General features: G+C 37.2%; 1 protein-coding gene and 1 long non-coding RNA gene across 2 annotated transcripts; one reads left to right on the top strand and one right to left on the bottom strand.

The window, feature by feature from the left end:
• The first annotated feature begins 37722 nt into the window (after positions 1-37722).
• On the top strand, positions 37723-43493 carry LOC145798690 (uncharacterized). The gene is made up of 3 exons (XR_014340098.1): positions 37723-38019; positions 40698-40945; positions 43199-43493. It is a non-coding gene; the product is annotated as an uncharacterized LOC145798690 (long non-coding RNA).
• A 3395-nt stretch (positions 43494-46888) lies between these two features.
• On the bottom strand, positions 46889-51898 carry LOC114280670 (putative glycosyltransferase At5g03795). The gene is made up of 4 exons (XM_082888692.1): positions 51411-51898; positions 49074-49327; positions 48209-48554; positions 46889-47744 (listed from the first exon to the last, which is right to left on the bottom strand). The coding sequence occupies exons 1-4, from the start codon at positions 51789-51791 to the stop codon at positions 47070-47072; spliced, it is 1656 nt and encodes a 551-aa protein (XP_082744818.1). The 5' UTR covers positions 51792-51898; the 3' UTR covers positions 46889-47069.
• Between the last annotated feature and the right edge of the window lie 20191 nt (positions 51899-72089).

Raw genomic sequence — 72089 nt, 5'->3', positions numbered from 1 at the left:
TCCTTCGGGTGAACTCCGGGGTAGCTCCGTCTATGGCAGACAACGGAAACTCGTCGTTGTTCGCCATGGACGGCGATCAGATGAACCTGGAAGACAAGGTTTTGTCTGTCAAGCTTCCCACAGACGGCGCCAATTGTACGGGGAGCAAATATTCCGGCAAGCCCGTACTCCTTTCTTCCGAGCTCTGTCGATGTCCGATCACCTGCGATCAAGTAACGGTGAGCTACCCGGCGGTGTGTGGCCGGAAAAACCCTCCGACGATCAAGTTAGCACACACCTTAGGATGGATAGAGAGAAGGGAGAGAGTGTTTGAGTGTAAGAATTCCTTACAGAGATGTTCGTCTGTCCGCGTATGGGGGGCGCAGACATATTTATATACCATCTGCGCCCCATATCCACTCCCAGTCATCTCCTGACACGTGGCTCCGCTATCCCATCTGTCAGCATAAACCTTGCTGAACACCACCTAACCCAACTGCCAGCCCACTGTACTGGGAGCTCGGCAGCCGGGCTCCAGCTTCTCGGCTGCCAATAGCCATACTGCACTTCAAGACCAAGTGCTTCCAATAACCAAGCTTCGTTTCAGCCGTGCTCGACCGCATTCCGGCGACGCCGAGCACGGGATTGGTCATTCCGGTCAACCAAAGGCCTTCCTGCCAAGCTTCAGGCACGAATCTTCACGCCGAGCTATGGGTGCGCGCCTTCCGACTGAGCAACGCACGAACCATGAAGCCCTTCTAGGCCGCAGACGTCTCAGCCGAGCTCTCACTTGACCGGCCTTCATACCAAAGAGCCCAAGTAGCTCGGCCCCGCAGGCCCTTTGCCATTACTGAGCAAAACCACGGCACAATCTTGAAGCCAAATACCTCGGCCCAATCTTGTTTGGCCGAAACTAGATCATAAATCTCCCTCTCACTAAGTATGATTTAGAATCTATTAAATTTGAATCTATACCATAAACTTCATTTTTAAATTACTTTTCTTTTTGGGTGCAAAAAAATCCTTGTTTGGTTTGTATTTGAGAAACATGTTTTGAGATAAAAAGTACAAAAATTTGTTTGGTTTGGTTTTTTTTCAAAAGATGTTTTGAAAAATTATTTTGAGAGAGAGTTTTAGAAAAAGTAATTGATTTGATGTGTATGAGAGAGAGATTTGTTTGGAAAATTTGTAAACCAAACAAGTTTTGGGAAATTTTTTTGGGAAAATTTGTTTGGTTTGATTACTTTTGAAAACTTATTTGTAGAGAATTTTTTCCAAAATTTTTTGAGAAACACAAACCAAACAAGGCCTTCATTTTTGAAGGAGAAAAAGATTTAAACCACCTGTATATGTTTTTTTTCTTATAAAAGTGATTAGTATATAACAATCAATTCCACTTTAAGATGGGTTATAACAATCATTCTTGAAAGAATTTGTCCCTTGCTTCTTCCCTTGCTTCTTGATTGTATATAAGAAATAAAAAAAGTATAGGTAGGAAATAAAAGAAGTATAGGTAGAAAATAAATAGAAAAGGGCATATTTGGAAATAGAAAGTTTATTTATTTAAATTTTTTTGTTGTCATTTCCTTAATTTTGCATGTGGTGCTCGAAAACAGTAGAATGCGGCAAGACACTTGCCTTTCTATAGTATAATTCTCCACTTTTACACAATACTGCCATGCTCTTCCTGCACTCAAACTTTCCCTCACTTTCACGAGAAAAAAAGCACAGAATCACACCAAACACACACAACAAGATACACATATTCTATATCATAGCAAAACTTGGTGTTTTCTAGAGAGAGAAAGAGATGGGGGATAGCAACAGAAGGCTGTGTTGGTCTTCAAGGTTTATCTTGCTGTTTATGTATCATTGATTGTGGTGACTGTGTCAGTGGCTTTATTGGGTTCAAAAAGAACTCTAATTTGATCTTCAATTCTTACTATCCTTGGCTACAGTGGTCCTCCTTGCCGCCTCCTCCTCCACCTTCTGCAACTATTGGATCCAAAGAAAACCAGGTTTTGCATTTTGTTGTTTGCATTTCACACACACGTCTGTGTATTTAAAATTTGCAAGTACTATGTGGTATTGATACACCTAAATATATATATATATATATATATATATATATATATATAATATTTATTTCTCAATTATTTAATAAATATGAATAAGCATGTCGCACTTGTAAAATCTAGACCACCTCATAAACTTTTCACATAATATTCTAAAACTACTGAATAACTATCCGTGTATATATTTGCGTATTTAAAGATTCTATCATTATATATATACAAATATGTGTGCGCAAATATTTTATGTAATTATCCGTGTATATATTTTATGTAATTAAACTACTGAATTACTAGCTTTTTGTATTCTTATGTATATGTGATGACTTTTTATTTTTTATACATATATATATATATATATATTATTTTGGCAGTTTCAATTGTGCAATCATAGAAATAAATTTAAAAAGTTAGTAATTCTTCAAATTCCAAAAGAAAAGAAAGGATAATAGATTAATGGAGAATTTTTTTTAAGGTCCCTAACAAGAGTAATTTACAGCATAAAGGACACCAAAAATAGGAATGATGTCTCAGGTCCCTCACTAACGACAGACGCGTTTTTAATTTTTTTTGGATCAAAATACCCTTCACAGATCAACATAGAATGCTCAACTCGATTGCATTCCGATGACTCAATTCATTCCAAACATCCAACCATTTTCATGAGTAAGAGAACATGAGAATTAGGGTTTCACTATCATCTTCACTGTCGCCATTACGGTTTCATTTTCTTCTGCCAAACTCTTTTCAATTCGTTCCTCACAAATTTCTCTGACCCGTTTTCATTGTTCATCGTCATCTCAGTTCATTCATCTCATTGCATCTTCATCTCAAGCCATTTTAGTTCGAAATTAGGGTTTTCATCATCACTCTGGTAAGTTTTCTCCAATCCAACTAGTTTTTCTCCGAAACACAGTTGACTAGCCTTCCATTAATTAGGATTTCAATTTCGTAATAAAAACCTACATGAATTTGAAAAATGTTATTTCTCTAAGTTTCGAACCTATTCTTGAAGATGTTTGTGTGATTTTGTCTGTAAATTTCTCTGGTATTTGCTTGATCTATGTGTTTTCTTCGAATTTTCTCTGGCATGTTTATTTCCCCATTTGTTTCTAGTTATTCCATATTTTTCTCTGGTTTTCTGTAAATTTCTCTGGCATTTTCATATTATGGAATTCATATTTTTTTTGGCTTGCCATGTTTAATTTTCTCTGTCATATATGTAATTTTCTCTGGTATGTTTATTTTGTTCCATTCTTAAATTTTCTATGGCCACATCACTTTTCTCTTTTGTGTGGTTCTGTCATGTTCCATTTTCTCTAGTTGTTTGTAAATTTCTCTGGCATTTTCATATTATGGAATACACACGTGTTTAATTTTCTCTAACTTACCATGTGTAATTTTCTCTGGTATGTTTATTTTGTTCCATTCTTGAATTTTCTCTGGCCACATCACTTTTCTCATTTGTGTGTGTTTGTTATGTTCAATTTTCTCTGGTTATCTATAAATTTCTCTGACATTTTCATATTATGGAATGACATTTTCTCTAGTTTGCCTTGTTTAATTTTCTTTGGCATATATGTAATATTTTCTGGCTTACCATGTGTAATTTTCTCTGATATGTTTATTTTGTTCCACACTTGAATTTTCTATGGCCACACCATTTTTCTCCTTTGTGTGTGTCTGTCATGTTCTATTTTCTTTGGTTGTTTGTAAATTTCTCTGGGATTTTTATATTATGGAATGCATATTTTCTCTAGCTTGCCTTGTTAATTTTCTCTGGCGTATATGTAATTTCTCCTGGCTTGCCATGTGTAATTTTCTTTGGTATATGTTTGGTTTGTTCCATTCTTGAATTTTCTCCGGCCACATCACTTTTCTCCTTTGTGTGTGTTTGTTATGTTCCATTTTCTCTTGTTGTCTGTAAATTTCTCTGGGATTTAATGTTGGCATCTTTATGTTTTCATTGTCTAAAAATGACGAAACGTAAAAGCAACAAAACACCATAAACACCAAGTAAGAAACAGAAACTTTATAAATAAGCTAATCTAATTTGAATATTTCTTAAAACTAACTATACCTATAATTTGTATGCAGTGTGGATTGTGGCCTCTTCATTTGCTACATAATGAGACAATATAGCAACCATGAACCTATTAGCTCAACATTGTCAAAACAAGACGTAAGGTTCACAAGGACAGAAAATCATAGAGAGATTTGCGACCGAAATTGGCCGGTCATGGACAGAACCAATTGAAATATCACCAAAAGAAGAACTAAAAGTATAATAGTGAAAGCATACTAGTGAAATGAAGACAATGTACACAATGTAATAAGGAATGACCCTTCAATTTTTTTTTTTCGTACATTGAAGAAATGATGTTTTTGACATATATGTATATATATTGTTTTAACTAATGTAAATTTCATAACTATCAATGGTTAAATATTTTTTTTATAATGCATATTTAGTGATGATTATCAACACAATCCACACAAAGAAAATTGTCTAAAGAAATTTTTCTTGTATGAAGTTACCAGAATTTCACAGAAAAATTTAACTCGTATCGTGCCAAAAGGGTGCCTATATGATCATGTAATTTGTAATGCACTGTGTTGGTACGAAGCAATCATCAAATTCAAAAAACACAATACACATTGTAGTTTTCTCTGTTATTGGCAAATTTCTCTAGATGAATTTGAGCACACAAAACACAGTGCACTATTAGCGAATTTCTCTGGATGAATTTGACCTCACAAAACATAGTGCAGAAAGTAATTTTCTCTGCTAGTGGCAAATTTCTCTAGGTGAATTTGCCACAATACACATAGTAAATTTCTCTGGATGAATTTCACCTCACAAATTTTTCTAGATGAATTTGACCTTACAAAACATAGTGCACAAAGTAATTTTCTCTGTTACTGGCAAATTTCTCTGAATAAATTTGCCACAATGCACATAGTAAATTTCTTTGGATGAATTTGACCTCACAAATTTCTCTACTATTGACAAATTTTACTGGATGAATTTGACCTCACAAAACGCAATGCATATTTCAACAAACACAATGCACATAGCAAATTTCTCTGCTATAGGAAAATTTCTCTAGATCAATTTGATTGGTATTATAAAGGCACTCCCAAAGTATGTTTCTAAAAACGCAACATAAAAAGTAATTTTCACTGCTATTAAAAAATTTCTCTAGATGAATTTGATTGGTATTATATATGCACTGTCCAAAAAGTACATTTCACAAAACAAAATACACAAAGTAATTCTCAAATGTATTATTCAATCAATAAATGTAATATCCTCAACTATTTAACAAAGGTTCCTTGCATATCCTCTTATTATGGCGATCAATCCTATCACATCGACTACACTTAATCACCCTTTTAAACTCTTCAGTAGAAGCAATTTTGTTCTTCTTTGGCCTCCCAGCTGGTCTCTTACTCAATGCAAGTAAAATCATAGCATCATCAATTCAATTCGCATGAAACATTAATGATAATAGTATCATTCCAATATTTGCACAGCAACAACACTGCACTGTCCATCTAAACTAAAACAAAAAATACCAAAAATAACTTGTTCAATATAAAAATACTTCACAAGAACAACATAAAAGTCTAGAAAAATTTTTAATAATTATAATTTTCTCTGGATTATAATACCTGCCTTATAATGTTCTCTGGACTCAAATAAAAGTCCAGAGAAATTTACAAACTTAAATTCACCTTCAAGATAACAAAAAAAAAATTACAGAAGAATTAATGAATCTAGAGAAAATCACAGAGATATTCAATGCTAACTATTAAACACAATCATAGACAAAAATCACACAGAAGATCAGTTATCAAATTATAAGCTTCTCTGTGATTTTCACTGTACGACAAGCTTATAATTTTCTTTGTGTGATTGTGCATTATTGAACTCAAATCAGAATGTAGAGAAATTTCTCTGGAATATAAACATACAATTTTCTCTGGAATATGAACATATAATTTTCTCTGGAATACAAAGCAAAGTGTAGAAAAATGAAAAGTGCAGAATAAATGAAAAAAACAGAGCACAAAACTTAAGACAGTGAAGAAAAACAGAGCCGGTCTCCAAACACGAAGAACAAAACTTATCATTGATAAACATGTAACACAGAATGAAAAATCAACTCCATTGTCAATAACAAAGAATGAAAAATCAACTTCAAAAATCAAAAAATAATTCACTAAGCTGGCTTTTCTATCACTTTGATCAAAACTGAAAATAAAAACCTAATTTAAAATAAACTACAAAAACTTATTTGAAATCGGAGTCCATATATACAAATCAAATGAAAAATAAAAAACTTAAACTGATTATTAAACTTACCTGATTCAACTCTACTGGAAATTCGAGCTTCAACACGACTTCAACTTCTACACAATCAACGAAACTCAACTACTATACGACTACAAAATTCCTATAAAATTTCCACGAAATCTGCATCATCGAAATCTCCATCGATCGCCAAGTTCATCCCAAAGTAATCTTCCATAAAAATAGTAACGTAATCTTCAGATTCCAAAATTGAAAACCACGTATAATATACAAAAGGATAAAATAGGTATTTTATAAACTAAACTAACATTGAGGGACCTTAGACACTAGAAAATATTATTGTGGATCTCTCCTCATACTAAAAGTTGGATAGGGACCTTAGACCAATTTTCCCTAGATTAATTACATAAAATATAGGTGGTGAACAATCTCCTTAATGGTGAATTCCACAATTTGATGTGTATAATAAAAAATTAAAAAAAAAAATTGTAATTGGTGTGTGTCACTCTATTAACTGTTTTTTTTTTTTTTTTTTAAAATGATATGCAATTTTGTTAGGAAGGAGAAAGAATACATAGAGTGTGATACGTTTCCGATTTTGGTTTTTACAATTGGACATGGCATTTATTTACTACAGTGATTTGAATGATTTTTTGTTGGACAGATAGGTATTGGGTTATCAAGGAATTTAATTTTTTTGAGCCAGGGATGAAATTCATTACTCCTAGTTAATACACTACCCCTTGAAAGATTCCTTTATTATTATTTTAAATTAAAGTAAATATCATTTTCATGACTGTTGAATGATATAATAGAAATTCTCCATTTAATTTTAAGATTGAGAAAAAATGACAAAAAGAAGAAAAAGGCCGGTTCAAATTTAAAAAGACAATTTTACCCATGGTCTTTATTTGGTCCGGGGCTCCTTGGTGTGTTTCTTTTTTATTTTATTTTATTCTTGGAAGAAGATTAATTATGAATACAAAAAGAATTACATCAAATTTGACAATTATAATCCAATAATACATAATTAGAAAAGCTACAACTACAAAAAATAAATAAATAAATAAATAATCTATAATGGAAAGTGAGAGGGTAATTTTGGTGAAAATTGAGCCGAGCTATAAGATGGTCATAGTGGCCCACAATACAAAGGGCTGAGTAAAAAAGGCCGTAAAAGTTACTCCGACCCAAGAGAGGTACAGAATTACTCCGGCCCAAGATACGTGTAAAGTTACTTCGGTCCGGAAGCAACTTGAAGTTGGACCGATCATGGAGTTATACCGGTCACGAATCGTTAGTTCGGTCTAAACCGTGCCATGTGCTGTGCACGAGAAGCTGACGTAAGAGAAGTAAAAGGAAGAACTAGTTCGGCTCATTCTGCGGCTAGGCATAGTCGTGTTTACTTCGGTCGTATTGGAGTTCGGCCATGATAGAACCATCTCACTTGGTTTAAGCAATGAGGGGGGTGTTGAAGGATAAGCATTATCTTTCAGGAGTATGAATCCTAGGAGGACTCTGCATGGAGGAGTAGAAGTCCTACTAGGATTGGGCCACACGAAACCTATAAAAGCTCACAAACATCACCTTGGGAGAGGTAACACACAACTTTGCTTTTTACACAGAGCTTTTGTCTATTTGTCAAGCTTACTGACTTAGGCATCGGAGAGGTTTCCGGCACACACCCGCCGGCTAGCTCACGTTTGTGTTTTCAGGTGATAAAGCGACGTCGTACGGAGGAACGCAGTCTTGATCAACAGGATTATACGAGAAGGTTTATTTCTTTCCCGTACAATTGGCACTGTCTGTGGGAAAAACAGACAGGACAAAACCTCTTGATTAAGTTCCTCCTCTTCAGAGACAATGGCGCACATTGAAGAATTGCCACAGTCCGCCATCGATGGACAAACTCCAGATGGGGGCGCAAGGCGTGAAGGACTACCTTCTATCCTTCCCATGGCAGATTTGGAGCCCCAACGACATAACACCAGGAGGGATACTAGGGGGAGGCGGAATAACAGCCCCCATCGCTCTCGTTCGCAAAGTCCTGACAGGCAAAGACGGAGGATTGATCCTCAAGCTCTGGAAGACCGCGTGAAAGAACAAGATGAATTAATAAAAAAGATGGCGGCGGACATGGAAGCTTTATAACGCCAGATGAAGAAAAAAGAAGTGGCGACAGGAGAGGGGCGCAAAAACAAGACGCCCCCTCGCCACTCAGAAAATCGTAGTAGGAATACCACACCCGCGCAAGGAGAGAGCAGAAGCCTCAGGACAGGCGACACTCAATCCTGGTCTTCCAGAACTCGTCCCTCCAAGTCTGAGAGGACGAGATCTGAAAGATCATACACTGAAGGAAGCACGTATTGGCCCTCGCATTCGCACCAAACCAGATCTAGACAAACGGAGCTACCCAGAACATCCGACTTACGAACCGTGCTCGAAGAAAAGGCACGATGCAAGGAGGATGCCAGGGCAAGGGATCCACACAGAGTTTCTGCCTTACAACGGTTGGCTCCTCGGACGCATGGAAGCGTCGAGGTTGGAATGCCAATACCACGCCCTGCCTACGAACCAACGGACAAAGCATTAGCAAGGCTGCAGACTTCGCCGTTTGTTCCGGCGATTGAAAACGCGCCCCTACCATCAGGCTTCCTTTAGCCGAAATTCACTACATATGAAGGAAAGACGGATCCCTACTCACACTTGAGCCACTTTCGCCAGGTCATGGCTGTGTACAGGCAAAACGAGGCCTTAATGTGTATACTCTTCCCGTCAAGCCTTGGCGACCTAGGCTTGACTTGGTTCGAGAAACTTCCAGAGGGCAGCATAGCCTCCTGGGCACAATTGGCAGAAGCGTTCATAACAAGGTTCCGAACAAACACTAAAACCCCGGTGGAGATCGACCAGCTACTCTCCATCGACATGGGCAATAAAGAGACCCTAAGATCCTATAATAGTCGCTACTGGGAGACATTCAATCAGATTGGGGACTGCCCCACCAATCTCGCCATTGCACAATATAAAAGAGGCCTTCCAGTCGGGAACAGACTAAGGGACTCGATCACCATGACGCCACCCCTCACCATGGAAGCCTTGATGGAAAGAGTGCATCAACACATCAGGGTAGAAGAGGATGGCGCACGTGCCAAAGCAAAATCTGGGGCAACCACAGTACCAGAAAAGAAAACCTCAGCAAAGGTCAATGCAATAGATCGTCAGAACAGAAACGGACGTGGCAAACGAGATAACGGAGAAGACCCGGATAAAAGATGGTTGAGGATCCGCACTGCCATAACCACGGTGTTCAAGAAACCGATATATCGGATTCTGAGCGAAATAAGAGATGAGCCTTTTGTCAAGTGGCCAGCCAAGCTAGGAGAAGCTCAGAAGGACTATGACGAAAGATCACGGTGCACCTTCCACAAAGAAAAGGGGCACCGCACTGAGAATTGCACACCATTAAGACAGCACCTGGAGGAGTTGGTGGCAGCAGGTCACTTGGATAAATACATTGAAGGAGGGACGCAGCCAGCCCCCCCAGGACCATAATAACCCCAATGGGATGCCAATCGACGCCCCGCCTCAAGGCATTATCAATGTGATTCATAGAGTTTTTGAACCGGAGTGTGTATGCGAGCTCAGGGGATCAATCAAAAAGGCTGAGCACTTTAGAGAGGTGCTAAGTGCCCAACCTGCCATCAAGAAGGGGAAGACAGAGGCAACAAGCGTCATGTCTTTTTCGGATAAAGACTTGGAACGGATATACTGTCCTCACAATGATGCCCTAGTCGTCACTCTCCAAGTCAAGGATTTTGACGTCAAGCGAATTCTGATTGACCAGGGTAGTTCATGTGAAATCATGTACTACGAAACATTTAAACAATTAAAGCTACAAGACAAAGACTTGGCGCCTACTGTATCTCCCCTAATTGGATTCAACTCCATGCCAGAATGGCCCGTCGGCAAAATAATTCTTCCAGTTAGAGCAGGAAGCGTGACAAAACAAGTGGAGTTCTGGGTATTGAAGGTCCCCTCCACTTACAACATCATCTTGGGCATAACATGGCTGCATGCCATGCGATCGGTAGCGTCATCCTACCACCAAGTAATGCGGTTCCCCAACGACACCGGTATAATTGAAGAAGTCTATGGAGATCAAATCATGTCGAAGCAATGCTTCGTCACGGTGAATGGCAGCCGCGCTGCCAAAGGATACGTTCATTCGGTGGAAGAACCTGAAAGTAATGAGCTATTCGCAGATGTCGGCAAAGTGGCGGATCAGAAAGCAGTGGAAGACTTGGTAGAGGTAAGAATAGATGAAAAGAACCCGGATAAGTTCTTTTTGCTCGGTTCGTCGTTGTCCAGCACTGAGAGATTAGAGGTATTGGAATTCCTAACCTCTAACATCGAAGTGTTCGCCTGGACACCGTACGACATGCCAGGCATTGATCCAAACTTCATCTGTCACCAACTCAATGTCCACCCATCAGCCAGACCAGTCATTCAGCGCACTCGCAGATCAGCACTTCACCATGCCGAAATAATGGCAGAAGAAGTAGGTAACCTGCTGGAGGCAAGAGCAATTAGAGAAGTGCACTACCCAAAATGGATCTCCAACACGGTCGTAGTACCAAAGAAGAATGGCAAATGGCGTGTCTACGTCGACTACAAAACAGTCAACAAGGCATACCCAAAAGACAGCTTTCCTCTACCAAGAATAGATCAACTGGTAGACCTAACGGCGGGGCACAATCGACTTAGCTTTCTGGATACATACAGAGGCTACCACCAGATCGCCATGCATGAACCAGACCAGGAGGTCACATCCTTTACAACTCCAAGAGGACTATACTGTTACAAGGTCATGCCCTTTGGCCTAAAGAACACAGGGGCAACATTCCAACGGATGGTCACCAAGATGTTTGAACCATTGTTAGGCAGAACAATGGAGACTTACATCGACGACATGGTGGTCAAGAGCAAGGATGAGAATGACCATCTCAAGGACTTAGGAGAGATGTTTGAAATCCTGAAGAAGCACAAGTTGCGCCTTAATGCGTCCAAGTGTGCATTCGGAGTAGGATCTGGCAAATTCTTGGGCTTCCTTGTGACCAACCGAGGTATAGAAGCAGATCCCTCTCAGATCAAAGCAATCCAGGATTTGGAAAGACCAAACTCAGTCAAAGAAGTGCAGCATCTCACCGGCATGGCGGCTGCGCTCAATCGGTTCATAAGCCGGTCATCAGACAGACTACGACCATTCTTTCAAACTTTAAAGGCCAAGTTTGAGTAGGATGAAGAATGCGACCAAGCTCTGGAAAGCTTGAAGGAATATATGTCTTCCCCACCATTGCTTGTTACCCCAGTACTTGGTGAAGAACTCTTCTTGTACCTGGCAGTCTCTCAGCACGCAGTTAGCGCAGTGTTGGTTCGTGCAGAAGGAATCCAACACCTGCCCATCTTTTATGTCAGCAAGACATTGCTAGGGGCCGAAATAAGGTACTTGCCCTTGGAAAAATTAGCATTAGCCTTAATAATGGCCTCCAGGAAATTGGCACACTACTTTCATGCCCACACCAAAGTCATCCTCACAGCTTTTCCACTAAAAGCTTTGTTTGAGAGGGCGAACTTTTCTGGGTGAATCTTGAAGTGGGCAGTAGAGTTGGGACAATTCGACATCAAGTTCCAACCCAGAACCGCAGTAAAGGCCCAATCTTTGGCAGACTTCGTTGCAGAGTTTACTCCTGGAAGCCATCATATCTGCCCAGTCGACCTAACTGACACAACCGAACTAGGGATGGAAGTTGACGCCGGAATAGCACAACCCCTAGCAGAAAGCACTCGGTCAGACTCCAAGGCAGACCAGACTAAAGACTGCAAGGAAGAAACAGACCAAGACTCACCGAAAGTACAATCAGAAGGCGAGGGGTAGACAGCAACCATGGACCTTGAAGAAAACACCATTCTTGACCCCATGACATCATCTGACCCCTCCACTTGCTGGAAGTTGTTCGTTGGAGAGATGTGGAAGCTCTTTGTGGATGGAGCATCCAACCGGCATGGTGCAGGACTTGGCATAGTCCTCATCTCACCAGACGGCCTAGTTGTAGAGCAAGCAATCAACCTTGGCTTCCCAGCATCAAACAACGAAGCGGAGTATGAAGCGCTTCTCGCAGGACTCAAATCAGCATACTACATGATGGCCACCGAACTAATGGTCTACAGCGACTCACAGTTGGTGGTAAACTAAATTTCTGGCGACTATGAAGCAAAGGATGATAGGATGGCCAAGTACCAAGAATTGGTCAGAACAGAGATCAAGAAGTTTGATATAGTAAGGATAGAACAAATCGGGAGGGAGGAAAACAGCAGAGCAGACAAACTAGCAGGCCTCGCCTCAATGGCAGATACCTCCATACCTCATCCACTACTGATCGACTACCTACCTAGACCAAGCATTGAAGACCCCGAACCAGAAGAGGTATGTTGCGCAGAACTAGGCCCCTCTTGGATGGACCCCATCATCCTGTTCTTAAAAGACGGCATCTTACCAGAAGAGAAAAAAGAAGCCAACAGAATAAGAGCGAAGTCGTAGCGATTTTGGCTCTCCCCATCTTTGGCATTATACAAGAAGTCATTCTCAGGACCTTACCTAAAGTGTGTTCACCCCATCAAAGTGGAAGCATTCTTGTTTGAAATACACGAAGGGGTGTGCGGAAGCCATCAAGGTGGAAGATCGCTAGCTTACAGGGCCATTTCACAAGGATATTGGTGGCTATACATGCAGGCAGACTCGGAGAAATATGTGAAGAAGTGCGAGAAATGCCAGAAATTCGCACACGAAATACACCAACCAGCTAGAGAACTCCTACCATTAACTAGCCCATGGCCTTTCGCAATGTGGGGCTTGGACATAGTAGGACCACTTCCAACAGCACCCGGCAACAGGAAGTTCTTTCTCATAGCAACAGACTACTTCACAAAGTGGGTGGAAGCAGAAGCATTGGCATCAATCAAAGAAAAAGATGTGAAGAAGTTCATTTGGCAGAATATCATCACTCGGTTTGGCATACCAAAAGCCCTAATCTCAGACAATGACACTCAGTTCGACGGCAGAATCTTCAGAGGCTTTTGTGAAGAGTACAAGATAGAGTTCTACAATTCTACACCGGCATATCCTCAAGCAAATGGCCAAGCAGAAGCATTAAATAAAGTCATCTTGGATGGACTGAAAAAAAGGTTAGAGAAGGCAAAAGGCAAGTGGGCGGACGAACTTTCTCATGTTTTATGGGCTTACCGCACCACACCTCGGCGATCAACAGGAGAGACACCATTCTCCTTAGCCTACGGAATGGAAGCAGTAATACCACTGGAAGTTGGCCTCCCCACAATTCGAAGCGAGAATTTTGATCCAGACTTGAATGGAGAAGCCATAGCATTGGAACTCGACCTTGCGGAAGAAAGAAGAGAAAAAGCACTGGTTTACATTGCCACATACCAACAAGAGTTATCCAGAAAATACAATAAAACGGTGCATCCAAGACAATTCAAGATTGGAGATTGGGTACTGCGCAAAGTGATGGGAAACACCTTAATACCAGGAGATGGCAAGTTAGGGCCAAACTGGGAAGGTCCTTACAAAGTGGTTGGGTTAGCAGGCAAAGGGGCATACCACCTAGAAGACAAGGACGACAAAGCAATCCCTAGGCCATGGAACACGGCCAATCTCAAGTTATTTTATTTTTAGCTTTTCAAACATATGTAATTTCTTTTTTCCTCAATAAAACAATCAATTCTTTTCAGCAAGAGTTGTTCTCTGTAAAAATTAGCTTTAGTGAAGTTTTAGGCACATTACGAACATTTTATTCTAAGTTAGCTGAAAAAACTAACTTAGAGGTTGGCTGGAATAAACCAACACCCCTCCTAAGCCCAGGATAAGGATCCAGGCTGCAGGACGTTTGGTCGGAATAACCAAACATTATTCTAAGTTGGCTGGAAAAACTAACTTAGAGGTTGGCTGGAATAAACCAACATCCCTCCTAAGCCCAGGATAAGGATCCAGGCTGCAGGACGTTTGGTCGGAATAACCAAATATTTTATTCTAAGCTAGCTGAAAAAACTAACTTAGAGGTTGGCTGGAATAAACCAACACCCCTCCAAAGCCCAGGATAAGGATCCAGGCTGCAGGACGTTTGGTCGGAATAACCAAACATTTTATTCTAAGTTAGCTGGAAAAACTAACTTAGAGGTTGGCTGGAATAAACCAACACCCCTCCTAAGCCCAGGATAAGGATCCAGGCTGCAGGACATTTGGTCGGAATAACCAACTCTTTATACTGTTCAGCCGAAGTAAGGGTATGGCTGAAGAGTGGTTGGCTGGATTAAACCAACTTTTTGTATTCTTCAGCCGAAGTAAGGGCATGGTTGAAGAGTGGTTGGCTGGATTAAACCAACTTTTTGTACTCTTCAGCCGAAGTAAGGGCATGGTTGAAGAGTGGTTGGCTGGATTAAACCAACTCTTTGTACTCTTCAGTCGAAGTAAGGGCATGGCTGAAGAGTGGATTGGCTGGATTAAACCAACTCTTTGTACTCTTCAGCCGAAGTAAGGGTATGGCTGAAGAGTGGATTGACTGGATTAAACCAACTCTTTATACTCTTCAGCCGAAGTAAGGGTATGGCTGAAGAGTGGTTGGCTGGATTAAACAAACTCTGTGTACTCCTCAGCTAAAGTAATTATGTCGACTAAGGAGTGGTTGGCTGGTAAGCATAGTTAGTTTGACCAGCAAAAACCGAGATAAAATTTGGAAGTGAAAAGATTATGGAAAAATCATTACAAGTACAAACATACACATCAACCGAAGTAAGAGTTCAAGAAAATTTTTATTTATCAGAAAGCAAATACAAAGGAGGGGCCGTAGCCCGGTTACAAGTCAAAGCAAACAAAAGAAAAAGCAAAAAGAATCAGTTGAAAAGATCATCAATTTCGGCATCAAACGCAGCATCGGCATCAACACGAAGACCAGTTTCAGGCGGGAGCTCGCTCTCGGTCACAAGGGTGGTTTCGGTCGGAACCACGGTTTCACCCGGTAGTTCAATAGTCAGGTCTTCCACCGTGGGCTCCAGCCGAACTGACTGGTCCACATTGATAACCGGAGTATCCTCAGAGGCAGAGTCTTCGTTAGAGTCTGAGCCTTCAAGAAATTGCTGCTGAATGGCATCAGTATACTCTACTAGGGAGTTCGGTATGAAGTAGGCTGGAGGGTTGAAAACCTCGGTCTGTGGATCGTGACCGAGCTTCTCAACAGCTGCCCTCCAGCCGCACTTAAAGAAGAGTTCCTTGGCGGCTTCGCACTGCTTGATATAAGCATCCTCTGCCTTCTTGAAACCTTGCTTTTCGGCTCCTTTTGCGCTCTCCTTCAGCTGGGTTATCTCGGTATCTTTCTTCTTTTCAAGCTTCACCAGCTCGCGCAGATACTTATCCTTTAGCACAATGGCAGCCTTCTGCTTTTCTGCTTCGGCCGAACTAACCAGTCCAGCCAGTCGGCCATTCTCAGCTCGTAGCTCGGCCATTTGCTTTCTGGCCTCCTCTAACTCGGCCGTCTTCGCTTCGGCTTCTGCCACGGCTTGCCTTGTTGTTTTCCTGAGCTCTAACACTTTCCTGTGAGTGATGTTGTTTTTCTGAATGGCTTGACAAAACAAAGACTTCCCTTGAGCTGAAGTGAAAGTTGGAAAAATTAGACAGAAAAACGGACAAAGCTACTTACCAGAATCATGGATTTTGTTGAAGACCGGATGGCCTTCAGTTCGGTGTTTAGTTGCTTTTGGTGGTGCTCCATATCTTTGGGGAGGCACACACTCTTGGCCAGGTTGAAGGCCAACTGGTGATCATTATTAGCAACAACCGAGTCAGAGTCTTGGATATCTCGGTTGTTGAAGGTAAGTTTTGGTACCCAGCTAGTGGTAGTTCGGTCAGAAGGCTCCGGTTGGGGACTCGGTGGCGGGCTCGTTGGAAGAGCAGTTTCGTCTTCATCAACCATGCGTTGTTCAGTTTCGGTAGTCCGGGCGCGCTTGGTTCGGTGGGATGAGGACGGTTGTTGCGTAGGAAGGGCCACCACCGCTTCTTGGGTTTGACTTGATGGTGGTACTTCGGCCCTGTTGGTCTCGGTCGAGAGGGCCCTGACTCTGTTCCTTTTGGCCATTTCCTCTTCAGCAGTTAGTGGGATTAGTCTGATTTCCGGTAAGGTTGGATCCGGTTCTGGTGTGTCTTCAAGTAGAAAATCAGTCACTCTGGCTTTTCGGCGACCGCTGTATCTGTAGGTCGGCTCGAACTTTAGCAGTTTGGCCCAACTACGCTCTGGATACCGTAGTGCGGCGCGCAAAGTAGCTAGATTTGGGTAGCTGTATAATGAATGGAGGTGGGTAGAATCTGCGAAAGAAGACAACTGTTAGTTCGGCTGAAAGATTGAAAAACCGAAATATAATAAAGCAAGCAAGAAAACCGAAGTAAGTATATCGGGTTCTCCTTTTTTCCAGTTTATACGTCGGCTAGGAATTTGGGCTTGATGATCCTCAAAATTCCCAGACACCCAGAAAAAGTCGTCGTCGTTTAAGTCTTTATCCGGTGTATGTTTTATTATCTTCTCTCGGCGACGGCGTATTCTTAAATAATAGACCCACCCATCTTCTTTTGAACCAATGGAGTATTGGTGGAAGATTTCGGCTAGGCCAAGGTTGAGTCCGGCTTGGCAGTTCAGTTCGGCTATTCCCATTATGATGCGGTAGGAGTTGGTGGATAGTTGGGTTGGGCATAGTCTGGTTTGTCTAAGAAACTCACACATCAAGGGTTGGACTGGAAATTGTAGTCCGGTCTCGATTATGGACAAAAGGGTGAAAGGAACAAAGCCTTCATTGTCCCAAGGAATAACATCTTCTTCGGCTAAATCAGGTGGACGTCATCAGGTATATTGTAGTCTTTTCTGAATTCGGCTAGGCCGCCCGGAGTGTCTACTAGATACCTATACTTTCCCATTTATTGTATAAATTATGAATAAATTAGATCGGTGCAAAAGTTGTACTCAGTAGCTCGGTTGAGCGCACGGAGGAGTGCCTGGGCAACCTAAGTCTGCAAAGTAGAAAACAAAGGGGTTAAGCACAGATCATTGGACCGTGCTACAAATTAAAAGCAAGGTAAAAGAGCCCTACTTCGGCTTTGTGAACAGGTTCTATCTCGGTTCAGCAAAATGCTTGGTAGCTCGGTTTGAGCAGGGTTTTTATTAACCAGACCTTGGCAAGCGTCTCCGCATACTGGCTTTGGAAACAATTTTGTTAGACCGGTTCATCATCTAGGGGCAGCTTTCTGAGTTCGGTCTAAAAAACTAAGAAAGCTGGTTTAGCCCCAAAGGCCTAAATCAGTTGGTGTTCAGGTGTCTCGGTTTACTAAGTGCAAACCTAGTAAGGATGGTTATCTCGGTTTGAACTATGAGTTTTGTTGCTTCGGTTGAGCCTCTAGGGGCAGCTTTCTGAGTTTGGTTTAGAAACTAAGAAAGCTGGCTTAGCCCCAAAGGCTTAGCTCGGTTGAAGGCCGAGGTTCCTAGTTTACTGAGTTCAAACTTCGTTCGATGAGCTTATCTCAGCTAGAGTGAATCAGGAGTTGGTAACTTGCTGAAACTACTGTTATTTCTACGAGTTCTAGTTCGGTTATTGTTTGAATTGATCTACATATATAGCACAAACAGTCTCCTAGTTCGGTTGGGACAAGATTCTAGATCAAAAGCTAGTTTTCTACAGGATGTATCATATACTCATGCGTTCTACTGTTAAAGTTTTTTCCATAAAAGTACAGAAGCAAAACAAAAATGTACAAATAGGTTTCGCAAAAACATAGAAAGCGAGATACGAAAACAAAATAAATGAGCAATACTAACCAGATGAATAGGCAAGGACTGGAGTTGGAAGCAACGGACAGCAGTCGACGAGCTCTTTCAGAAAACGAAGAACAATGAAGAAACACGAAGGAAAGGCAGAAGATGAAGGGCAAAAGTAGAGGGATTCTGGCCTCAAGGCTTGTTTTTGTTTGAAAGCCCAACAATTGGGCGGGACTGTTCAAAAAACACGAAGTACGAAGACAGCGTGACAGCCGTCCTCAGTCAATCAGAGCGTGCCACGTGTGATTAGAATGGGAAGCGTTACAGTCGCTGTGATTGAAGAGACGTTTTGACCGGACAAGTAGAGCCCGGAGTAAAATAAGCTCGGCCGGAAGGCTAAAGAGTTTTTTAGCTCGGCTGGAGAGGCTAAAGGGTTTTTTTAGCTCGGCTGGAAAGGCTTAAAAACTTTAGCTCGGCTGATTGACAGGTAATTCCAATCATGCTGTGCAGATAGAATTAAGGGGCAATTGAGAGGGTAATTTTGGTGAAAATTGGGCCGAGCTATAAGATGGTCATAGTGGCCCACAATACAAAGGGCTGAGTAAAAAAGGCCGTAAAAGTTACTCCGACCCAAGAGAGGTACAGAATTACTCTGGCCCAAGATACGTGTAAAGTTACTTCGGTCCGGAAGCAACTTGAAGTTGGACCGATCTTGGAGTTATACCGGTCACGAATCGTTAGTTCGGTCTAAACCGTGCCATGTGCTGTGCACGAGAAACCGACGTAAGAGAAGTAAAAGGAAGAACTAGTTCGGCTCATTCTGCGGCTAGGCATAGTCGTGTTTACTTCGGTCGTATTGGAGTTCGGCCATGATAGAACCATCTCACTTGGTTTAAGCAGTGAGGGGGGTGTTGAAGGATAAGCATTATCTTTCAAGAGTATGAATCCTAGGAGGACTCTGCATGGAGAAGTAGAAGTCCTACTAGGATTGGGCCACACGAAACCCATAAAAGCTCACAAATGTCACCTTGGGAGAGGTAACACACAACTTTGCTTTTTACACAGAGCTTTTGTCTATTTGTCAAGCTTACTGACTTAGGCATCGGAGAGGTTTCCGGCACACACCCGCCGGCTAGCTCACGTTTGTGTTTTCAGGTGATAAAGCGACGTCGTACGGAGGAACGCAGTCTTGATCAACAGGATTATACGAGAAGGTTTATTTCTTTCCCGTACAGAAAGAAATAATCAAATCAATACAATAAAGAATTCACACAAATTTGTGTCTTTAATAATTATTGACCATGAGTGGCAAATTAGACTTTTTAGCTGGTTGGTTTTTGTTGACGTCCATGCACTTAATTTTCTAAGAATTACTTTTAAAGCAATGCTATGCTATTAAAATTTTTGTATAATATTTAACATGACATCACCATGATTAGTGTTGTATCATTACGCAGATGACACGAAATGTGCTATGCACATGACATAAAAACTAAATTCTATTTGGGTGAATTACACTCACCTCATCTAAGTTAAAAAAAATAATACAATTTGTCTCATATTTTTGACATAATTATATTAGTCTCTTTTAAATTTTTAATTCACATAATAGATAAATATTTTTTATCAATAATTCCTTAGTCATGTTAATGAAAAAAATTGATATTAACATATATTTTCTACTAAGATATATATTTATTTATATTTGGATTATTTTAGCCTTATTAAAAAAAATGCCAATATAATTATATCAAAAGTGTGATATTGATTATATATATTTTTAAATAATTAGGAGAAATGAGTATAATTTTCCCTCTTGATTTTGCATATTTCCATGAAAAATTCTGTGTGTTATTGTGGAATTATTCGTTTCATAATAAAAAACAGGTAGGGAAGAAGGAAGGGATATGGAATAATAGCATGAATGGACCCCAAATTGTTGTTCCTAAACCAATGAGTGCAAGAATAGAGAAGAAGTACAGTAACTTAGAGAGGCTTGAAGCAAGTCTAGGATATGCTCGAGCTGCAATAAGAGAAGATCATCACACTACTCAAAACCCTGAGTATACCCCTACTGGTCCTATTTATTGGAATGCCACTGCCTTTCACAGGTAACCCATTTTTAACATTGCTTGTAAATCATAGTGGGATTTTTCAATTCTTTCTTCTTTTTTTTTTTTTTTTTGGGGTAACTTATGCTGTTACTCCTTATAGTTTAATCAAATCGAAGTGTTACTTGAGTTTTTGTAATTTCAATTTGAATCATGTATTTAAAATTTTGTTATAATGTGGTCTCTTTATTATATGCCGTTAATATTTTATATGAAAAAAAATCACGCGTAAAATTAGAAAAATCAAAGTAAAACTATCGGAGTAACTCCAATATTGTTGAAACTATAGAATTATAATGTCATAGTTCAATTATTGTTGAAACTAGTGAACTTGATCCAATTTATATTTTTTTTCTGCAATTTACTATAAATGTCACGCCCCAATCCCGCCCCTAAAAGATTTGGGCATGACCTATTCGAAGACGGACATTTAACCTGATATATATAATAAGTGGGGCCCGAACGGAAGCATTAGCAATTAAAAAAAATAACTTAAATATAACATCCATTGAGCTACTACTACTATGCCAGGACCGCAATCATTACATTAAATATATAATACACATGAAGCATATATCCGGGCTTAGTTACAGTGATTCTCATGCACACAAAAGTACAAAAGAGGGAAAGGATCATTTACATCCAACCATAAGTAACTCATCAAAGCACAAACCAAAAACCTAGTTAAAGCTTTACTAGATGCGTGGGCTCCATCCTAAGTGCCTGGACACACTGAGGTTGACAAGAGAGGACAAGTCCCTTAAGTCAGGACTGGCTTCCCAGTTGATTACCTACAGAAATAGACAAAACAGAGTGAGTAAAACTCAGTGAATAATAGTACATAAACAATTTAAAGATTAACTTAACTTACTTACAATGTACGCTTTCATCTAATTACATAAGTACATGCAAAAATCCTGTGGTTAGTCTGATTCTGTACACATTTCAGAACAGTCTTGTCAATTCATAGCTTCATAGATTGGCCCTTGGCCTGATGGGTTCACACATTTACAAATTAGCCCTTGGCTTAACTTAGATGCACAACTTCACAAATTGGCCCTCGGCCTTTGAGATTCATAGTTTCACAAGTTACAGATTCATGTTTCACAAGTTGGCCCTTGGTCTCATAATTTCAGAAATCACAAGTTGGCCCTCGGCCTCCTAGGTTCACAAATTCACAAAGTGGCCCTCGGCCTCATAAGTTCACAAGTTGTATCTTTCATATCTTCACAAATTATATCTTTCATAATTTCACAAATTGTATCCTTCATAACTTCACAAATTATATCTTGGATAGAACGACCATAGGCCTCACATCTTTCACATCAGCTTTAAGCCCAGTTCACATAGGTATGGACTCAAGGGGTGGCTCGTACGGATTCTAGAGGTGACTCGCATTGCAGCACTTAGTTCCGTACAGCACTTTGTTCCATACTAGAAATCAATAGTTCTTGAAGACTGAACAATTCATATCATGTCATGGCATAAACGAAGTGGATAAACAGAATAGAATAATGCTAGGTTCGTACGAATACCGTTCACAATGGTGCACATAAATTTCGCTTTATGAGTCATTACATGGTGCCATAGACGTCATACGTATAACAAAGCATTAATAATAATTATTTACACAAACACATGTGTCGTTACAGTACTATTCATGGGGATAAATGTCACGACCCAAACCCGGCCCTATGGGTTTAGCACCGTAACCGGCCAGTAATCCGAGATTACCAAAGGCCTGCAGAACAGTAACACAGTAAAACAGAGTACAGGGTCTGGCGGAAGCCAAAACAGTAATAAACAATGCCCAACGAGCTGTGACAGTCTGTATGCAAAAGATTTTTCATGCATTCATACATAAACAGTACAGAACAGTATGTACAATATTTACATCCATTCAAACTAGGGACTCAACCCTACATAACAGTACAGGAAACATTCCGTCTGTACAAAACAGTACGGTCTAAACAAAATTTACAGTCACACAGTACAGGGACCTAATCCCTTTATAACAGTACAGTAGTCCAAACAGTATGGAGACAGACGGGGGAAAACAAACAAAACACCCCAAAGCCATAGCATGGCAACTCGGAACCTCGCAGTGAGGCACAAAGGCTGGCTTGACAAAACTGGAGTTACTCTGACGCTCCTAGCTCCGATCTGGTGCCTGTACACCTACATATATATATGAGCAGTGAGCTAAAGCCCAGTGAATAACATAAAGCGTAAAGGGGTTTAGAATGAATGTCCTTACAGTAATGAAAACAGTTCAATTCAATCAGTATTTCAGTTGTTCAGTACAGTAAACAGTCATATGTGGTACATCCATTAGCATAATAGTGATAGTAGGTCTTAAAAGACCGAACAGTAATGATGGCCATCAGTCAGTAAACAGTAGTGGCTCCACGAGGGAACCAACAGAGATCTCTGTAACAGTAACAGTACAGTAAACCGTAGGTACTAAGGATGCCACAGTATAGTTCAGAAATAAAGGACATACATTCATTCAGTAATACCAGTTCAGTAAACAGTTCAGTTCAGTATTCAAAAGTTAATCAGTTGAACATATCTTTACACAATTGTTACTCACAGAGTTTGGGCTACGGTATGTTAGAGCGTGTCTCCCCAGTCGCCAACCCTACACAGTTCACAGGTTGAACACACACTAAGCTACACAGTTGGGAAATATCATAACTTAATCCCTAATTTGCCTTGTGTGTTCTACAACGATATCCTCATCAAGATGTCTTAAACTAGGCCTAAGAATGCCTAGGATGGGATGAGGATGCAAAAATACACTTAGAAAACATTTCGCAAAGTTTGCTGAAAATAGGAGCCTCGCTTGAGCGAGACTTTATCCGCTCGAGCGTAAGTCCAAAATCAAAGGCTTCGCTCGAGCGAGTAATCCTTCGCTCGAGCGGTCTGTCGAAACAGTAAAAATACTGGATGCTGTGATTTTACGCGCGATGGTCGCTCGATGGTCGCTCGAGCGGGTCCCTGGACAAAGGTGCTAGCTCGAGCGGGGAATCCTTTGCTCGAGCGAGGAAGCCAAATCTGGAATTTCCAGATCTGCCTCCCAAGCTCAAACCAAGCATTCTACCACTCCAAACTCGACCTCTTGGGCCCAAATTCTGGAAAACATAACTAAATTCAATGTATAACAAGTTTCAAAGTTCAATTTATGAATTCAAGCCCCAAAGGTGAGTCAATTAAAACCACATTCAAACCCATTTTCAAGAACAACATTCAAACATGTCATGCATGAGTTTTAAACCAAATTAAAGCTCCAAAGCTTGTTCAAATGAGCTCATTTCTTTTCAAAACCAGATGAAAACATGGTCTATAACAACAATATGAGCATGCATGTACAATTTATGAAAGACAACTTCAAAACTTCAAAATAAAGGCATGCATGCATGAACTAGGCTCCAATTCAAGGCTCAAATCACTAGAGGCTCAAGAACTAAGCATGAACAAGTTCAAATACATTACTAGAAGGTTAAATCTCTTACCCAAGTCTAGAATTAAAGGCAAGGAAGCTCAATTATGCAATCTATACTTCAATTCCTTCAATTTCCAAGCAAAACCAAGCCAAAAGAGGTGAAATCTAACTCTCTCCCTTAACTCTCTCCCTCTAGTCGGCAAAAGCAAGAAATGAGCTGAGCAAAATGTTTGATTCAAGCATACCAAGGCTCTAACATGTTATAATAAGGGCCCACTAACAATGGCAAAAGTGTAATTACGTCAAACTCTTTAATTAGCTTAATTTAATCTAATTTAGTCATACCCAATCAGTTTTCAGGTAAATACACCATAAAATCACATTAATTACGATGATCATTAACATCAATCAGTTTCTAATTCGGCCGCCGATAAGGCCTTCAATTAGCAGTTTAAACATATAAGTATGAACAGATAATCATACAATCAAACAGATAGAATGCAATTTAACTAACATATACTCAATCAATTCGGTTTCCAATTTCAGTCAGTCAGTTCAGTACTTTTAATCAGTTCAATTATCAGTCAGTTATCAGTCATTATCAGTTTCGTTTAACAGTAATCGGTGATTATCGGTAATCAATCGGTCATTAATCAGTAAACAGTATGGGGGTTGTTACAGTCTCCCCTCCTTATAAAGAGTTTAGTCCTCTAAACTCGAGTTACCTTCATTCTGGAAGAAAACAGGATTCAGTGGAAACAGTTCAGGATATCGTTTGGCCATGTTATCTTCCCTTTCCCAAGTGGCATACACGCTATCGTGGTTTTGCCAGTCAACTTTCACTAACGGGATCTCTTTGTTCCTCAGTTTCTTGATTCGTCTGTTTACAATTTGTATAGGCCGTTCCTCGTAAGTGTAGTCATCACTCAACACTACGTGGGTAGGCTCTATTACATGGAAGGGATCCCGGAGATAATCTCTTAACATAGAAATGTGGAAAACATTATGCATGTGTTCCATTTCAGGAGGAAGCGCAACTTGATACGCCGCCGGATTGATTTTCTCAATAATCTCATACGGTCCGACATATCTCGGCGCTAACTTGCCTTTGACTCCAAAACGAGTCTGGCCTTTCATTGGTGTCACTTTCACAAAAACGTGATCACCCACTTCATACTCTCTGTCCCGTCTTCTGACATCTGCATAACTTTTCTGTCTACTCTGTGCAGTTTTCAGTCTCTGGTGTATCAGTTTCACTTTTTCAGTTGTTTCATACACAATCTCGGGCCCAAGCAAAGGCCTATCTCCAACTTCTGCCCAGCAAATCGGAGATCTACATTTTCTGCCATACAATGCCTCGAAAGGCGCCATACCAATACTCGAATGGTAGCTATTGTTGTAGGCGAATTCAACTAATGGCAGATGACTTTCCCAATCTCCCTGAAAATCAAGGACACACATTCTCAGTAAATCCTCCAGAGTTTGGATGGTCCTTTCTGATTGGCCATCTGTCTGAGGATGATAGGCACTACTCAGTCTCAGTTCAGTACCCAGTGCAGCTTGTAGGCTTTGCCAAAACCTCGATGTAAACTTCGAATCCCTGTCAGAAACAATAGACACAGGCACTCCATGCAGTCTTACAATCTCATCAATATAGATAACAACCAATTTGTCCGCATTATAGATTGTCTTGACAGGTAAGAAGTGAGCAGATTTGGTTAGTCTATCAACAATAACCCAAATTGAATCCATACCTTTTCTGGAGCGAGGCAATCCGACGATAAAATCCATCGTGATATGCTCCCATTTCCACTCTGGTATGGGTAGGGGTTGCAATAGTCCGGCAGGTCGTTGATGTTCAGCTTTGACCTGTTGGCAATGAAGACATTTGGATACAAAATCAGCAATTTCTTTCTTCATTCCCGGCCACCAGAAATTCTGTTTCAGATCTTGGTACATTTTCGTATTCCCCGGATGGATAGACAATTTCGAATTGTGGCCTTCTTGCAGAACTCTTCTTTTCAGTTCAGTATCATTTGGTACACACAGTCTTTCTTGAAATTTCAGTACATTATTCTCAAATTTGAATCCCGGTCTCGGTTTAGATTCTCTTTCTTCGATGATCTTTTTCAAGAAGTCATCCAGTTGCTGTTTCTCTTTAATCTCCTCAATCAGCGCCGGTTGAGCAGAAATAGCAGCTAAGATTCCACCTTGTTCTCGTAAAACAATTTCGATTTTAGATTTTTCAAGGTCACAAAGCAACTCTTTCTGTCCTGTAAGCAAACAGGCTAAGTTTCCAATCGATTTCCGGCTCAATGCATCGGCAACGGTATTGGCTTTTCCCGGATGGTACAATATCTGTAGGTCATAGTCTTTAATCAGTTCCAGCCATCTCCGCTGTCTCATGTTCAGTTCTTTCTGTGTGAAGAAATACTTTAAGCTCTTGTGGTCGGTGTATACTTCACATGTCACCCCATACAGATAGTGACGCCAAATTTTCAGTGCAAACACTACTGCAGCAAGTTCCAGATCATAGGTCGGGTAGTTCTTTTCGTGCGGTCTCAGTTGTCGGGAAGCATAAGCAATAACCTTCCCATTCTGCATTAAAACACATCCCAAACCCTTATGAGAAGCATCACTAAATATAGTATAACCATCCGTACCTGATGGTAAGGTCAAAACCGGTGCAGTCACAAGTCGAGTTTTCAACTCTTGGAATGCTGATTCCCTTTGGTCAGTCCAGTCAAATGATGTCCCCTTCTGAGTTAACTGAGTCAATGGTAGGGCAATCTTGGAGAAATCTTTGACAAATCTTCTGTAATATCCAGCCAATCCTAAAAAGCTTCGGACTTCAGTCACATTTGTTGGTCTAGGCCAGTTCACTACAGCTTCAATTTTCTGCGGATCAACAGAAATTCCATTTTTGCTAACAACATGCCCCAGAAACATAACATGGTCAAGCCAAAATTCACATTTAGATAGTTTAGCATACAGTTTCTGTTCTCTTAAGGTTTGTAGGGCAAGTTTCAGATGATGTTCATGCTGTTCTATACTTTTGGAGTAAATCAATATATCATCAATAAATACAACAATAAAGTCATCAAGGTATGGTTTGAAAATTCTGTTCATGAGGTCCATAAAAGCAGCAGGGGCATTCGTGACTCCGAAAGGCATAACTAAAAATTCATAATGTCCATACCTCGTTCTAAAAGCAGTTTTATCAATGTCATCTGGTTTAACTTTCAACTGATGGTATCCGGATCTGAGATCAATCTTGGAAAATACTTTAGCACCCTGTAACTGATCAAACAGGTCATCAATACGCGGTAATGGGTATTTATTCTTTACAGTTACCTTATTCAGTTCACGGTAATCAATGCACAGTCTCAGTGAGCCATCTTTCTTCTTGACAAACAAAACAGGAGCACCCCATGGCGAAGTGCTAGGTCTGATAAACTTCTTATCCAGCAGTTCCTGCAGTTGTACTTTCAATTCTTTCAGTTCAGTTGGGGCCATTCGGTACGGAGCTTTAGAAACCGGCTGTGTTCCGGGAATCACATCAACGGTAAATTCAATCTCCCTGTCAATCAAATCCCCTGGCAAATTGTCTGGAAAAACATCTGGGAATTCTCTGACTATAGGAATACAGTTCACATTAGCATTATCATCAGTAGATACAGCCAGTACAGAACACAAATATCCCTTACAGCCCTTTCTAATCAATTTTACAGCTTTCACAGATGAAATCAGATACGGGGGAGGTACTACTCCAACCCCATTAAACACGAATTCAGGCAGACCAGGTGGACGGAAAACAACTTGCTTGGTCACACAGTCAATAGTGGCATGATATTTTGTTAACCAGTCCATTCCCAATATAACATCAAAATGATCGATGTTCAATGGCAGTAAATCGATAAACAGATGTGCATCTTCAACAATAATTTCACAAGCAGGATACATATATGCACAGGTCATAGGTCCTCCTACGGGTGATGATACAGCTAACAGATAGTTCATGGGTTCCAAGGGTCTATTCAATTTTCGTGAAAAGGCATGCGACACATATGAATGCGTAGACCCCGAATCAATCAGTACATATGCATTTTGAGTACAGATAGAGAGAATACCTGACACAACGGTCTCAGTATTCTGCACATCTCCCGGTACTAGTGCGAACACTCGGCCTTGCCTCACAGGCTCTTTCCCGGTAGCTTTAGGGTTCGGTTTTGGTGAAGCGTTTGATGCTGCGCCGCTGGCTGCAGCTTTGCTAGTGCCCTGAGGAGCAGAAGGACAATCTTTAACCATGTGGCCCACCTTACCACACCTGTAACAGGCTCCAGATAATTTGTGACAAACCCCTTTATGCTTGTTACCACATACAGAGCAGGGTGGAATGAACCCACTCCCTTGGCTGGGGCTAATTGACGACCCCGTATTCTGTTTCTTGTTGGCTGGGTTGTGCTTGCCTTTCTTGAATTTGAAACCCTGCCTTTTACCATGCCATTCAGTTGTTGGCGTTTCAGATTGTTTCACTGCTGCAATGTTCGACTCGGCCATCAATGCCCGGTCGAGAACACCCACAAAAGTCGGTAGTTTCAACACATTTATCCGATCAAGTATTGCAACGTTAAGGCCACCTTCAAATTTCCTGGCCTTCTTATACTCAGTATCCACCATATACGGTGCATAACGGGCAAGTTCAGTAAATTTTGTTTCATATTCGGCAACCGACGTGGTGCCCTGTTTCAGTTGTTCAAACTCAGTTACTTTCCTATCCCTGACACATTGTGGGAAGTACTTTTCAAAGAAGGACTCCTTGAACTGAGCCCAAGTCATGATAGTATTTGTATCACGGATCAACATCCACCACCTTCTAGCCTCTTCTTGAAGGGTGAAGGTAGCTAAAAATACCTTGTTCGCTTCTGAGCACGGAAACACTTCAAATAATTTCTCTGTTTCAAGAACCCAAGCTTCAGCTTTTAACGGTTCAAGGCCTCCTTGAAAGGATGGCGGTTTCATTTTGCTGAACTTCTGGGTCAGAGCAATAATATCCCCATCATTCACATTCACATTAGGTTCCGGCTGTACCGGAGGAGGAGGAGGCTGTTGGTTCTGTTGTTCAAGTCTAGCAGTTATCAGTTCCATCATTCTTTCCATTCTTTCCATTCTTGCCTCAGTAGATGAGGACTCAGGTTCTTTTGCATTGTCCATTTCACTATAAGCAGTTACAACAGTTTTAAACATAAGCAGTCATTTGTTTACCAGTTTAACACATTAGCAGATATTCAGTCATAACGTAACCACACACTTTTCAAGTTCATGAAATGCCCTAATCACTTTTCTAGGACACCCTATAGCTCGTTTGGACACGTGTGTGCGGTATAACTCGTGGTAAGTATCGCTCCGATACCACTCTGTCACGACCCAAACCCGGCCCTATGGGTTTAGCACCGTAACCGGCCAGTAATCCGAGATTACCAAAGGCCTGCAGAACAGTAACACAGTAAAACAGAGTACAAGGCCTGGCGGAAGCCAAAACAGTAATAAACAATGCCCAACGAGCTGTGACAGTCTGTATGCAAAAGATTTTTCATGCATTCATACATAAACAGTACAGAACAGTATGTACAATATTTACATCCATTCAAACTAGGGACTCAACCCTACATAACAGTACAGGAAACATTCCGTCTGTACAAAACAGTACGATCTAAACAAAATTTACAGTCACACAGTACAGGGACCTAATCCCTTTATAACAGTACAGTAGTCCAAACAGTATGGAGACAGACGGGGGAAAACAAACAAAACACCCCAAAGCCATAGCATGGCAACTCGGAACCTCGCAGTGAGGCACAAAGGCTGGCTTGACAAAACTGGAGTTACCCTGACGCTCCTAGCTCCGATCTGGTGCCTGTACACCTACATTTATATATGAGCAGTGAGCTAAAGCCCAGTGAATAACATAAAGCGTAAAGAGGTTTAGAATAAATGTCCTTACAGTAATGAAAACAGTTCAATTCAATCAGTATTTCAGTTGTTCAGTACAGTAAACAGTCATATGTGGTACATCCATTAGCATAACAGTGACAATAGGTCTTAAAAGACCGAACAGTAATGATGGCCATCAGTCAGTAAACAGTAGTGGCTCCACGAGGAAACCAACAGAGATCTCTGTAACAGTAACAGTACAGTAAACCGTAGGTACTAAGGATGCCACAGTATAGTTCAGAAATAAAGGACATACATTCATTCAGTAATACCAGTTCAGTAAACAGTTCAGTTCAGTATTCAAAAGTTAATCAGTTGAACATATCTTTACACAATTGTTACTCACAGAGTTTGGGCTACGGTATGTTAGAGCGTGTCTCCCCAGTCGCCAACCCTACACAGTTCACAAGTTGAACACACACTAAGCTACACAGTTGGGAAATATAATAACTTAATCCCTAATTTGCCTTGTGTGTTCTACAACGATATCCTCATCAAGATGTCTTAAACTAGGCCTAAGAATGCCTAGGATGGGATGAGGATGCAAAAATACACTTAGAAAACATTTCGCAAAGTTTGCTGAAAATAGGAGCCTCGCTCGAGCGAGACTTTATCCGCTCGAGCGTAAGTCCAAAATCAAAGGCTTCGCTCGAGCGAGTAATCCTTCGCTCGAGCGGTCTGTCGAAACAGTAAAAATACTGGATGCTGTGATTTTACGCGCGATGGTCGCTCGATGGTCGCTCGAGCGGGTCCCTGGACAAAGGTGCTCGCTCGAGCGGGGAATCCTTCGCTCGAGCGAGGAAGCCAAATCTGGAATTTCCAGATCTGCCTCCCAAGCTCAAACCAAGCATTCTACCACTCCAAACTCGACCTCTTGGGCCCAAATTCTGGAAAACATAACTAAATTCAATGTATAACAAGTTTCAAAGTTCAATTTATGAATTCAAGCCCCAAAGGTGAGTCAATTAAAACTACAGTCAAACCCATTTTCAAGAACAACATTCAAACATGTCATGCATGAGTTTTAAACCAAATTAAAGCTCCAAAGCTTGTTCAAATGAGCTCATTTCTTTTCAAAACCAGATGAAAACATTGTCTATAACAACAATATGAGCATGCATGTACAATTTATGAAAGACAACTTCAAAACTTCAAAATAAAGGCATGCATGCATGAACTAGGCTCCAATTCAAGGCTCAAATCACTAGAGGCTCAAGAACTAAGCATGAACAAGTTCAAATACATTACTAGAAGGTTAAATCTCTTACCCAAGTCTAGAATTAAAGGCAAGGAAGCTCAATTATGCAATCTATACTTCAATTCCTTCAATTTCCAAGCAAAACCAAGCCAAAAGAGGTGAAATCTAACTCTCTCCCTTAACTCTCTCCCTCTAGTCGGCAAAAGCAAGAAATGAGCTGAGCAAAATGTTTGATTCAAGCATACCAAGGCTCTAACATGTTATAATAAGGGCCCACTAACAATGGCAAAAGTGTAATTACGTCAAACTCTTTAATTAGCTTAATTTAATCTAATTTAGTCATACCCAATCAGTTTTCAGGTAAATACACCATAAAATCACATTAATTACGATGATCATTAACATCAATCAGTTTCTAATTCGGCCGCCGATAAGGCCTTCAATTAGCAGTTTAAACATATAAGTATGAACAGATAATCATACAATCAAACAGATAGAATGCAATTTAACTAACATATACTCAATCAATTCGGTTTCCAATTTCAGTCAGTCAGTTCAGTACTTTTAATCAGTTCAATCATCAGTCAGTTATCAGTCATTATCAGTTTCGTTTAACAGTAATCGGTGATTATCGGTAATCAATCGGTCATTAATCAGTAAACAGTATGGGGGTTGTTACAATAAAACAATTCACAGCGTAATGTGAGTCATATAACAATGTTATTGATATTCAATTCTTTGACGTTTAAGGCAACCCATGGTTCTGTTCGATTTTCATTTCGTTAATCCATTCTAGGCAGATGTCTATGTCATAAAACATGTATCGAACTAAATAAGGCTATAGGAGTCCAGGATAGGACGTTCAAAATATCATATCCCCATTAAGCGGGGTTTATATTCATAATTCCTCAAAGGTTAACCAGTCGCATGGTATTAATAATTCTTGTGCAGAGTCATAGGTAAGTTACAGATTATTACACATTAATGCTAACCATTAACCTTAACCGGAATGTACAGTAGTTTCAGAGTCATACCGAGGTACACATCATCTTTCAAAGTTCTCACCGATCCCTAACAACATAAATGCTTACAAAGAACAATGCATTAACAATAAGAATTATTAACGGTAAGTAAACGTACGGTTACAGTACTATTACTCACAGTGTTCAGATGCTTAGTCCACCCCTGTAGCTGACCCTACACAATTCATCATAGTACAACATCATTCAATTTCCAATATTATTCAATACAACATTATCCAACAAAGTCAGCATCACTTGGTTCATCAATACCATTTGCAACTTCACATAATTCACAATAAATCCTTGAATCCTATTTCAACCTTCTAAAACCAAGTTCATATCATCTATATCCTTAATAGATTATTTCCCTAATTTTTCCTTTACATGATAACATGAATTCCACCATTTATAACAAATTCATTCATAATTCTAAACACAATTTTCAAACATTCCCAAATTCTAATTCAGCTTCAACACACATAATTCAATACTTCAATTTCATTACTCTACTTTCAACTTGAGCCAATTCATTGGTTATCATCATTAATCAACCTAGGGTTTCCAAGAAAATTGGGGGTTTTCCTCTTTTCTTAGTGAAATCGCCAAATCAATAATTACTATATGCCAATATGCTAAAAACATTCAATATCCTTTGAGAAGTAGAGTGGGAGCCCCCATTGTACATAAACATTAAGCCATAAGTGTCCCTAACCCATAATCAACTCAAGATTCTAAAATGTCAACAAAATCTCAAAGTACCAACAAAATCACTTTGAATCATAAACATTCAAGGCTAAGAGAACCCCCCTACCTCGAAATTAGAAGCAAAGAAGCTAGGTTGAACGCATCCTCTCGAAATCCCAAAATCTAATTGGTTGGAAAAGTTGATCTTCACTTCTTCTTCACCCTTGATGCACGACCCATGATGGATTGTTGGTAAAAATGGATGAAATCAAAGGTTTGAGGGTTAGGGTTTCGGACTTAGGCAAGAAGGAAGGGAGAGGGAAGAAGAAAATATAAGAAATGATCCAAAATCCCGTTTTTAAAGCTGTTGTCCCGAAAATCCCGCTCGAGCGTCCCTATTCCCGCTCGAGCGGACCTGCTCTCAGCACAGATTCCAAAACTTCAAATAGATGTAACTTTCCCATCCAAACTCCGTTTTAGGTCGTTCTTGTGTCCAAATTGAAGCCCCGGAAATAAGATTTCCAATGGTTCTAACCTTACATCCAAATTCAAAGTGTGGCAAAAGAAAAGGACAAAAGAGTGACGGCTGGTCGCAGACAAATCATTCTAATTCAAGCTTTTGGTCCAATCTTACTTTACCATCATATTACCACCTCAACCAATACTCCAAAATAAAATAGAAAGTTTCAAAACACTAATAAAAATGTCCAAAAACGAACCCCTGTGCCTCAGAAATACAACTCAACTTGGAGACCCGCTCGAGCGCCCAACCTTGCGCTCGAGCGCGAAGACCAACAAAGACGTCCGCTCGAGCGTCAACTCCCCCGCTCAAGCGGAAAATCACAACTCCCAGAATCTCAGGCCGTCTGCACAATTTGCTGGAAACCCCAAAAGTACGCTCGAGCGCCTACTGCTCCGCTCGAGCGGAGGGAAAAAGTTCCAGATTGTTTGGTAAAGGTCACAAATTCCAGTTTCAAAGGCATAACCCAACGGATCATTCTTCAATTCCGATAGCAAACACATTAACCCCTAATTAAATAAGGATTACTTCCTATACGCACTTTGGGGTCATTACAATAAAAGTACAAGTTTAAGATTAATCCTATCCCTTTTATGAATGAAAACAACAAGGGTAAATTATAATGTTGATTCTCTTATTTGAGCGAAATTTCACTAGTTTTAATTTAAATAATTTCAACCATACATTTGTAATTTTGTTGTAATCTGGTTCATTCAACACTAATGGTTAAAATTTTGAACGAAAAAAAGATCATGTGAAAAAATTAGAGAGACCAAAGTATAATTCAAAAGAAATTATAAGGATTTTTTTTTTTTTTTTTTTTTTTGATCGGCAAAAGAAAATTTTATTGATGAACCACATATAGAATACATATGATAGACAACATCAATAAAGAGGAGCTTGGAGCTAGATTAAGCTCCAACCTCCTAATTGGTGAGAGACCAACACAACAACAAAAAAAAAAACAAAAGAACAGCAATCACCTAATTGACAGCAACCACCTCATCCGAGCATAACACATCAGATCAATTTACACCCAACCATCACAAAAGCAAAGCAACACACCTGGACTGCTGTTTTTTGTGTTGCTTTGCTTACTTTCAGCGACAAAAAAAAAATTTAGTCACCGTATATTGAAATGGAGAGATATGTATTTCTCTTATTTGTTTAGATAACCTAAGTGGAGAGAAATTGGAAGAAATAGAGAGAAATGAAGAGAAACTCATTTCTCTTATATGTCTCATTTTCAATCTTCCCAAAAGTGGAGAGATTAAGGGGTGACTCTATTTACACAACATAAACTCTTTCAATACACACCATTTACTCATTTCACACCACATCTAATTTTGATTTTTTTATTTTTCGCTCAATGTACACCATCAATTTTTCAATATTCCCAAACTATCCCCATCTTCTCCAATCACAACCCTAACCTTAACTCCACCCTGTCGTCGCCATCAACAACAAACCGCCAGTCATCATTCCTACTCAGCCCTTCAGGTCGCCACCCCCTTTCGTCACCTCCCTCTCGCCACGTGTCATAGCCCTCCTCATGCACCTTCTCTTTTCTTTTTTTATTCAAGTCTACACTTGTTCTCTACTTCCGACCGTCGTCATCAGCCATAGCCACCAAGATCTGTTTTCCTAGTAAAATTGCAGCCCCTCACCGCCGTGATGCACCTTCGCCATAACCCTCATCCATCGTGACCCCCAAATCGCATAAAGAGAGAGATTCGCTGTTACACGAAAGAGAGAGATCCGCCGCAAGACAGAGGGACAGATTAGGGTTTTCACGGTGAAGAAGAAGAAGAAGAAAAATGAGGAGGAGGATGATGTGGAAGACTGGAGGCGTGATGAGGCTTGAGGATGAAAGAGGTGGAGTCACAAGAAGAATGAAGAAAGGCGAGGGAGCGGCGTCGGCGCTGATTCGAAATCGGAGGCTTGTAGATTGCAGTGGTGGTGTTTAGGTGTGTATGAGAAATTAGGGTTTAAGATTTGTCTAAAAAAGTAATTTAATTGAGGGACACAATTGTAATAAAAAAAATTTGAGAAACGGTGGGCAGTGAGTAAATGAGTGGTGTGTAAATAGAGTTACCCGAGATTAAGAGAGAAAAGAAATCGCTATTTTCATAATACCAATTTTATCCCTATAAAAATAAAAGAAATAAAATGATTGAAAATATAAAAAAATTATTTTGGTAATATAACATAAAATAATTTTTTTGTTTTTAATAAAATCTAATCAAACAAAAATAAAAAAATCACAATTATTTCTTTTCTTTTATTTCTCTCTTATTCAAACAAAAAGAAGAAATATCCCAATGACGTCATTTCTTTTCTTTTCTTGTCTCTGATTATAAATTAAGTAATCCTTTCCTTTCCATTCTTTTCTCTTACTCATAGTGTTACTTCTTCACGCGGTTCTTTCTCTGGGGCATTTTCCTAAATAAGCTAAAATAGTAAATCAATTCCCAAACTAAGCCTAGTTTTTAAAGAATTCCCAAAATAAGCTAACTCGCGGTTCACAATCGCGATTTCAACATATTTCCGCCTGTTGCGCGTGAAAGTTGGCAAATCTTAAACTCGCTGTTACGAAAAGCGATTTTGATTAAGAAATCGCGGTTACAAAACGCGAATTTAATTAAATTTTTTTTTTTGAACTCGCTGTTACAAAACATGATTTCGTCAAAAAAAAATTTGTTTTGAACTCGCTGTTATAAATCACGATTTTATCAAAAAAAAATTTCTTCTGAATTCGCTGTTATAAATTATCCAAAAACTTTTAATATATATTAAAATGTGATCAATGTAAGACATAGGTTGTTGGTAGCTGAAATGGTAGTGCAATGTTATGCCTTGGCAGAGGGGGCGTGGGTTCAAATCTTGCCAGGTTTTTTTTTTTTTTTTTTTCCTACTCACTCTATACTTTATATATTTATTATGTAATTTTTTATCAAAAAAAAGTAAAACATTTGTTTGGTTAACTAAATTTTTTTTCTATAAAACATAATTTTTTTCAAAATATCAACATAATTGTTTAAAAAGTATTCAGTGTATTTGATTTGAGTTTTTTGGATTTAGTTGTTTGAAAATTGAGTTTTTTTATTTTCGTTTTTTTTTTGTTTTTAGTGAATATTTTTAAAATTTTAGATATTTTTTTTTACTTTTTTAGATGCACCTTACTTAGATATATCTAAAAAGTAAAAAATTTGTGAAAAAATATTTTTAAAAATTAATAAATACATAAAAATACAAAAAATGTACAGAAAAAATATTTTTGTATTTTTAGTATTTTTTCAGAAAAATATACTCAAAAAAATATGCACAGTGAAAGCGTACTCAAAAAATGTACTCAAAAAATATTTTTTCAGCAAAATGTACGCTTTTAAAATGTATTAAAATATTTTCAAAGCGTACATTTTTTGAGTACATTTTGCTGAAAAAATTAATATTTTTCTGAAAAAATATTAAAAATACAAAAATATTTTTTCAGTACATTTTTTTATATTTTTATGTATTTATTAATTTTTTAAAATATTTTTTCACAAATTTTTTACTTTTTAGATACAAATATCTAAGGTGCATCTAAAAAAATTTTAAAAAAAATGTTCAAAATTTTAAAAAATATTTTTCTGAAAAAATATTTAAAATATTTTTTCTGTGCATTTTTTATATTTTTATGTATTTATTAATTTTGAAAAATATTTTTTCATAAATTTTTTACTTTTTAGATATATCTAAGTAAGGTGCATCTAAAAAAGTAAAAAAAAAAATATCTAAAATTTAAAAAATATTCTCTAAAAACAAAAAAATATGAAAATAAAAAAACTCAATTTTCAAGCAACTAAATCCAAAAAACTCAAACCAAATACACTGAATACTTTTTAAACAATTATGTTGACATTTTGAAAAAAACTGTGTTTTATAGAAAAAAATTTTAGTTAACCAAACAAATGTTTTATTTTTTTTTAATAAAAAAATTACATAATAAATATATAAAGTATAGAGTGAGTGAAAAAAAAAAAAAAAAAAAAAAAAAGAAGAAAAAGAAGAAGAAAACCCTGCCAAGGCATAATATTGCACTACCATTTGAGCTACCACCAACTTATGTCTTATATTGATCACATTTTAATATATATTAAAAGTTTTTTGATAAAATCGTGATTTATAACAGCGAATTCAGAAGAAATTTTTTTTTTGATAAAATCGTGATTTATAACAGCGAGTTCAGAACAAAATTTTTTTTTTTTGACGAAATCGTGTTTTGTAACAGCGAGTCAAAACAAAAAAAAATTAATTAAATTCGCGTTTTGTAAGCGCGATTTCTTAATCAAAATCGCTTTTCGTAACAGCAAATTTAAGATCTTCCAACTTTCACGCGCAGCAGGCGAAAATATGTTAAAATCGCGATTGTGAACCGCGAGTTAACTTATTCTGAGAATTCTTTAAAAACTAGGGTTAATTTGAGAATTGATTTACTATTTTACCTTATTTAGGGAAATGGCCCTCTTTCTCTCCCTCTGTCTCTCTCTCTCTCTCTCTCACAGAGAATCAATCACTCGTACTACCCTCTCGGCTCCCTCGAATCGATTGTGAACCCGGTTCAACCCACCTTGGCCACGGAGGACATGGGAGCCGGACGCTTCACACTGAACATTTCTAGGGTTAATGGGTCGGTGGCGATCGATACAGGAATCGTTCATGGGTTGGAGTCGAATGTGATTCGTTCAAGAAATTCGATCCGAAGCGGCTGGGAATGGCGTACAGAGATTCGTTCTTGCTTTTTGTTGTATAGCATTGTATCTATAGGTACGAGATTGATCATTTCTCATCATTCTGATTAATTTTTTGTTTCTTTTTTTATGAGTTTGTTTGTGTATTTTTGCGATTGATTATCATACGAGTAATTGAATTTGGGGCTACAAAATTATTCAATTGAAGTTGAATGTGATTCCACTCCTTGTTCATGGGTTGGAGTCGAATGTGACTCCAATCATCACCACAACCACTTTGTAGTTTCTTTAAACCTCTCTGGTTTTCAAATATTGGGTCGATTAGGACCTGAGATAGCTGAATTGACCCAATTGAAGTCCATTGATTTCAGCAACAATGGTTTCACAGGCTCAATCCCTCCTGAATTAGGTAATTGTAGTCTCATTGAATACTTGGAACTCTCCCAAAGCAGCTTCACTGGTGATATACCAGAGAGCTTTGGGAATTTGCTGAATTTGAGATTCATAAACTTGTATTCTAATTTCATGAAAGGTTCAATCCCTGAATCTCTGTTTCGAACCCCACATTTGGATACTGTTTGGCTCGATGTGAATGAACTTAACGGTTCGATCCCATTGAATGTTGGCAACATGAGTGAGATTTCATCTCTTTGGCTATTTGGTAATCAATTGTCAGGCACCATTCCTTCCTCCATAGGAAATTGTACCAAATTGGTAGAACTTTACTTGAATGATAATCAATTTGTTTGGGTTTTCATGGAGGAAGAGAGTCATTGCTTTGTTATTGAATTTTTTGAGGAATTGAGATAATGAGGCTTTAAATTTGAGAGATGAGATATTGAGAGCATCCAATAGTGTAGTTTAAATTTTTTGATTACATATTTGTTTGGAATGTGATTTCAAGTTGTTTTCTTAGGGTTGATTGATTTTTTGATCATGAGAAAATGTGTTAAATTTGGGCAAAAGGAAATTGGGAAAGAGAGAAGCTAATATTTTTTATTTGAATTGGGTATTCTAATTTTATGAAAACAATAAGCTGAACAAGTTTTAAAAGTTATTTTTTATCTTTTCTCTTCTCTATTTTCTCTGCAGCCAAGTTGATGGACATTGAAATCCTTTGGCCGTGTTTGGATTATGGATTTGGAAAGGGAAAGGAAAAAAAAAAGTTTAGCTTATATTTCATTCACATTTCCCTAATTCCTTTCCAAATCCCTACCCAAATCCATGATCCAAACACAACCTTTATAAAACCAATTGGGAAATTTCTGTTGTTTCCCATGAACTTGCAAAGATGTTATTCTATGTATTATGTTTTTGTACATAAGAGTGTACTGAAGCATTAGGTTTGAAAAATGAGGCATTGAAGGATCCGATATTTTGTAGTTTGTTTTTCTTTTTGAAGTTTTGTTTTAGGGTTGATTTCAAGTTTATTTCTTTAATGATAAATAATTTATTGACTCCAAGAAAATGTGTGAAAACTGAAAAGAAAGGAAATTAGGATGGATGTAAGCTAAAATTTGGCTTACTCTAAGTTATTCTAATTTTTTGAAACGGACTGAACAAGCTTTAAAAAATATTTTTATCTTATCTTCCTAGATTTACTCAGCAGCCAAATGGAGGGACATTGAAATTATTTACAAAACTAGTGGACTAACAAAAGGGAAAATTCCTGCTGTTTCCATGAACTTGGACAGATATTATCTTTGTACTATGTTTATGTGTGAACTAATTTAAGATATTTTGATGTATGATAATATAGTGGTGGCAGTTGTCGGTGGACTCTCCTTGTATCCTACATGCATATACTAGTTTCTTAAAAGATCTTGAAACATATCAGCTAAGGTTGGATGTGACTCAAGTGTTTGGTTAGCACATTATGCCTTTCAGACCAAATTTGGATGGAAGATATAGTCTTTGCTTAAAGTTGATACCAACTATGGGCTGGTTTAACAGTATGCTAGCCACCCAAAAACAAGTTTGAACTTCACTGGAACAGTTTTTGAATTATCCTAAACAAACACTAGAAATTTAGGGGTCGTTTGGGATTTGGCCTTTTTATGCGAAAACATGAATGGTGTGTTGGACTTGCTTTTTTTCAGACTTCAAGTGAAGAATGTTTTTGTGCTTTTCTCATTGTGACTGGTTGTATATCTGCTCACAATCTATTCACTCAAACAAATGATAATCTAAAATGTAGTTTTTGCTTTCTATTAGTAAAATAAGTTTGATCTTTTTTTCATCATCTTTCTTGGGTAAACTTCCTGGAAGGATTTTAAACATGATGGGTTCGTTTGGTTTGTATTTGTGAAAAATTTTTGGGAAATTTTCTCTACAAATAAGTTTTTAAAAGTAATCAAACCAAACAAATTTTCCCAAAAAAATTTCTCAAAACTTGTAAACCAAACAAGTTTTCCAAACAAATCTCTCTCTCACACACATCAAATCAATCACTTTTTCCAAAACTCTCTCTCAAAATAATTTTCCAAAACATCTTTTGAAAAAAACCAAACCAAACAACTTTTCGTACTTTTTATCTCTAAAACACATCTCTCAAACACAAACCAAACATACCCGATATTTTGTTGCTTTTATTAAAGCTGTCATTAAGTTGGCAGAGAAATGTGCTCAAATTTTCTAGTCAGGTGCATAATTGTGTTTTAACATAATAAAGGAGCTTCATCTTTATTGTTCTATTTCTCTCTTGAAGTACACGAAAGTTGACTTGATTAATTTATGGTAGCATATCGTATATAGGCATGTATAAAAACCAATTACAAGAATTGGCTTAGAGAAGCTGCTTCAACCTGCCGTCTTATTCATGTATTCGAGAAGGTCCAGATCATGCCCCCAGATTTAAAGCCACTGTCAACTTTAATGGAGAGACATTTGAAAGCCCCACGTTCTGTTCTACCTTGAGGCAAGCAGAACATGCTGCAGCAGAGGTAGCTCTGACCACACTTGCAAACAGAGGCCCCGCTAAAGCCTTGGCTGCAAGAGTTTTGGTGAGTGTTTAATTGAGTTTGTTTCCCTTTGTTTTATTGTCTTCTGTACTTCACTACTTAGTTTGGTAGGTCGTTTTGATCATAAACTAGAATGTTTCATTGTCTTTTACCATCAATTTATGGAAAATACCCTTTGTTGATGCAAAAGTTAAGGAGACAAAATGGAAATGAAGACTTAACATTTGACATATTGACCAACATAACTCTAATGTTTGAAATAATTATCAGGTTCTAGCTGAATTAAATACAGCAGCATAATTAACAGTCATCTTCTTTAACCTGATTTGTGGGCTTTTGATTCATTTTGGGCTTCTTTGGTTTAATTACATAATGTTATTTATTAGGTTAATTAAAGGAAGGCATTGTGCTGATATGGTGTTGGTGACAGTAAAACCAAGACGGAGTTTAATTAAGCGACAGTAATTAAATAATGCAATACCCAATTTATTAGTGAAGAGTCAACTTGTTGACCAAGCAATGATTGTGTCCAAAATGTAGGGGGTTAAACAAGCCCAAGTGCTCACACGGATAACTTCGCCATGACAAATAGGACTTGTGAGAATTGACGGGGCACAATTCGGACCCGTAGGTTGGGAATTAGAGCCGAATATACCCTAAACTTAGTCAAAAAATGGCGTTTCAAGGGCAAAAAATCAAAACAACCGCTGAACCACCGTGTGGTTCACACGGACAGTTCCCCCATAACAAATAGGACTTGTGAGAATTGGCAGAACGTAATTCGGACCCGTAGGTTGGGAGTTAGAGCCGAATACCCCCTAAACTTAGTTGAAAAAGGGCGTTTCGAGGAGGAAAAATCAAAACAGCCGCCGAACGACCATGTGTCTCACACGGATAGCTTCGCCATGACAAATAAGACTTGTGAAAATTGACGGAACGCAATTCAGACATGTAGGTTGGGAGTTAGAGCCAAATATGCCCTAAACTTAGCTGAAAAAAGGCGTTTTAGGGACGAAAAATCAAAACAGCCCCCAAACCACTGTGTGGTTCACACGGACAGTTTCCCCATGACAAATAGGACTTATGAGAATGGGAGGAACGTAATTCGGACCCGTAGGTTGAGAGTTAGAGCCGAATACCCCCTAAACTTAGTCGAAAAAGGGCGTTTCGGGGGCGAAAAATCAAAACAGCCCCCGAACGACCGTGTGTCTCACACGGATAGCTTCGCCATGACAAATAGGACTTGTGAGAATTGATGGAACGTAATTCGGACCCGTAGGTTGGGAGTTAGAGCCGAATACGTCCTGAACTTACTCGGAAAAGGGCTTTCCGAGGGCGAAAATTCATAACAGCCCCCGAACCACCGTGTGGTTCACACGAACAGTTTCTCCATGACAAATAGGACTTGTGAGAATTGGCAGAACGTAATTCGGACCTGTAGGTTGAGAGTTAGAGCCGAATACCCCCTAAACTTAGTCGAAAACGGGCGTTTCGGGGGCGAAAAATCAAAACAGCCCCCGAACGACCGTGTGTCTCACACGGATAGTTTCGCCATGACAAATAGGACTTTTGAGAATTGACGGAACGTAATTCGGACCCGTAAGTTGGGAGTTAGAGCCGAATACCCCCTAAACTTAGTCGAAAAGGAGCATTTCGGGGTCGAAAAATCAAAACAGCCCCCGAATGACCGTGTGTCTCACACGGATAGCTTTGCCATGGCTAATAGGACTTGTGAGATCTGACGGAACGTTGTTCGGACCCGTAGGTTGGGAGTTAGAGCCGAATACGCCCTACACTTGCTCGAAAAAGGGTTTTCTGGGGGCAAAAATTCATAACTCTTACACTTAGTAAAAAAACTTGCAACACTTAGCTAAAAAAGCAACAAATTTATTAAAATAACATCTACATATTCTAATAATTGCTTTTATATATTTATAGGACAAAGAAATTACATATTACATTGTTTGTGCTATTGGTTGGAATAAATATTGCATGATATATATATATATATACTTTCTTTTATTTCCAAGAAGACATTTCTCGATTGTTCTACCTTAAATGCATGTTAGAACATGTTCCATATGGCTGACTGAATTGATATTTTGTAACCAACTCTAATGTTTCGTTTTTTGTTTTTCTTTGTAAATGGTTTTGTTGCGTAGACTTGTGGATAATCCATATTGGTGTATGGAGAAGAATTTTCACTTTTGTGTAGAACTAATATAATACTTTTGTCGTCCTCAGCTTTTGTGTAGTTCATTATTACTGATACAGAAAACTTTTGGCAATCAACAGATAATGACTGTCGTGGTACATATATACCATTTGTCGGCATACATATAGGACGTTTTGTCATGGTCCATAGAAAACTTTTGTCGTGGTACATATATCACCTTTTGTTGTGGGTACAGATTACGATGGCAATTTGTGCCATGCCAAATGGTAATTTTGCTTGATAGTAAATGTATTTTTTTGTATACAGAGGGCTTTGATTTTTATGACATATTTTGTATGGAATTATTATTTTAGTTTGGACAATAGTTGATTTGTATGGACTTTGATATTTAATGTTATTTATTTTTGGTATATAGATGCAAATTGTAGAATGATTGATAGTATGTATTATTTTCTTTTTATACGTATTACAAGTTGCATTGTATATAGACAGGTTGTAGAGAAATAATAATTTCGCGATAAAACATAATATCATGTTTTTGGCGACTAAACAATTAATAGCTAAAAAGAATTTGGGAAAAGACATTTGGCGACTAAAAATTTTGTAGCAAAAAGAAAAAAGACATTTGGTGACTAAAAGTTTTGTAACAAAAAAAAAAAAAGACATTTAGGCCTAGTTTGGAAACAGGCTAATTTAGTAACTTTTTAGCTATTTGGCTAAAATATGAGCTAAAAAAAACTAGTATGTTTAGGAAGATTTTTTGACTTTTTACGAAAATATGTGCAAAAGTAGAGAGAAAAGAGAATCTTTGACTTTTTTGTCTGGGTTGCTGACTTTTTGGCTAATTTAGTAACTTTTTGACTTTTTGGCTAAAAAGGAAGGTTCCCAAACGAGGCCTTAGTGACTAAAAGTTTAGTAGTCAAAAAAAAAAAAGAAAAAAAAAGGACATTTGGCGACTAAAACTTTAGTAGCCAAAAGAAAATCAAACATTTGGCCATTAAAATATTTTGTAGCTAAAAACAAAATTAAATTATAAACACACTTTTGCCGACTAAAATTTTAGTAGCAAAAAATGTAAAACTTTAGGCGACTAAATTTTTAGTAGGAGAACTCTTTGCCGACTAAACATTTAGTTGCCAAAGATGGGGATTTTCGACGACTAAATTTTTAGTAGCTAAAAATGAACTCTTTGTCGGTTAAAATTTTAGTAGCTAAAAGGTGGGACTTTAGGCGACCAAAAGTTTGGTCGTCGAGAAGGGTCTATTAATTTAATGTCCAACCTTTTGGCGACTAAATTAATTTTAGTCGCCAATTAGCTTTCCCGACTACTCTTCGGTTACTAATTTTGCGACCAAAAAAATTAGTCGCTAAAGCCCTTCAGTGACTAAAAATTCACTTTTGATGACTAAAAATTTAGTCGCCAAATGTGAAAATTGTTGTAGTGTGACACTAGATCCCTTTGTTAGGGGATGAGAGTACTCAACTCATGATAGTGTTAATTGGCAATCATGGATTTGGAAAATGATGTTTATGCTCCTTTTATTTGGTCTATTAAGTGGGTCCGGAAGTACCTAATAATTTTTCATTAACTAGTACCACTGTCGTTAAAATTACAAACCATCTTACTAGTTTTGCAATTATTTTTTTCACAATCTCTTTCCCTTTTTCAAAATTATATTTGTTATTGGATTAATTTTAGTTTTTTTTTTTAATTTATTCTCATTAACACAACAAACACCATGTATACATATTTTTCTTTACGAATGTTGATGGATATATCCAAGAGCCAACAGTCTCATTTGCTATGACATATGATATTTGATAAAAAAATTATAAGATTGCACTCAATTGTTTGATGGCATACATATATATATATATATATATACAATAAAAAGTAAATATAAGCGTGACAATTAAAAATGAAATTTTAAGCTTTGATCATATATATAGAAAGCAATGGTTCATTCATAATCAATATTGACCATGTGTTGGATCAACCACGGTAATTTAGGTAGATTCAATCAAATTGAGAGTCTATTTAAGCTCAACTTCAAATATTAAGGGATCTGTCCAAATTTAAGTTTCAGTCGGTTGCATAGACGGTAATCATTGAGTATGGCATTTTAACGTTTGTATAATGACAATAAGAGCATAACTTAATTTAATTATTAGGGTGTGCAAACAGTAGGTCACTAAATTACGATTTGGGGTGGTTGCTGTGCGTGGTGCACAGTAATCATTGTTGTGCAACCAAATGAGCCCATTTCAGGACTCATTTTGATAATCTGAACCGTTAACATTTTAGAATACATCAAGTATAACATACCTGTAAAAAAATAAGTTAATCGGATATCGTTTACCCATTCATCCACTCACATTTATATATACAAAAATAAATAACAATTGTAATCTAAAGTATTAAAATAAATACAAATATGAGTGGATGAATGGGTAAACGATATCGATTAATTTGTGTATATTCTACTTGATGTGAACGGTTAAAATTATCAAAATTGACCTATTTGACTACACAACAGTAGCTGCTGTGCACCTGCACAGCAGCCATCCCAAATCCCACTAATTAATTGCATATAAATGTTCGCATGGGGATTCCTGCAGGACATGCCCGCACCCTCCTCTACATATCTTCACTTTTTCACCAATGATTACTTATTTTTTTTATTTTGTCTCATAGGGTGGCCGAAGCCAAATTAGTATAATTTTTTCGCCCTTGATTACTTATTTTTTTTACTTTGTCTCATAGGGTGGCCGAAGTCAAATTACTTTTTATACAAGTAATATTACATAAATTAATAAATGTTATAATTTTTTTTATTGATTAATGTAATATACTTTCAAATTATTATTATAGATCATGTTTCAAATACCAAATTTTATTATTGTATGTCACATTCATAAATAAAAATAATAATTATTAAATCATTAATTTGTATAACATTTCCATCTTATAAACTCACGGCAACTCTAGTGGTCATTACAATGTCAAAACTATAATTGAGCTTGTTATAGAGAAACTCCAAACTTACAAGGTTTGGCAGATTCAGCTTCAAGTTTGGTAAAGTCAATTTTGCTTTTGAAGTGTAAATACTATGATATGACCAAAAACTGATATAAAAGAATCGTGTCAAATCAACATGTGCCATGGGATGGTATGGTAAAAACAAAATGAATTTTTGTACTACAAGTCAAAAAAAAAAAAAAAAGAGAAAATATTCATAAATCTTGATATGGTAATGAGAATATTATTCCAATCTCTAACATCTAGAGAAACTTATCCTTTGTTACCAATATTTAGTCAGTACTCACTTAATGGAATCAGCAAAACTTTCACAATAATATATTTTGTTATTTTTACCGCAATTTTTACCTCATAAACTGGAAGTAGGATACAAAATCCAAAAATAGAATGAAGCCATAAGCTACAAGTTCAAAGTGCAACAAACAAAATAAATTGAACACCAAGAAGACAAATCATCACGAGAAAAAAGACAAATTACAGCTCCCCTAGAGCTCCTAATTTAGAGCTATTAAACATTTTTGCAAGAAAAACTATCACAAACATCACATTGCTCCGACCACTAAACAATTGTGTTGATGAAAATAATTTTAGGTCAAAACATGACACCATTACCAACTAAATCAGTTTTAATGGGATTGGCCAGAGGCCCCCCCCCCCACCCCACACACACACACACACACACACACACAACACACACACACAAAGATTAATGGACATAATATTGTTACTTAACTGAGCATTATCTAATAATTAGTCCTCTTTCCACCAATAAAAAACAAAATAAGTGAACATCATACATTATTGCCTAAAATGCTAAACTAATTTCTGAAAAATAAATATAATTGCACAAATTTCATAAATCAACACAAGTTACTTTACGCAACTTACTTGGCCCCTTCCTCAACGAATACGAAGTGACAGGTAGTTCAATTCAATTCATCGAACGATATTCATGATTCTTCGAAGTCACGAATGCGAACATTCAATCTTCGAAGCCAGATCGAATGAAGTATCATGTGGAACACGTCAAACCGCTTCAGAGGCAAGTTAACCTCAAAGTGCCTCCTTACGTGCAGCCCTCTCCTCTGCAACCTTATATACTGCCTCTGAGAAATTCCCATTAAAATAGTCTTAAGGTTCGGAATGTCCTTCACCGAAACCTCAACCGAGAACGACTTCCAGTTTAGAACATCACTAAATGGTGCCACGTAGTGGTCCTTTATGAGTACTGGAACACAACCCATGTAGAGTGCCTCGACCATTCGTGGGCTTGCTACTTCATAACCGCTTGCGCAAATGCAGTACTTGCTTTTTCGCATCATCCCATGATATGAAACACCCTTGGGAAGGTACTTGTGAACTTGGACATCTTTGTCCTTGTTTTCCCAATGATCGAGAAGAATTGGCCTAATTGGTCCGTGGACCCCTCCAGCAAAGAAAACCAAGATTGGGCGTTGCGAAGGGGATGGACCTCCAAGTAAGCGATTTGTCGTGCCATCCGGGAGAAGGATTTCTGGAAATGATACGTCTTTCGAGGGGTTGAATCCTTCCGAGGTGTTTGCATTACATAGAGCCCGAATGGAATTTTTGTATAGGTAACGAACGGAAGAGGAAAGCTCTGGCCCCTGCAGCACAACATTGCCAAAAATTAAAACATTGTTTTGAGTTATTCAGATACTTTTTTTGTGTACATTAGAGCAAATAGAAAGTGGATTTTTTTTTTGGGTACATTAGAGCAAATAGAAAGTCGAACACGTGACCCCCTAATGAGGAACACTAATCCTAGCCATTGGGATAAAACTAGATGGTTGTCCTACTTGTGGACCGTATATAATTTACCAGTATATAGAAAGAATTGATAGTTGCACAAAATCCAGACACATAAAACGCACAAAGTATAATGTATAACTAAGATTCATATTGAGTATTACATGGGTTATATTTAAAATAAATCTAAATCACACAGTGCACTTTCTATGCACTTTTGTGTGTTTTAATCATATGCAAGTAGCATTGTTGATAGAGAAATCGTACACAACATATTATTTCGTAATGCAAGAGTAATACAAGCAAAAGAACGATTCCTTACCCAATCATGGCAAGCAAGCATGAAATGATCGGCCCCAAGGCTTCGATTCCAATAGTGGTATTTCCGTGCAATGAGATTGACATAATCATTGACTGTTTGTTTCATCAGAGCCCAATCATGGGACTCACGCACATAAATAAAGTGAACTATCGATGTCACGCTGAATGGTAGGAAGAAGACATGGGCTTTGTCAGGATCTCTTGTGCGGAACTTGCTAACCTCCATATGGTAAATAAAATTTCCCTCCATTGCATATGTGCTCTTGCATGGACCGTTGTGAAAAATTGGGGGCTCTCCTTCTTCGTAGACAAATACTTTGAATTGTTTTTCCATTTCCAAGTAGCTCCTTGAGTGGCAAAGAAGAAGCAATGGTAAGAGTTCCAAGTATATATTCAAAACTTGGGAATTTGTAGTTGTTGCATTAACTTTCCATTGTGTACTACTAAAGGTGTAAAAGTATCATTTTCGTTTTCTTTTATTTGGTGCTTGAAAACACTTGGAAATTTTTTTTCCAAATTCTCTTTTTGAGAAAATTTTACGAAAACATCCCTTTAATAGGAAACACAAATTAATTTTGAAAAACTGTTTTCATAAAATGAAAACGATGGATCCTTTCAAACCTTAAATTATTGCTTCATATTAACTTGAAAAATGATCCACATAAGGTGTCTATAATTAATTGAATCCTTTTATTGGAATGACTCACTCCAATGGGTCCCATTCCATGAAATTACTCAGATTATAACAGAAAACTTTTCTCTTTCAGTGTCCAAAGCCATAACAAAAGTAGAGGATTACATGTTTCCTAGAAAAAAAAGATGGAGAATAGCATGACAATAAAAATAAAAATTTTAAAAAAGGGTACCTGTGAAAGGCGTTGGCATTCCAATACATTGGACCTCCGGGAACATACTCAGGATCGTGTGTTTGATTTCCATTATTTCTCGCTTCTCTTATTGCAACACGAACTCGTCCGAGACTGGCTTCTAGTTTATTTAAATTGCTAGGCTTTCGTTTCGATTCCACCTTCGGGGGAATAGTGTGAGACTCATTTGTGGAAGGAACAATTTGAGGTGCACTCATGGTGGTAGCATTCAAGCTCGCTTCATTCTTCTGAACCTGTTGAGTTGATATACATAAAAAATCATTTTCTTTTTCTTTTCTTTTGACACACAACAAGATTTGAACCCCAGTCCTAGTGATGCCATGCTAACACTTTTTATCACTGTGTAACAGCAGAGATGATATTCTAAATAATAATAATAAAAAGTAATAATAATGATATATTTTTCTCATTCTTTTGTAATTGAATCAAATTGTACTCAGAATCTCATTCCAAAACAAAAGAGGATAAGTAATCCTATTTGTACTCAGAATCTCATTCCAACCAACCACACTCACCTACTTCTAGTAAATTTACCTTCATGAGAAACAATATGATATTTCATTTTTCCCTTAATTTTTTTTTTCTTTCAAAAATTCAAAATACAAACATAAGACAAGAACAACATTAGGTATAAAGCAACAAAAAAAATTATTTCTTGGAAAGAGCACATCTTGAGTCTCTTTTTTCATATATAGGCCTCATTTGGGGTTTTATTTTTTTAGTAGCTTTTTCACTTTTTTATGAGGTGAAAAAAAAAAAACTTGTGTTTAGGAATGATTTTTAAAATTTAATGGAAAAGTGTGAATGACTTGGGTGTATAATTGATTTTTTGGGGTAAATTTTTTGCTTTTTGGTTTGAATAATTCTACAAATACTAACAGTCTTACTAAAAATACAAGAGAAATGTGGTTGATTTTCAAAAAATAATGATATTTAAGCCTCCAGTAATGTTTGGAAATGTAGCATTGCTCTTTTAGTTTTTTATTTATTTATTTTTTAATTTTGAATTTTTTAACCTAAAAGCCAAGTGCATTTTACATTTTATTTTCCACATCATCGTTTGTGTGATTGTTTTCGTTTCAAGACAGTGATATTTTAGAAGTAATATTCCATATAATATTATGCATCTATCAATTTGAGATTGATAGGATAAACATCATGAGCAAAGCCCAAGTACAATCTAATCAAAGGAATCATCTGTCTAAATATCTCATATATTCTGGTTTCAAAAGCTCCTATTCAGCACACAATCAATCAAATAGAGAGATTAATATAGAGAGGTCATTGTGAGACAATGAGGATTCAAATAGAGTGTCCCAACCTTCATTCAACCTGCCATTTTTTGTCATAAAATCCAATAATAAAATAATAAATAATAAAAGAACACAAAAAGCACTTCACAGTAAATAATAATATTTACTATATTTGTTTCTAGAAGAATTTTTTTATGGAAAAATTACATGTCAGTGGCTATTCTATAAAATAATTACATATTGGTGGAATAGTTTATAATTTTAATTATTAATATTTATAAAGTTTATCACTTATTTAATAGAGAGGAGTGTGGGCTTACCCCTTCATATGATCCATTTTATGTAATTAGGGGTGAATTGGTGATGCCAATTAGTGATGACAGTCTTCCAATCCAAACGCCCTCGTTTTCGCTTCTTTCCTTGTTCCTTACATATTTTGCCTCACCCAAATTCTTTGCCTTTTATTTTATTTTATTTTAACTCTTGAACTAAAAATTAAGTATTTAGAAAACAATTTTATATAAATTGACTGAATCTCCATGGTTTTTACCCCAATTTTTTTTCTTTCAAGAATTGCAAAAGCATCACAAAGTAAACCCCCTAAACCCCCATCCCATATGTACATACATACATACATATAGATAGATAGACAGAGAGAGAGAACAAAGAAAAATACATATATATATATATATGTACAGGGATAGAGTCAGAATTTTATTATCAGTATTTTTCATCATATACATATATATGTATATATATATATATAATGTATAAATTATATATATATACATTAAAAAAATTCAAACATCACAGAACAATCACTAATAAGATTCAAAAGTTTTTTCTGCTACAAAATAAGAAAAGAATGTAAAGGAATGAAATATATATTTTTTAAAATATTGTGACAAACAGTTATATTTCACAGTGGAGGCCTTCGCTTCGCCCCTCATACTCTTCTCTTAATTATATGCACATGAACACAAAAATGAATTCTTGATTTTTTATAATAAAAAAAGCACTGATAAACAAAATATGATGATGATGATGATCAATAGGGTCTTACAGGTGGTTGGGTTTTGTGAATGGGATCAATAGGAAGTGGTGGAGGAGAAGAGCGGTAAAGAATGGACTCATCTGATGATGATACTGCATCTAAATGCTCCTTCTTTGCTGAAACTGAATCTCTAGTTGAGTTTGATTTTAGTCCTACAAACATTGCAGAAGAAGATGATGATGATGATGATGATGATGATGATGATGATGATGGAATCACAGTACTCCGTGCCCATGGATACAACTTGTTCGAATCAAATACCCAATTGGAGTTCTTCGGACCCACTAAACCCAGAAACCCAGAAACCAAAATCAATGGAACAATCAGCCCAAAAAGCTTTAAAGAAGATGATGATAAACACCACCATGAACACAGCCTTTTCTCCCCCATCCCCCACGTCTCTCTCTCTCTCTCTACAACTCACCCCTTTCTCTCTCTATATAGACATGTAGACAGATAGATAGATACAAACTGTTTTTGTTTTGTTTTGGTTTTTTTAAGGGAGCGTTATGGGTTTCTCTCTCACTTTCTCTCTGTTTTTCTTGGTTAAGTGAAGAGAAAGAGCAACAATTGGTGAAAGATGGTTGCCCCAGCAAGCGAAGCGTCATGTTCCTCTGTTTTTGAGCTCTCTTTCATTACATGCAAAATGTGAATTCAATTTTTTTCTTCTTTTGTTAATTTGTTTATTTTCAATTCTGCCCTTTCCAAAAATCTCTGCCACGGATTTTGTTAATTTGTTTATTTCCAATTCTGTCCTTTCCAAAAATCTCCTACCACGGATGATGTCATAAATATGTTTACTTTCCCCACTTATTTCCCGTGAACTCCTCAAGTGCAATTAACAGTTTACTCGCTCCTTTTCATCGTCCACGTATCGAGTAAGTGTTTGAGAGCGCGAGTATGATCGTTTTGTTTTGTTTGCAAGTGGGTTTTGAAAAATGTTCAATACGGTAATGAAGTCCACGCCTGGTGTTTAATATGGTTATTAGATTTATTTATATTTATTAACTTATTGTTTGAAAAATATATAAAATTAACCAGACAATTTTAGTATAGCTATATTAAATTTTGTTTAAATTTATATTTGATGCCTTTTTTATCAATAATTTATTAATTGTATTAATCAAAAAAATAATATTGTCATATTTTTTATATTAAAATATATATCCTTCTTTATTTATTCTTCTATTTTCACATTATTTGTACTAGTTTTGATTCATTTAATTTTACTAAAATAAAGTTAATGTAATTATGTTAACCTTATAAGACTATTTGTATTTTCTCTAAATTTTGGCGAGGTCTCTATATTTATTATTCAATTTATCTGTGTGATTTTTTTTTATTTTTCTCAATAGATAAGAGCATAATTATATTATGAAAAATAATTATATCATCGACCACTAATTCATAATAGTTAGAAGGGGTTTTTTTTTTAAGCTCCCTAATAATAACAATTTTCTGCATAAAGGACATTACAAAATGTAATACTGCCTCAGGTCCCTAACCAAAATACCAGCGTATTTTATCAATTTCTTGGACCAAAATACCCTACGTCTGTTGGATATTCTCCTTTGTCATGCTGGTACTGATGTTGGGTATTTTCCGGCGAGTACGAAAACAAATTCAGCAAAACAAAAGCACTAAGTTTGGCAAATTTGATTTTCTGGGTAAACAAACAAAGTGGAGTGGAGTTGATAGATGTATATATATATATATATATATGATACATACATATATATATATATACAATCTGTTGCTTACTGTCTTGACTAGTATATATATGATAATTAATCAATTAAGACCATTTGCAACCATAATCAAACAGTCACTCTTAGTTATCTTATCTATGGTTGCAAACATATATATATATATATATATATATATGATACATACATATATATATATACAATGTCAGCACATATATATATATATATATCCAGTGTTGAATATAACATCTTCAGGTTCAAAATTTCTCTGAGTGTTGAATATAACGTCTTTTGATTTTTTGGGTTTAGTAGAATTGGAGTTGTTTCTGGAAAAACAATATTTGGACCCCTACTTGAAGAATATTGGAAAAAGAAGCTTGAGGAAGAGGCAGCAGTAGAGGAAGGCTTAAAGTAATCCAGAGAAATTTGAATTTTCTCTGGATTTAACCCAGAGAAATTTGAATTTTCTCTAGATTTAACCCAGAGAAATTCATACCATTAAGTTTAAAGAAAATCTATCACAAACTCATAGAAGAACTATTAATTTGTTTGTGCAGGAAATTGTGATTGAATCAGCAGCAGCAAAACCAATGACAAATTGATCAAATCAGAGTTTTATCGTTCCAGAGAAATTCTGGACCAGAGAAATTTGAATTTTCTCTGGGTTGAATCCAGAGAAATTTCTTAGAAATTTGAATTTTCTCTGGATTAAGTCCAGAGAAATTTGAATTTTCTCTGGATTAAGTCCAGAATTTCTTTGCTCCAACTGATGATGGGTTGCTTTCCTTCCAACTATCAAAATTGAACTGCTTTCTGTGCATTTGGGGCTTCTTATTGAAGCTTCTTGTGTTCTTGTTTTTGTAAATTTCTCTAGCTTGCTACGTTTGTGTTTATCTATTGTGTAATTTTATCTAGCATGTTTATGTTTTTTCATTATTTTCTCAAGCAAATTATCTATGGCTTACTACTCTATTGGTGTGACTAATTTTCTCTGGCATTTATAATTTTCTCTGGCCAAATTACTTTTCTTACTTGTGTGTCTAATTTTCTCTGGCAGCATTTATAATTTTCTCTGGCCACATTATGTTTATGTCTTGTGTCTAATTTTCTCTGGCATATTTATTTTGTTCAATGCTTCATTTCCTCAAAATTTCTCTATTGTGTAATTTTCTCTGTCATGTTTATGTTGCTACCTTGTAATTTTCTCTGTTGTATCAAGATCAAGACACCAACTTCAAGTGTGATTTTTACTCAACTACAAGCTTAACATTTTCTCTGTCATTTTCATTGGATTATAATAACAAACCTACGATTTTCTCTATACTACAAAGAAAAGTCCACAAACATGAATAGTGCAAAAAAAAAAAAAATGAAAAGTGCAAAGAAAACATATCAGAAAACTTTGAAAAGTGCAAACATATGAAAACACATAAAAACACAACATATAAATCCAGAGAAATTTGTAATACTTATCATTTGTAATACAATCATATGATTTTCTCTGGACTACAAAGAAAAGTCCAGAGAAATTTGTGAACTTATATTCACTTTCAATATAACAAAAACAAAAACACATTAACATCAAGAGACAAAAATATATTAAACACAAGCACATAAAAAAATCACAGAGAAGATCTGTTATGTTCACAAAACATTCAATTCAAAAAAATTTTAAAAAAAAAACAAAACACTTACTACTCTATTGCTACGTCTGTAAATTTCTCTGCCTACTTACAATTTTCTCTGTAATTTTCACTGCACTATAAGCTTACAATTTTCTCTGTGATTTGAGTTCAATTATAGTAACAAACCTACAATTTTCTCTGCACTACACAAAAAATGCAAAGTGAACAAAAAACAGAGCACAAAAACGCAGAAAAACAGAGCACCAAAAAGCAACTCATAACCATGTTGACAGAGAATAAAAAAGCAACTCCAAAAATCAAAATTAACTCCATCGAAAATTCATCAATAACAAATAATGAAAAATTAACTTCAAAAATCAAAAACAACACTGAATTCGTCTCTCTCACATTGATCAAAACTAAAAACAAAAACCTAATTCAACACCTACATGATCAAATCAAATCAAAAATTAAAAACTTATCTAATTCAACTCCACATGAAATCAAATCAAACACAATGAACCAGATTTCAACTCCTACACAATCAATCAATACCTACAAACAACGAACATGATTTCAACTCGTACAGGATTTCAACACTTACAAACAACGAACAGGATTTCAACACCTACAAAAACCCTAGAAAATCTCCACAAAAATCTGAATCGTCAAGTTCATCCTTACATAATCTCCTACAAAATATCAATATGATCTTTAGCTGCCAAATTGAAAACAACGTATATTATAAACAAGGGTAAGACAGGTATTTTACACTCTAAAATAACATTGAGGGACCTTAGGCTACAAAAGAACACATTGTGGACCTAATCCATTACTAAAAGTTGGATAGGGACCTTAAACCGATTTTCCCTAGTTAGAAAGTTAACAAAATTTAATAACCAATTCACCAAGCCCACAAAGCTAAGCCCAACAATCCATAATGGAGGAAAAAGAAACCATTACAAAGAATATCAAACTCATCTCTGTATAAGTTAAATCTAAGACTTCACATTACAAACGGTGTTATACAACTAGTAGGCCCAATGCCCTGATTATTTATCTTTGTGATATGGTTTTATAAATACATGTTTTTTGAAATGACATAATTGCCCATGAACTTTGTTGGAAAGCCCTGCTATTGAAGGTTACACGTGTGTGTGTGTGTGTGTGTGTGAGCAGGTGCCATCAATGGCCTTTAAATACAAGATCTTCACACTGTTTTTCATTAACACAAAGTGCCAACAATGCCAAGTGAGTTGTGATCTTTTGTCCTCTTCCTCTCTTTTTTTTTTGAACGGCAAGAGGAGGAACTTTATTGATGAAAATCAATCAAAAAGAGGATACATCAATAAAGAGGAGCTTGGAACAGTGTTAATGGATCGGGTCAAATTTCAATATAAATCATGAATAGAATTGGTTTTTATGATTCGAAAGAAAATAGAATCATAATTGAATTTCGAGCTCTATCTATAACCTAGAGGCCTAGAAAATTAAAAAAAAAAATATATGGACCAACGAGACATTCAGCAACAAGAAAAAAAAGAAAAAGATTGAATAGAGAAACTTTCGAATATTTGGCATTCTCATATGTTAGTTTGATTCTATAATTTTAAATTTTATATATATAACAATATACATAATATATAGTTAATAATAATAAACAAACTTACAACAATTACTATTAACTGAGTTACATGGACTTTGTCAATTTCAAAGTAAAAACATATTGGTGGCAACTTCTATACTCTTGTTTTTTTAAATTTACATACAAATATATTAAAATAATAAACAAATATATTAAAATTTAATTTGATTCAAAACCGTAATCAAAACATTCATTTGAATCAAATTAGATCGATTTTACCCCTTCTACTAGTTCAAGTACCAAACCATCACCCTTTAAGACAAAGGAAAAAATACACACAAATTTTATGTCCCATATCTCTTTTATCCATCTATTTTAAAATCTAACTTCATTAATTTTAATCGTATAGTAGAAAAATAACTTACGATTTAAAAGAAGGAACTGAAATGGCTATCTTGAGCTTGATTTTGCATGTAAATCTAGATAATACCTATCATTTGATTACACATTTTATGATATTTTATGAACAACTACCAGAATAAATAAAAGTTCAGTTGACATATTTAAATTACTTTTATTTTTTCATTATTTTATTAGCTTTAAACCGGTATAATGCATGCAAGGGAAAAAAAAAGAGTAATGCTAGAGACCCCAAATATTCTATCAAAAGTTTTACCAAATGTCTCACATGGGTGTGGGACTCAATGTGGGTCGCATGTGGGTTCCACACCCATGTGAGACATTTGGTAAAACTTTTGGTAGAATTTTTGAGGCCTCTAGTATTTTTGAAAAAGAAATTATGTTTGCTTAAACAAAAAAAACAAAATAATTATTCATGCGTGTGCATTTGTTCAATTAACTTACGGAACGTGTTTCATTAATTATGTCTGTCATGTTCTTGGAAATATAATCTTTACCAAATAGATTAAAAAGGAAACAAATAAGAAATTAATCTTTACCAAATAATTGCATTCTAAATTTGTAATTCATTAACGTTTTAGACTTCCTTTATCGAGAGAAAGAGAGAGAGAGCCCTGTGGTATTTGACAACCAATACAAGGTTTCAAGTAGGATAAAAAGTTAGGCTCTATATTCCTAGAAATTAATTATTTTAATTGACAGACAATAAAAGCAGCTTCTCATTTACGTGTCCTCACAACATAAAATTTTCAAAGTGAAAATGGATATACACTACGGGATTTGTTTAGATAGGTTGGATAAAAAGGATTGTAATATATTGGATTATTAGTTTTGAGATAATTAATTTATGAATTATTTTGCTAAAAATTATGTGTATTCAACTATTTATGTGACTTTTATTTTTTTAACCAAACAATAGATTAAATTTATTGTTCATAAAATCTAACTCATACCACAATCTCATAAAACAAACGCTTCCTACAACGCAATAACTATCCTAAATTTAAAAATAAATAAACTATTTATGAGAATTGCTTTATCGAATAGAAAGCCTATATATATCAATGAATTTTAGTTTTTTTAAAAATCAAAATTGAGAAGTGGAAAAGGGCAATTATGACATTTCAATAGTATCTATACTTAACACTATATATATCACCTTGAGGCCTCCCGTGCATGCCACCTCTTCATATTACAACCTTGATAAATTTTCCACTTTGAAAGCCAAAAAACATGGGCAAAACTACAACAGTTTCTTTATTTAATACACTTCTTTTTAACCAACCTCTATTCAATTCTGTCACTGTTCAAAATGTTTTTCAAATTAAACAAAAAAGTTTAAATGCCATGTTGTTTGTTAACTGAATATAACAATTTTATCTATGCATATATACAAACAAATGTATATAAATGTTTTTATCAATAGAGGTGTAACATACTGCAAAGGGAAAAATCCTAAATGAAAATAACAACACTGCCATTAATGGATTACTTGTTTGAAGTTTCTAGGTTTTATCCATAAATGTAAAGTGCATACCAACTTCATCCTCATACATATCTCAATTGCATTCTTGTACTAACTTTATATTTTTAAAATGATAAATTCCATTGATTTTTCTAAAAAATTTAAAATATATATGTAATTTTACAGTTTTAATATAATTATATTAATCTCTCTTTTAGTAAGAATAAAACAATTGAAACTAATAAAAATGATATGAAGAATCAAGAAAAAATATATATTTCGATGTAAAAGAGATAAGAGTAAACCATTTTTCCATCAAGATGACTTACTGATGAAAAGAAAAACTAAGTGTTACATGAATTAAAACCTTAAGGTAGCTCACTGTAATTATGTTAAAATTATGGGGCTACTTATATTTTCTTCAAATCTCGAGAGAAGTTAATGTAATTTGTTTTTTTGTTTTTTGTTTTTAATTTAGGATAAATATGTTAGATTATAAGATTGTGAGAAGTTGAGATTTTGAGCATGTTTATTTTTTATATCCGAGAATTCTAATCCGCAGACAGTTGATTTATAAAATATTAAGGGATCGGTTCTTGTCGTCACTAAAAAGTCGTTTCAAAAAGTTAACAAAATTATCTTTAGTTACAAAATTTTAAAAAATATTACTAGCAAATACATTTTTAGAAATAAAATAATTTTATGTAAAAATGGCTTCTTTTATTTCTTTTTACAAGAAAAATTTTGGTCTTGAAAGGAAATAATTCAATGTTAAATGAACAATTTAATCGTTAAAAATATAATAATAATATTTTAATAACTAAAAATATTTGATTCTTAAAAAGTGATTTTATTCTTAAAATTTTAATTTGATATAGTCATAACATTTTGGATGAAGGCTTGAATGGGTCAATATGGCGGGAAGGGAGTAGGCCAAGAGAGGGGTTTGGGGTGGCTATTGGGTATAGTGCTTAACCGCCATTATTACATAGTTTATTGGGCTATTTTGAGATTTATTTAAATAATTTAAACTATTCATTTTTTAAAAAATATCGAGTAAAACATATATGTAAAAAATCAAATTGATCGGATATTAGCAGCATTTTTATCAAATTACATTTGTATTTAGTTTTATATTTCAAATTATACTTATAATTCATTTTTTTATATACAAATGTGATTTGATGAAAATGCTACTTAATGGTGAATCATCGAAATAAGCAGCAGAATGGGTCCAACTATGCGTAGCAGTCACCCCAAATCTATAAAAAAAGTAACGTTTGTGTTACATGGACTCTTGTATTTTTCCTACAGTACCCATGTACACAAGATATGACATGAGTAAAAGTGTCAGATATGTATCCGACACTTGTACTCAATTTACACACCCAAATCCTTTAATTTGTGACAATACATGACGAAGAAGAAGCTCATATTTATTAGTAAAGCAATATTTTTGACCTTTTACATTAATTAAATATTAAAAAAAAATTATTTTTCCAGAATCCTATTTAATTTCTAGTATATTTTTACATAATTTACAACATCTCATCTGAGAATATTATATAATATGTCATATATATGCAATGATGGATCTATGGGAGGCTAGAGGGGGCGGCCGCACTCCCAAAAATTTGAAAAATATCATATATTATATTAAAAATTTTAAAATAATTTAAAATTATAGGAGTTCGCACCCCTAATTTTTTGGTAGATAATTTCAAAATTATATATAGTAGCTCTCCCAATTTTTTAAATTATAGAGTAGTCCCTCCAAAGATATAATCCTGAATATGCATATAACGTGTTCCCCTACCCATTTCTAATTTTGGATATGTATAAGGCCTCAAGTGACTGACAATGGTCTATACGTGTGTGTGCAACAAATGTAATTAAAGTTTATTTTATTTTATTTTATAGATTGGAATCAAAGTTGCCCTTGAAAGATATTTTCCAAGGATTTGGAAATTTAAGTGATTAAAGTGAATCTTCTAAAAATTATGATTGAATAAGTTAACAATTTAGCAAAAAAGGAAAATGAAAGAAATTGCTCTTGGCCTCTCTCTCTCTCTCTCTATATATATATATATATATATATTTGAAATTTTATTTTATTTAAGGATATGAGCACTTAAACAATTAACATCCAAATTTAACATAAAAGACAAGGTTGTTGTATAATTTTCCCAAGGTTATATTGAGAGAATTTTCGAATTAACCTACTCAATGATTATTTAGGAAAGTTAAGGAATTTCATACTTTGACCTTTTAAAGTGAAAAACTTATTGAAACATCACAAAATAAAGGACATAAAATCAAGTGAATTATTTTATTTGTTTGGCTTTTTCTAGTGGCTGTCCAACCGTGTGGCAAAAAAATAAAAGATAAAAATATTGAAGGATCTTTTCAACGAGGCAACAAATATTACAATCAAACATTCACTAAATATTTAAATTTATTGAAGTAATTCAAATACCCTTGCCATATGTTTACATCAAATTTATTTTTGGTTTCCTCTCTTGATATGTAGATATTTTTTAAACATGAATACTTTTTTCACTTAGAAAAGTATTTCAAAAATAAAATATATAAATCACATTTATTCTAAGTATGATTTAGAATTTATTAAATTTGAATCTATACCATAAACTTCATTTTTAAATTACTTTTCGAGGTGGGTGCAAAAAAATTTCATTTTTGAAGGAGAAGAAGATTTAAACCACCTGTATATGTTTTTTTCTTATAAAAGTGATTAGTATATAGCAATCAATTCCACTTTAAGATGGGTTATAACAATCATTCTTGAAATAATTTGTCCCTTGCTTCTTGATTGTATATAAGAAATAAAAGAAGTATAGTTAGAAAATAAATAGAAAAGGGCATATTTGGAAATAGAAAGTTTATTTATTTAAATTTTTTTGTTGTCATTTCCTTAATTTTGCATGTGGTGCTCGAAACAGTAGACAGAAGAGCAATCGATGCGGCAAGACACTTGCCTTTCTTTAGTATAATTCCCCACTTTACACAATACTGTCATTGCTCTTCCTGCGCTCAAACTTTCCCTCACTTTCCCGAGAAAAAAAGTACAGAATTGTTGGACAACCTTCATTGTAATTAATTAATTCAGTTTGTATACTTAACAACAAACAAAATATAAAAGAAATAAAGGAAATGAAAGAATTTGTTTGATTACAAAAATCAAACTTGAAATAAAAATAAATAAATAAAAACAAATTTTATTTTATTACAAAAAAAAATTAAAATCTGATTTAAATAAATAATAAAACACCGAAAAAAAATTAAATAACTTACTTGATTAATTTCTTTGAATTATAATCTAATCAAGTCCAGTGTTTGACACTGTGTCTTTAAGACAGATTCGTCCTCTCCTTGGTGCTTTCAGAATGTGAACATCTATCTCCCAAGATGAAATGATCTATCAACGAATAAAAGCAGCACTACAATTTATTCGTTCGTCAAACACATTAAGTGTTTATACTCTCTCTCACAAAAATAAAATGCAGCAAAATGAAGAATAAGATTTGCAGAGGTGAAATACGAAATTTCTGAATGTAAAACATCAAATGAGGGTTGTCCTATTTATAGATGTAATGGTGGCTGTAGGTTTTGAATTAAACAAGTGCAAACCTGTTTGAATAGGTATGAAACCTGTTTGGTTTTGAATTTAAACAAATTTGAATCTGTTGGGTTCAAAAATTCAAAGAGATAAAAAAGGGGAAGGGCCCTGTTTGGGTGTACAGTAAAACCAAACCAGTTTATTTCCGGAATTACTTTGAATTTTGGATTTTATTTTACCAAAAAATAAAATTAAATTCAAATGTTTTTGGCCCAAAAAGATAGGTATTGGGCCGAACAAGCCCAACCACACACCCAAGCGAAGCCCGCTCGACCGGACGGACGGACGGCGCGCACGTGTGGTTATTTTTGGGTCCAATGGGTCTAGCCCATTTTGTCCATAATCTCTCCCTCTAAAACACTTGGGTACCCCTTGGGCCACACCCCAAGTACCAAACCCATGCCTTATAAACCCATTCAAAACTTCCCACCAAATAAATGTGGGACAAGCCTTATTCAAACCTTTAAGGATTTTCTACCAAAACTCCATTTCCATGGAACACACTTTGGCTTCAATTTTCCATTCACTCGGTAATGGTTTTGAGCAACCAAATATACTACGTGAATCACAACGCAGCATAGAACACGTTACCACTTTGACCCGCGTAAATCAACGCACGGGACCCACCTAAAAAATAGACCAAATTTAAGAAAAAATTCTGATTTTACCCCGAATTTTATAACCATTTCCAACAAGAATCACACCAAACACACACAACATGATACACATATTCTATATCATTGGAAACTTGGTGTTTTCTAGAGAGAGAAAGAGATGGGGAACAGCAACAGAAGGCTGTGTTGGTCTTCAAGGTTTATGTTGCTGTTTATGTATCATTGATTGTGGTGACTGTGTCTGTGGCTTTATTGGGTTCAAAAAGAACTCTAATTTGATCTTCAATTCTTACTATCCTTGGCTACAGTGGTCCTCCTTGCCGCCTTCTCCTTCACCTTCTGCAACTATTGGATCCAAAGAAAACCAGGTTTTGCATTTTGTTGTTCGCATTTCACACACGTCTGTGTATTTAAAATTTGCGAGTACTATGTGGTATTGATACACCTAAATATATATATATATATATATTATTTATTTCTCAATTATTTAATAAATATGAATGAGTATGTCGCACTTGTAAAATCTAGACCACCACATAAACTTTTCACATAATATTCTAAAACTACTGAATAACTATTTGTGTATATATTTGCCTATTCAAAGATTCTATCATTATATATATACAAATATGCGTGCGTAGATGTATAATTTTATTCTTATGTATATGTGATGACTTTTTATTTTTTATACACATATATATATTTTTTTTATTTTGGCAGTTTCAATTGTGCAATCATAGAAATAAATTTAAAAAGCTAGTAATTCTTCAAATTCCAAAAGAAGAGAAAGGATAATAGATTAATTACATAAAATATAGGTGGTGAACAATCTCCTCAATGGTGAATTCCACAATTTGATGTGTACAATAATAAATTAAAAAAAAAATTTGTAATTGGTGTGTGTCACTTTATTAACTTTTTTTTTTTTTTTTTAAATGATATGCAAATTTGCTAGGAAGGAGAAAGAATACATAGACTGTGAGAGCAGTAAATTCATTAGGGAAAATAAGGATACGTTTCTGATTTTGGTTTTTACAATTGGACATGGCATTTATTTACTACAGTGATTTGAATGATTTTTTGTTCGACAGATAGGTATTGGGTTATCAAGGAATTTAATTTTTTTGAGCCAGGAATGAAATTCATTACTCCTAGTTAATACAGCACCCCCTAGGAAGATTCCTTTATTATTATTTTAAATTAAAGTAAATATCATTTTCATGACTGTTGAATGATATAATAGAATTTCTCCATTTAATTTTAAGATTGAGAAAAAATGACAAAAAGAAGAAAAAAGCCAGTTCAAATTTAAAAAGACAATTTTACACATGGTCTTTATTTGGTCCGAGGCTCCTTGGTGTGCTTCTTTTTTATTTTATTTTATTCTTGGAAGAAGATTAATTATGAATACAAAAAGAATTACATCAAATTTGACAATTATAATCCAATAATACATTGACGTGTATAAGCCCATAAAGTCCATAAATCACTATGAACAACCCAAGCCCATCACTTGAGCCCAATACATAACCCAGCTAGTGAGGTCCAGGACAACTGGAATCCAACATGGCATAAAGAACTAATGATATTCAGACACATGGCAGGTGAAGGACGAACCACATCAGCAGACAAAGATCTGCAAAGTTATTGCCACTGCACATCACCATTAATGCAGCCCATCACAGCATTTATTACGACAACACCTCTCCGTCAGAACATGACCCCCTTATCCTGAACAAGGTAAGCTACAGTATAGACTTTCGGTGAGGAGGTCAGGTCGGAAGGGACAACGAAATGATTACTAAAGGATATAAGCAAACGTTGAAGACAAGAAGAAGGTTAAACTTTTCTATCTCTAATCTCTCCCTCTACACTCTACTTCTCTTCCTGACTTGCTCGTCGGAGGGTTCACTGGGGGACTACCCCGTTCCCCGTTGAACTTGTTTGCAGGTTATCCGGTGGGCTTGATCATTTGGACCTGGGCTTGAGGAGCTTGGATCAGTCCGATCCATTCACTGGAACAAACAGTATCATCAGTTGGCGCCGTCTGTGGGAACTGGTTCTTATCTGGACGCCAGTTGTGCTCATTGTCGCTGGAGACCCTGTCCTAACAACCTTTTCCTCCTACCCATCCAAGTGTATGGTCATGACTAGATCTATGACTTCTCACCATAATGCTGTCGACCATCAAACCGACCCTCCCAATCCAAACAACCCACCACAGTATATCATTGAGCTTACCAACAGCATTAACCGCATGGCCGAACAAAACCAGACCCTGATAAATGCTTTACTCCAAAGAAACCTTCCGATGCCTCCTCCACCACCTCCAGATATTCCACCCAACCAAGAAAGAGCCCTGAGCCATACTGTTCCGCAACCCTATCCACCCAACTTGGAAGGTTTGCAACCTCCTCCCCCGCATATAAATCTACCACCTCCACTCCCTGTAGACACCTCATTTTTGACCGACCTTAAGACTCAGACGTCACCGATTGAGCGCTCGATGATGTTGCATATCGTGCTTGTTCAGAGGTTTCAGAGTCTCGGCTGCGAGCCTTGCCTCCGGACTTCCGGACTCTTTCATGCTTTGCCTCAATTTGCGAACCAGGCTCTGTTTTCTCTATTTTCTCTTCCCAAAGGGAGGGAGAGGTCTCGTAGATCATCTTTCAGTGGCCGTAGGCAACGTTTCGTGGTCGTAGGCCATTTTTCCCATTTGGAGTCCGATTTCCAATTTTTCGGAGCCGTTGGCCGTGTGCCTCGGTTTGGGACCGCTTAACTACCTCCGTTTGCTCCAGTTTTTGGCATGCATCTTATTTGCTCCCTTTTGAGGGACACTGTGGCTCGAGATACTAACTTCGTGGTCGAACACCACTTTCGGTGCCTAACAGTCAGTTTTCGGGGCCTCGGGCTGTGCGTTTCGGCCCCCGAACCTTCATTTTGCATCGGTTTGAGTTCATTTTTGGCAGGGACCTCTGTTTCATTGTTAAGAAGGTCGTAGAAGGGTGAGAGGACAGTAATTGTTCTGACAACTAGTTTTATTCCTCCATCGCCCTCCATCGCCCTCCATCGCCCGTTTTTCTCACTTGAAAGCCAATGTTGACCACCCTAAGGCCACTTTTTCCAGCCCTAAACCACATATTTGTGTTGTACACTCCTGGGAGGCCACCAATATCACATGGCCGGCCAGTAATTGTGTTTGACTCTTTTGAACCCCTCCAAAAAGTGGGCTTTTCTCTCTCCTGGTTTACTTTCTCCAGTTTTTGACTACATGGTTGTGTTGTGCACACATGAGAGGCCCTCTTTTTGGAATGGCCGGCCATTAACCTTCATTGAGCCTTTTGACCCTTGGCCAGCCGGCCATGGGGAAGGCCGACCGGCCACCTAAACCCTAGCAAACCAGCCAACCTTGATCCTCTCTCCAGGTACATTACAAATATGTATTTTGTTTCCCCCCAGATTGTATATCCGGGGGGCTGCACTTTTGGAGGGAAACTTGAATTCATTTCCCCCCTTTTTTTCCCCCCTCTTTTGCCTATATATCTAGGCGATTCCAGTAGCTTCAGGGGTTAGAAAATTTGGTTTGAAGCTCCTCCATTGTATCTCTCTCTCTCTACACTCCAACCCTCAAAACCTCCCAAACCCTATACCATTTCTACACCACCACCTAGCACCATACCACCACCATCCATTCCAGCCAATTGGAGCTGTTTTCCAGAGCTAAGGAGCCACCAAACTTGGTCCAAGAGTTGTCAAAGATTTGGTCTTCAAGGGTAAGTCTTCTCCTCCCTCTTTCTTGCCTTATTTTGCTCAATATATTAGCCATACTTGCTTGCATATTTGGGCTCCGACCCTAACTGAAAATATCATTATTTTGAGGTCTTTTTAATGTTTGTTTAAGGGCCTCTCCCTGTTTGAGGCTTCCTCTTTACACTTGCTTCTTTACCTCTCTTGTATGCCTCGTTCTTGCATAATATTTTAGGCCTATTTGTAAACTATTTTGAGCTTGGTTACAAACTGTAAAGTGGCTTATTTTGAGCCCTTATTCAACATTGTTGAAGGGCTCTTCACTGTTTGAGGCTTCCTTTTGTCACTTGCCTCTTTATCCCTCTTTTGGCCTTATTTTTGCATGTTTTGTTAGCCCCTTGTGCTTGTATTTTTAGGCTCTGGTCCAACTATAAATAGCCTTATTTTGATCCCCTCTTCATGTTTTATCAAGGGTCTTTTGCTTTTTGAGGCTCCCTTTTTACACTGTGTTTAAACCTTCTTTTAGGCCTATTTCTTGCATAGTATTTTAAACTTACTTGTGCACTGTTTTGGGCTCATCCATAAACTGTGAAATACCTTGTTTTGATCCCCTCTTCAACTTTGTTAAAGGGCTCTTCATTGTTTGGAGCCAGCAGCTGCTACTTGCTTCTCTATCTCTCTTTTGGGGCCATTTTTGCATGTTAACTTAGCCCTATTTGTGTTCACTTTTTGGCCTTGCTTAAAACTGTAAATATGCTTTTTTTGGGACTGTATTGATTCTGTCTTCACACTTCATGTTCAAATAATGCATTATTTGTATAGCTATAGGCCATTGCGTGTGCCTAGTTTTGCGTTTCGGGTCTCATTTCATGCATCGCGTACCATATTGCCATGTTTTGGGGCTGTTTTGTATCATATTTTGGTACTGAAATTTGCATATTTGCATATCATGTTTCATACCTTACCATGCTTTGTTAGAGTGACATTTGTGCCTTAGGATCGGTCCTCGGTTTGCGTACATGTGTGCACGCATTTCGAGTGTCTCGTTTTTCATCTTATGGCTACTTATGTGAGTGTGGCTGAGGTCCACTCGTGTTGGTGTAAGTCCATTGTGCATTGTGTATGCCATTTCATTTCATAGCATTGTGTATGCTAGGTTATATGTTAGCGCATTGTGTATGCCATGTTACCTCGTGCATCGTGTATGCCATTTCATAGCATTGTGCATGCTAGGTTGTATATTAGTTGCATTCATGCATGTCATGCATATTGCATTGTGCTTGAGATAGGAGTTAGCCCGAGCACGGGAAACGAGGGATGTTTCGTACTTCGAGTGACGGAACGTGTCTCAATTCCCAGTCACCGACACTCCGGATTATCCATGATGGAGTTAGGTCTTGTTGCATTTTCCTGTGCATTCATTTCATATTGAGTCGTGCAATTCGACTCCTCGGCCATCATGCATCGAGATGCGTGATTGGTGGCACGAGGATCGAAGCATGCATACATTTGTGAAAATATATTGCCATGCCCCTTTCCTGCTCTCTGTTGCAGCAAATCAAGAATCAGCAGTCTTCCGGGGTTTGGCGCACTTTCCAAAAAATTATTGCAAAACAGAGGCTAATTGGGGCATCACAGTGGATTTCTGTGCAAAGGCAACCCGGATATGCATTATTCATCATCTGAAGAAGAGTCAAGGCAGTCCCTGGCTTGCATGCCAGTTTATTGTTTTCTTAGTTAATTCGGTAATTAATTAGGATTTTTGTACATATTTGGACTGTAATTATTTGGGACTGTATATTATTTATTCGGACCCTCTGCGCGAGGGCAATGTTGTAATAAGTGTGCGTGAGTGTGATGTATGTCTTCCAACCCCACGTCTTTCTCCGTTTTATTTACCAGCTTATGATGGTTAAATTAGGGCATGTTTTAATTAGCATACAGTATGATAGCATGTTTGCATTCATTCATCTGTTTTGCATGCACCGGGCTCGGCGCATCATACTAACTGCATTGTATTTTCAATTCCAAGTTGAATACATGTTAGCTGTAGCATTTCATATGCCATGTTTAGAATAGCCGAGTCTGCTATAGTTGCATTTTTGCATGTGTTGCATTAGGCATTTCCGTATAATTAGGATCATGCATGGATTTCTAATTAGCTTCTGTTTTGGCTTGGAGTACTCGGTAAGTTTTATGCTTTAGCATCCTTGCATGCGTGTGAGTGACTGCCATGAATAGCATGCTTACCATGAGGCTATATGCTTATGTGATATAACTGCCTGAATGCCTGTGGGTGAAGGTTGGGTTATCTGAATTGGAACAATTCATCAAATGTGTGTTTTAAGCCCACTAGATAGTGGCAAAATCATGTTTTTCTAAGCCCACCCGAGGGTGGCAAATCCACGTCTTAGCCTACTTGCGGGTAGCACCATCAAACCACTTTAAAAAATAAATATGAAATGTTTTGTTCCAATTCAGACGATTCAGTCTATACTTGTATGCTGTGCGCATCACATAGTAAATCTAGGCTAATAACTAGAATAAGAACGCATAATGTTTTCAAAAATAGATATCATGGTTAGTAGAGGCCGATCTTTGATCGGGCGAGCGGGGGTGCTCACGAAGTAACCTTTCCCAATCGTACCCAAGTTCCCGAGCCGAGGCAACTTTGGTGATGACGGACACCTGGCCTTAGGCAAACGAGTCAAGGTTTCCTAAATTTCCCCAAAATAAAACATTTAGGTGGCGACTCTGTATCTGGCAAAGCAGTCCATGTTTGGCACTTCTTTCAAAATCTATTTTTTCAAAACGATTTGCCGGATTTGGACTCTTTGGTTCAGATTTAGAACCGTGACAATTTGAGAGTCCGAACTGTAGTGAACCCCAAATGAACAGAACGGGACTCATCCTCCCGGGGCGTTCGGGGAAGTCTACAGTTTCTGGCGACTCCGCTTGGGATTTAGAGAACTTGACTCGAACTCATGATATCTGGTTTCGACTACACTTATGTGTTTCTTTGCATTGCGTTTGCATTGGTGCGCCTAGGGCACCGTGTTTGCCATCTGTTATTCCTGAACGGTTTGCCGGAGGCTTGTCTTGTCAAGACATGACCATAAGGCTGACCGATTGTGGGCTCTGCTAGTATGGGAACACAAACCCCGGTTTTACCGGGGCACCCTTTTAACCATTCGACCTAATGCATATTCGGATCCATAGTGACCATTCCAAACTAGGACAGGTTGCTTACCTAATATAGGTTGTTTGAAACCGCTGCGTGCGTAGTGAAACCCTAGCTCCTGACAAAATAGGACAGGGAAACCCTACCCCAACATAGGGGTGTTTTGGCTCTCACTTATCTGTTATGTGCTTTTAGAGTGCGTCTCTACAGGAATGCATGTATCAGTTTGCAAGTTTGGGCATCAGGCCTGCGGGCACCAGTTCAGTATTTTGGGATTCAGTTTACCTGAGGGTATCAGATTTGAGGCTGAATTTTGGGGGCAGAATTCAGTAGGGGGCAGAATTCAGTAGAGGGCACAATCATCCTGCTACACTCGTATCTGTTTTAGTGAAGTTGAGCTGAGGTGCTGCTTGTTTTCTCTTTTGCTAGGGTGTAGTCCTGGAACCATAGCTTCAGAAGGCTCCGATATCCCCCGAGATTCATCGAACTTGTGCTGATAGACTTTGTCAGGTCAGAGATTCAGTTCAAGGGCAATCAGTGTTCCTTTGTTAGAGGCAGGGTAAAAGGGCCAGTCAGGCACAAATCACCGGTTCAGCAGTTACCAGATCAGTGGCCCTTATCCACCCCACCAGTGAACAGTCAGGCTGAGGTCTCAGTTTCTACTGCAGGGATAGATACCAGTCAGTTAGATGGATCAACAGAACACATCAGGGATGGAGGAAATGATGCGTCAACTCCAAGAAAGTATGAAACTCATGCAGCAAGACGCTGCCCGGCAGGCGGAATTTGCCAAACAGCAGGCTGAGATCATGGCTCAACAGGCAGACTTAATTGCCCGGCTGCAACAGCAAAACGGAGCATCTGCTTCGTATCAGGCTCCTCCCCCACCAGGAGTTCCAGCACTCGAGGAGGCACCAAATGTCCAGGGAGATACGAATATTTCGACAGGACCGGCTCCGCCCCCAATCTTACCCCAGTTGTCTAAAGCACCGATCAACCTTCCGGATTCACCCTTTGAGTTCGAGTTAGACCCGACAGCGCTGAAGGTGAGCAAGCTAGAAAAGATGTTCAAAAAATCCCAGGGGGTAAAGTCCATCCCGAACATTGAGGACGGGTACACCGACGCAGCTGTGACACTGCCGGACAGGTTCAAGATGCATCACATCGACCTTTTTGATAGGTCAGGAGATCCCATGGTCCACCTGAGTTTGTTTTCAGATGTTCTGCGCCCGATGGGCTTGACAAGATTACAGAAGCTTTCCCTTTTTGGCAGGACCCTGTCGGGTATTGCGGCCATCTGGTACGCCAAATTGGAGGATTCAGTGAAACGAAGCTGGGAGGAGATGGCCGAGGCCTTCGTCGCACAATATTCATACAATACCCAAATCGAGATTACGACCCGTGATCTTGAGACGACGAGGCAGGAGCCTAAGGAGAGCTTCTCAGAATTCGTGGCCCACTGGAGGGCCAAGGCCTCAATGATGACCATTAGGCCAACGGATAAGGATCAAATATGGATGGTTGTGCGCAACCTCCAGCCCAAACTGATATAGAAAATGATCGTGCTCCCCTTCCCTACCTTTTCAAATTTGCATGAGATGTGAGTACAGATCGAGGATGCTATGAAGCAGGGCCTCATTGACCAGGAGAACGAGCAGCCCAGGAGGGCGTTTACCCGCAGTTCGAATGCGACCACCAGCGGTGACGCAGCTGCAAGATCTTCCGAAGTGGGCATGGTCGCCACCACCACACCAAGAGCAGCCACCCCCTTTGTTGGTGCATCCACTTCAAACACCCGAACTTCAGACTATCTACCCCAAGGCAATAGGGTTTTCGCCTCACTCTATATGTCTTTGTCTAAAGCCCTGGGGGTCCTACTCAGGAAATGACATCTGAAACCGTTAGAGCAACGGCCTCTACCTGATCCTCTCCCTCCAAAACATGACCCGACTAAGTACTGTGCTTTCCATCAACAAACCGGTCATGACACCGACAGTTGCGTTCGTCTCCGCCACGAGATACAAAATTTGATTGACGACGGGGTCATCTCCGCACCAGGTCCTGCAAAGTCTATCGGCACTTGATCAGTGAACTTGTAGGGGATAATGTGATGTGATCGAGGGATGAACCACCTGCGGGCGGCGTTCAGTTTATTTCAGATATGGTGTATGGCACGCACTGTTTTGAGCATTTGTGAATGCTGGTTTTTGCACATTCTGACTTAGGTATTGGGTCAGTCTTGTTGTTTTGTTTTTGAGTCTGTCTTTTTGTTTTGAGTCAGTCTCTTTTGTTTTGGGTTTGTCTTGTTGTATCGAGTCAGTCCTGTTGTATAGGAGTCGGGTGATTCCGGGGGGTGTTACCTCGGGCATCACCATTTTGTTTTGTGTTTGTCTTTTCATTTTGTTTTGGGTCTATTTCTGCCTTGGAACCAGTAATGCCAACAGATTTGAATGAATAACAGTGATTTTCACATTCTCGTGTTCGCTTTTGCCTTGTGCCAGTTGTGCCAAAAGCTCTGAATGAAACGACAGTGCTTTTCACTTGTTTTTCTATGCCTCGAACTCATTGCATTAACCTAAGTTTTTCAAAACGTTTTGAACACTGTGATGAAAACGAAGAGGAAGGAATTCCTCGGGATTTGCAAAACTTTGATCAAATTGAGAGAAAGAGAGGCGTGCTAAGCCCTTAATGAATGAAATCATGTTTGT

This window comes from Camellia sinensis, chromosome 9, assembly GCF_055761805.1.
Source record: "Camellia sinensis isolate YWXY chromosome 9, ASM5576180v1, whole genome shotgun sequence".
Lineage (NCBI taxonomy): Eukaryota > Viridiplantae > Streptophyta > Magnoliopsida > Ericales > Theaceae > Camellia > Camellia sinensis.
Note: the sequence above shows the minus strand (reverse complement) of the source record. Positions and strands in the feature narration are given on the sequence as shown.

Coding starts and splice junctions, on each gene's coding strand:
- LOC114280670 (XM_082888692.1), bottom strand. CDS start 51,791: ATGGGGGAGAAAAGGCTGTGTTCATGGTGGTGTTTATCATCATCTTCT. Junction 49,328..51,410: donor TTCACAAAACCCAACCACCT/GTAAGACCCTAT, acceptor TCAACTCAACAG/GTTCAGAAGAATGAAGCGAG. Junction 48,555..49,073: donor AATGCCAACGCCTTTCACAG/GTACCCTTTTTT, acceptor TTGCCACTCAAG/GAGCTACTTGGAAATGGAAA.